The 70,895-nt window shown below is 46.7% G+C and overlaps 2 protein-coding genes across 2 annotated transcripts; one reads left to right on the top strand and one right to left on the bottom strand.

Moving 5' to 3' along the window:
* Positions 1-43,255: 43,255 nt before the first annotated feature.
* Positions 43,256-58,403, bottom strand: ZIC4 (Zic family member 4). Its single transcript, XM_042954377.1, has 4 exons — positions 58,296-58,403; positions 55,227-55,311; positions 48,444-49,061; positions 43,256-43,728 (listed from the first exon to the last, which is right to left on the bottom strand). Exons 1-4 carry the CDS (start codon positions 58,401-58,403, stop codon positions 43,256-43,258), a joined length of 1,284 nt encoding a protein of 427 aa, XP_042810311.1.
* Positions 58,404-62,786: 4,383 nt separating this feature from the next.
* On the top strand, positions 62,787-66,279 carry ZIC1 (Zic family member 1). The gene is made up of 3 exons (XM_042902931.1): positions 62,787-63,768; positions 65,192-65,355; positions 66,038-66,279. The coding sequence occupies exons 1-3, from the start codon at positions 62,787-62,789 to the stop codon at positions 66,233-66,235; spliced, it is 1,344 nt and encodes a 447-aa protein (XP_042758865.1). The 3' UTR covers positions 66,236-66,279.
* Positions 66,280-70,895: the final 4,616 nt, after the last annotated feature.

Genomic DNA, 70,895 nt, shown 5'->3' with positions numbered 1-70,895 from the left:
TGGAAAACTCCAAAATACTGCCTCTGTGTGGCAGTATCTTGTGGTACTGATATCTTCCACTGATTTTATGACCCCTACTTAATTCTGTAGTCCTCAGGAAAAAGAAAAAAAAATCCCAATTAAAGTGTGCCAACAATAATAAAGACATCTTCTCCCAGTAATGAAAAAAATACCTTGGAAAAGAATTTTAACAGCATCTAGATTGTGGCACTATCATACCATCAATTAGAAAGATTTTTTTGCAGTGGAGTAGAATCACAGAGGGGAAAAAGGGGGTGAAGCAAGCTGGGGACCCAGGAGCACCCAAGCAGAATAAGTGATATGCTCAATCCCCAAAAGATCATGTAAGCCCCAGAACAGGTGTTAATGTAAATATCCCCATTCTTGGATGCCTATTAAGAAAGCTCTGCTAGGGGCACCTAGATGACTCTCATGGTTAAGTGTAGGACTTCTGATTTCCGTTTGGGTCACGATCGTGGGGTTTGGGGATCAAGCCCCACATTGGGCTCTGAGCTAGCATTGTGGAGTCTGCTTGGGATTCTCTGTCCTCTCTCCACCCTTCCCCATATTTGTACTCTCTCTCTCAAAAATAACTAAACATGTAAAAGAATATTTGGGGGGAAAAAAAAGGAAGGAAGAAAGAAAGCCACACTAAATCTCAAGCTAATAAAGAGGACAGTCTCGAGCAGCAAAGCAATTATCTTCCCAAATTTCCAGCCTCCAGAATGCAGCAACAGGGGCATCTGGGTGGCTCAGTTGGTTAAGCGTGGGACTTCCTCTCAGGTCATGATCTTGTAGTTCAGGGGCTTGAGCCCCACGTGGGGCTCTATACTGACAGCTCAGAGCCTGGAGACTATTTTTGCGCTCTCCCCTGCCCCTCTCCTGCTTGCACTCCATCTCAAAAATCAATAAATATTAAAAAAAATTTTAAAGGGATGCAGCAACAACTTTATTTTTTCTTAAGTTTATTTATTTTGGGAGAGAAAGAATGGGAAGGGTGGGGAGAAGCAGAGAGAGAGGGAGAGAGTCCCAAGCAGGCCCCATGCTGGCAGCAATCCCACAAACCATGACGTCATGCCTGAGCTGAAACCAAAAGTCAGACGTTTAGCTGACTGAGCAGTCCAGGCACCCCAAATGCAGCAACAAATTTAGATCATGTAAGGCAGATGTTGGCAAATGCCTGACTGCCTGATAGGCAAGAAGAACATCATTTTCCCAACTCAAACTATATACTCCAGACATACTTGATGGTTCATGAAAGCATGACTCGACTTTCAAAACATCAATATTATCAGCATTTACTTATTTCAGATAATAAATCATTTGCCCAGAGCTATTATAAATCTTGCAATATTTAAAGCCTTTTGTGTAATCATTAATCAAACACTGTTTTCTTCCCATATTTTCCTGGGGAGATGACTTGATTTGGAACCATTCACCTTTTTCAGTTTAAAAAGTTGTAATATAACTCATATATCATTTTTAAGCTTATTTATTTATTTTAAGAGAAACAGAGAGAGTGTGCTCAGGGATGGGGCAGAGAGAGAGGGAGAATCCCAAGCAGGCTGTGCACAGACAGCACAGAGCCCGACACGGAGCCTGAAATGAAACTTTGAGATCACGCCCTGAGCTAAAATCAAGAATTGGACACTTGACCAACTGAGCCACCCAGGTGCCCCCCAATATATCATTTTTTCATGTTTATTTATTTTGAGAGAGACAGCGAGAGAGTGCAAGCAGGGGAGGGGCAGAGAGAGAGGGAGGGAGGGAGAATCCCAAACAGGCTCTGCATTGTCAGCTCAGAGCCCAACACTGGGCTGGAACCCACAAACTGCAAGATCATGACCTAAGCCAAAATCAAGAGTCAGACACTTAACTGACTGAGCCACCCAGACGTCCCCCAATGTATCATTTTTAAAGGCAAAATTTTACTAATTTGTCCCATTATTACAAAATGAGTTAAAATAAAATGCAAGGCAATCAACATAGCTTTTCTAGACGACTAAAGAGCACTGTGCTCCCTAAATGATACACAGAAAAATAAAGTAATAATAAAGCATATATTTTAAGTTATATACTACTAAGCAGATATTATTTGGATGATTTGTTCTATTCTAAATTGCTTTTTTTTTTTTCAGATTTCTACCTCCTGTTTATGCTGTTCTTGTGCAAGTCCTATCCACACACATATTCTGGCACTAATCTTGGTTCTTATAGCTTCTAAAAGTGTTTCATGTATACGTCTTTTTACAGCACTTATTTCAGCCTTGAAACACAACTTTCAATGGACCAAGGACTGAGGGCCCCCTTTTCTCTCAAATAAGAGTCCACTAAAATAAGATATTCCCATGCCATACCTACTGCACTGTTTTTCCAAGTTTTTCAGAATAGGTTTCTAGCGAGTGATTTGGTCTTGCCATCCTTAAGAAATGCAATCCACCCTCAGAACTTTAATTTCTTTGTTTTCAGTGAAAGCTTCGAGAGCTTTTTGTTCCAAAGCATGCACAGGTACCACAACGTCGTGAGAAGCACAGATTTGCCTTTCAAAACAATTATAATCTCTGTAATGTGCCCATTCCCATTAATAGAAGCTGGATGAAGACCAGAAGACCTAAGTCTGGTCCCAGACTATGTTCTTCGGAATCAGTTCTTTTCCATAAGCCTCATTTTTTTTTTCATCTGTAAAATGAAGGATTCAGTGTGATACTTGAATCTCCACCAAAGATAAGCCTCTCTAATAGTATATTCTACACCCAAAGTTGTCTAAATGATAAAAATGATAAAAAATCCTCTAGACTTTCATATTTTGTTTTAGACAGGTTTCATGCTTACCTTTCTCCCACTATATCCCTAAAGGTAGAGGTATCCCTTCAAATTCTTTCAGGCAATGTTGGTTTTATAAAAGGTCTCTAAATGCTTATTTCAATATAAAAAGGATAAAACCATGAAAATGACTAATTCTCCAACTGTGATTCTCTCTGGGAATGTAAAAACATTCTTTTGAGGGTGTGTATGTATGTGTGTATAACATATTTGTTCATATATGTTTATACCCACACACACACACACACACACACACACACACTCATACGAACAAAGCTTGTCAGAATAATTCCATGTTTGGTGTGGAATTTAACAAACAAAACAAATGAAGAAAAAAAGAGACAACCCAAAAAATAGACTCTTAAATATAAAGAACAAACTTGTGATTGACAAAGGGGAGGTGGAGGGGATGGGTGAAACAGGTGACGGGGATTAAGAGTACACTTGTGATGAGCACAGAGTAATGTAGACAATTGTTGAATCATATTGTTCACCTGAATCTTTAAAAATAAAGAAATAAATTTTTAAAGATAAAGGAAAAAAAAGAATTCCATATATGAAATCACCATGTTTTGTTTTTGTTTTGTTCTGTTTTTTACCTCTCAACATTATAGAAAATTAGGAAAGTATTTGCTCTTTTAGAACTAAAAGGGCCCAAGTGTTCTTTCAAAGACTATATACAAAGAATGTATAGCCCATCAAGTTCATATGACCAAGTCAAATCTCCACTTTAAAAACAAACGGGCAAACAGAATAAACTGAGGCTTGATGGCGGGCAGGGGGGGGAGAGAGGGGAGGATGGGTGATGGGCATTGAGGAGGGCACTTGTTGGGATGAGCGCTGGATATTGTACGGAAACCAATTTGACAATAAATTTCATATTAAAAAAATAAAAAATAAAAAATAAAACGGGCAGCTAATGAAAGTCTCCCTGCTACCAGGAATGCAGTCAGGCGGGCTACACCCTTGGTTTTTCAGCAGAGCATTTCCATGCAGGTTGGCACAACCTTCTGGGATATCAGCTCCAACTCCAAAATATAATGTGTCCAATGTGAAGTAAATACCACTGCAGCCAATATGAATAAACTACTTTTCTATTTTTTATTTCATAGTTGTGTTATACCAAAAATCATGCTGTTTTAAAGATATAATGAGTTGATTTAAGAACTTGCTATAAAGATGTAATTGTGAATGTTTTCCACACTTACAAACGCATATGCATATAAAAACTATTCTTAGGCAGCTGCTATGTAATATTATGTTTTTTAATAAATGCCAACATATTAAACGTGTGACTCAACCAATATCTAAACTAAAGCTCTCTTGCAGAAGCCTATTTAATAAGATGGCAGAATATCTAAAATTTGAAGTAGAACATGATCATTAGAGAAGATGGCATATTATATCAATCTTACTCTTTAGAAAACAGTTGATTTTATCATTTGTTACTTCGGCTAAAAACAAGTTTTTAAAGAATATCTAATTATAGGTATCTTTATTCTTGTATAAATGAACAATATTTTTAAAGCATCTTAAACTTTTACAAATTTGTATCAATCTGTATACGTGGGTGTATACATATGTGTGTGTATAAATATACAGATACATATATAAAGCTAATATTTTAAAATATATATTGACTAGTTGAATAATTATCTTAATTTAATTCACATTTATACTTCATGATATAATCTATATTCTTGCACCTTAGTCGATTAAGGTCACATAACCATGTTTTCAATATAAGGTTTGTTGATATTGAAAAACACAAATATTACAGAGAAAATTTTCTGTTGGGAAAGAAATTACAATTAATTCCCATCCTTACTCCCAAGCATACCAGATACTAAAACTTAACTGAAATATTTTCTTGGTCCACCAATAAGCTTAAATGATTATGTGCACGTTCTTACAATCTGACCAATCACAGATCAAACTCCATGCATATTTAGGAAACTTTATTTTCCCTATCATCTTCCACTCCAATGGCTATGCTATGATTTTGCCTTGAAATCTTCATAGGAGAGAGAAGATATCTAAGCTAAAAGAAAAGGTATATTTGGTCATTTCAAGCAAAATATTTTTCAAGAGATAGGAAAAAATAGATCTAATGGATATTTTAATTATTGGATATCATCTCTATTAACAACCAAATAATGGTTTTACTCACTTGCCTGAATATATGACAAGAACAATATGACCCTGAGTCTCTGACTGTAATTGTGGGCCAGAACTTTGTGAAATTTTAGGGGCTACAGATATTTATAGTGTTGGGAAAACAGCTTCACAACTAACATTGAGAATAATAACTTCTAGTCAAAGAACTATTCTACAAATATATTTACAAGTAACTAAAAATTAGCCTTATATTAAACCAGAGTTGTGGAGAGGGAAATTCAGAGGTATTCAACTAACGGCAATAGAAAAAAATATTTAAATCATTGTATAATTCTAGGAATTAGATCATTTATTTGAGATGAACGTATCTTAGTTCTTAAGTGATGATCAAGAAGTGGGGTATAAAAGCTTCAGGGTTTATGTAGATTATCAGAGATTTCTCATAAAAGTTTAAAGGAGTTTGAGGCAAACAGGAAACTGTATACAGAGAAGTTGAGGAAGAGTAATGGCCACTCAATGCAAATATTTAATTCTATACACTCAAAATAAACAGCTCCTGCCAAGTCTTCTAAAATCCTAAGTGTTCATGAAATGTGAGATGAGAACCATGTTCTTACTCTAGAGAGAAAGCTCGTATTAATTATAAAGTCTTGTGCTCACTTCCTGGGTACCTTGTGGGGGCCGGGGGAGGGGCCCACCCAAGGATGTCTGTGCCTTCCGCCAGGTGGAATTTCACAAATTAGCACTTTCTAAAGTCACAGACTCAGTTGATAATCTATACAGCCCTTATCTCCTCTAATTCTATTTTGCCCACTCTGACTCTGACCCCACCACCTTCTGTTCTGATGTCTGTATTTATGACTCATCTTTCTGGGTATTTTTTTTGTTTGTTTGTCTTTATGTCTGTGCATACACAGGCATGTATCTGTGTTTGTGTATAGTAACATGGTTACTGAAAAAGGCAGAGTACAGTTAATTGTGGGATTCATAACCCATCAACTAAAGGCATCTTCTCAATTTTCGCTGAAACATTTATGTGCTGATAAATAACTTTCCTAAAGAAAGAACACCATTCAGGAACTTGCTTCTCAGGAACTCACTTCAGAAGCATTTTACCTCCTCCAGCCCCTCATCCTATCGCTTCCCTGCTTATAAAACTCCGGTTGCCTTGGGCTCCATGAATAAATAAATATACATAAGCCCTTTGGGAAAATGTTTGCGTACACCTTTCGCTAGAGTCCTGCGGAGTTTCTAAAGCTGGAGGGGATGGACTAATTGAATAGCAAAGCATCTATATTTATTAAAAGAGAATCTTTCCAACAATCTACAATGACTCTTAGTTTTCTGTTCTAATGCTTATTCAGCCCTCAGCTTCTGTAAATTTCAAAGTCTGTATACCTTCTTCCAAAATTACCTTCACAGAAATCTAGTATATTGTGAATGTCACTAAGTATTTAAGAAGACTTAATAAGCTAAATAGTGTGTTATTCAATCAACTTAGTAGAGTTTCCATATGAACTCATGAGGTCTGGAGGTCAACACAGACAGATTTCTTTTTTCGAGAACATGATCCACATAGGAGACTCCTCATCCTGAAAATACAATTGCAGTTCTAGCCAAATTAGAGTTAATGGGAAATTGATAAGTAGAATATCATAACTGAAGCTTCCTGCTCAGCCGAGTAATCCTCACCGAGCTTTTAGGAGAGTATACTCTTTCCGAGTTAAAATCCCTAATTTTTTGCTACTTGGGAAATTATATCACAGATTAATTGAATTCTCATTTAGAAAATTAAGTATTCATCTAGCGAGTATGGAGATGTTCACATTTTCCCCATTTATTCTCCAATTGTGAGAGCCTTTTCTGAGGGCAGTGATTTACTGAATCACTACTGAAACACAGAAGGCGTTAATTTTCCAAAACCTTCCATCTCTTCACGGCTCCCCCAATAGTCCCAAAAGCTTTTTTCAATTAATTCCCTGGACATCTCAAGTCTTTTGCCTTAAGAGCAAAGGCTTTCAAGGAATCAACAAAACTTGGCCAAGTAACTTTGCTTCGTCTCCAGGGAGGTGGGGGGAGGGGGAAACCCTGGTTGCCCCTCTTTTTCCCTACCCCAACCTTTTTTCTAAAATCTTGACATCCACCGGGTGGAGAAGTAGGTTAATTAGGCAAGAGTCTCTGGCTTGGCCCCCGGCTGCGGATTTCAGGGGGCTGCGAGCCCCGCCGCCTTTCGAGCGCGGAGTGATGAAAACTGGAGAGAGACCGCGCGGGGCGGCCGCCGCGCACAATGGCGCAATTATTTGTCTAAAGTTCCATCCTCTGCGGAGCTCCTTGCATAATTCAAGCGTAATTAAGCCGACGGTGGTAGCTTTAAAGACATGACTTTGAGAAGGGAGGGGGGTGTTTATTTACTTTGGGGCTTCGCTTAGAGAGCAGCTTCCGGATGGGCTGAAAAATGATTACAGGAGGATTTGCACCATCTGCATGGAGAGTTCAAAAAGTTTGTCCTCTTGCAAATCGAAGCTTTTCAAACTTTCCTCTCCCCAGCTCCCCTCCTCACCCGCAACCTGGTGTCACAGTCTCGCATTCAACAACAGCTGGCTCTAAAAAACTCCACCTAGGAACTGTGCTCACATGCCTAACACTCCAAAGGCTGGCTCTCACCCTGAAATTTGTTCTTCCCATTCAACTAGGGCTGAGTCGTGCCTTTTTCTCGATGTCCTTGCCCTGGGTCTCAGAACCTCCGCTGACTCAGTTTGACCCTGGAAGGTCGCCACGCGTGGGGAAAGTTCCCTACGATGAACCAAACTCAACCCCCTCGCCCAAAGAAACTAGCTTTGAGGCGAATGGGGCACACTTGGCCAGGCAGGGATAAGGCTGGAGTGTTTTGTTTACATATTATTATTTCCTTATTTACATCAAGATAAAGGATAGGACACAGAAGTACTGATCAAGAGCAGAGGTTAGAAATGGCGCTAGTAAAAAGAAGGCGCTTATTTTTTTTTTCTCGGCCAGCCAGCGTTGGTTCCTGCTAGAGCTCAAAAGATTCCACTCTGCATTGCCCAAAATTGTAAATACGCAATCTAAAATAAATAACATATATATCTCCAGCCTCGTATATACAACCTAATATATAATAATATGCTTCCGTTTAGATAATATTGGCCCTTAAATGCTATTTTACTGTCGTCCCTTATTATGCAATTCCAAAATGGCAATGCACACCTAACATATTTATCACCATATCTACATATATATCCTAATATAAAACATATACCACCTAATACAACTACGCATATCAATTAGTCCTGTGATATATGAAAATAAAATGAAAGCATATGTCCATATTCGTCAAATACAGTGGTACATACTAGGTGAGAGAAATACAGATATATCTATGTATAATGCGAGTGTGTGTGTGTGTGTGTGTGTGTGTGTGTGTGTTTGCGCGTGTGTAGTTACGTTACACCTATGGACATGTGTTGAACGAAGCACACTGGATACTAGAATCTGCTTTGAGCCGCATCCCATTCCCTTTTACCTGTGGTTGAAAAGCCTGTGGCTGCCGTAAGCAGGAACCTAGCACCCAAAATCGTTTCTCTTTCTTCCCCAAGGGCTCAAGCACTACCTATCAACTCCCAAGGTAATGGAAAGAAGTCCTTGTTCAAACAGCAGACGTGCAGGGTCCCAGAAAACAGACGGAACTCCTATTCCGAGGAGGCCAGAGCAGCTCAGGCTATGGAAAACTCCGTAGAAGTTGAACTTCAACAGCTCTCCGGAGAGAGTCCCGAGCTCCCAGGAAATCAAGGAAATTGAAGTCTTACATGTGCTCAGGACGATCATGGGGCACCAAGGCGGGCAGAACTGTTGGAGTTAGGTTATTGGGGGAGTCCTCCACACTTCCCTCTCTCTGCGCCTCTCTCCCCTCCCCCGCCCACCCCGTGCAGATCTGGGCCCCTTGGAAACACGTCTCTCCTGGCCTCCGCAGGAGATTCTGGGGAAAGTGCAAAAGGAGAACTAATATTATTTTTCTATTATTCGATTTCCATTCTCAGGGTTCTTACTTCTGGCCTTTTTTAGGTGCTATCTCATGCCAGGAAGAGTTATATTTTGCCAAACGCGCCCACACCCAGAGATCTTGGCCACTGGGAGGGACTTAACGGAAAATGCGTTAATTTTGAGCGACTGTTTGGGAAAGAAGTTGGGCGGGAAAGGGACTGGTGCCACACTAGAAAACTCCAACGTGAACTCTCAGGTCCCCACGCAATCAGCCTTCCGCGATGCGATGGAGGGAGTGCTTTTCCTTAACTCGGGTCCGGGCGCCTCCCACATGTGACCTGCGCTGGGCGACGGTGAGTATGCGACTTTCTGCGCTGTGCTGAGAACATAACATAAATGTCTATAAAAACTTCGTGGAAAGAATTTGATGAATGTGTCTAATTGGTTTAACCCGCCATCTATTCACGAGAAGAAAAGCTCCATCATTAGTCTTAATTAAGTTTTTTTTTTTTTAAGTCGCTGCCTTTAATGATCATAGAAACCGAGAAATCCAACACCAGCATCTGCGTCATTTTAATTACCCTGTTTATTCGTTGGGGATGTGGCAAATTTACCCAATATTTTCCCACGTGCTCTCCGACTCCTAGGGGAGCCCCCAGGAGCAGGGCAGGCTCGCGTCCAACGCGGAGGAAAAGCGCAGCGTTTGCAAAGTTGAGGCTGAGCCGCTTGGCGCGGCTTCCAGTTTCTTCTGCCACGCGCGCCCCCGAGCGCCAGCTATTTGAGGCATTTGGACAACCGCCTGAGGAACGATTTGCCATCGGATTTGTCCTCGGCAAATGTCTCACCAAATAAAAACAAAACAAAAACAAGCCCCCGCAATCTGCAGATAAATGTTCTAGAAAAATAGCGGCTGAAAAGACTTCTACACTCCTGACCGTATTGGCAGGCTCGTGGTCCCCATGTAATCTGCCCGCGGGAATCTGCACTAACAAAAACAAAAAACAAAACAAACAAACATAAAAGAAAAAAAAAAAAAAGCTCGCTTGTCACATCCCATTCCCAGGGGGCCAGAACCAGAAGCTCATTCAAAAGTTTCCTTTGAATTCCTTCAGTGTTTCTGGTGAGGGAAACCAGGAGACAGACTTCCTGGAATCTGGTGGTTGGTTTGAGGTCCCCACCACCGCACCCCACAGCAAATGACACACACAAGCACAGGACCAGAGCCTACGTCAGAATGCTTCAAACTCCTCCATTCTTCCTGTTAATTCAGTTTTGACAATTAACCTTAGATGAGCTAGGACCTCAACGATTTCTCTCCCATTTGTACATCAGGAATTTCGTAGCTTCTGCTACTCAGGACTTTGGCGGTCACTTAATTAACCTTCAGCTATTCTCTCGGCCATCAAAAAAAAAATTAACAACAATCCAACTTCTTAACCATTGATGGAGAGGTGGCAGAAACCAGAGTCCTCTGAAACCCTGGAGTCTGAGTCAGAGGCTTTTCATTCAGTCAGGCTCTAGGATTTTTTTCAGCAGCAACATCCTAACTGCATTTTAAAATTTTGTTAGGAGTTTTACCTCCAACTTTCTAAATTTAGGATTTCAAGAAGTCAAGGGAATAAGAGACAAGCCAGTTAAACCAGATAAAAGGTCTTTTCTCCAATGTCTGGCAGGCAGTTGTTAATCAAAATGGAATTTAAGATTTTTTTTTTCTCTACTAGAGAATGAGGATAATGAGGGAATTAGCACCAAGAGCAGAACAACTTTTTTTTTTTTTTTTCTTTCCCAGTACTAGGAGGCAAGTGGCTATTTGGCAAGTACCATTAGCCACAGCTCTGAACTTGGGCAGGGCTCTGCTTTGAGGCTGCTCAGGCTTGGCTCTCTGAGGATCTGAACCATTCTGTTGACATTGGACTCAGTGAGGGCCTGAAAGGCAGACTGGAGGCAGCTGGACAAGTCTTGGACTTGGCTGCTCAGGCCATAATTCAGGGAAATGTGTCCCTCACATTGCTCTGCAGAGTTTGTTTGGGTGGAGATGGGTCTGGAAGCCTCAGGAGGCCTCATCTCAGGGGTCACTCCTGTTACTTCTTCATCTGCTAGTTGCTTTGCGAATTTCCCCTTGGCCTGTACACGTCATGCAGCTTTGGGGCTGCAGGGGTGAAGTCATTTCACCCCGGTGAGCTCTCACTCGGCAGAACAGCTTGAAGTCACAGGGTACTTCTCGGAGAGTCTGAGTCCAACAAAACTAGTCTAAAAAACTCAGTGACCCCTCGTCCCCCATTACATCTCCCTAGTGCTGGGGTGAGGGGTGGCGCTGAGGGAGAGGGAGGGTGTTGGAATTTAGAGTTTCATCCTTAGGAGAAACTCAGTCACAAGGAGCCACCCAGGTGGCTGAACCCTTGGGGCATTTCTGTCAGGGCCCCTGAGTGAGCCATCACGACTCAAGACCACCCCCTACAGACCCCCCCACCCCAGCTCAGGAATTTTTACTGCCCTGTCCCCGGTTACCCATCTTCTCTATCAGACACACCAATTTCTCCAAGATAGATGACTTGGGATAGACAAAGAATTCCTGTTTAACGAGATCACTCTTGATTTCAATTTTGTGATTTCCAACCTCCTATTCTTTTGTTCTGTGATGATGTTCTTCCCATCCCCATCCTTCCCACCCTTCCCCAGATTCTGGGCTTTTTTGCATCTCTGCTGTTAAGGAGGAAAAAAAACCAAAATGCCTGCAGAGGCCAGGCTGCTGAAGGGAAGATAGAGGAAAAAGCCTGGTGGCCTGGGGCCCTGGTCGGGATGCGTGCAGCCTGCCCTGGTCTGTCTATGTGCACGGGGTTGGCGCACGGGCAGCAATGGAGTCTCCAGCCCTGGCCAGACAATGGGCAGCTGGACATTTGCGGCTGTCACAAAGGAGACCCTTAGCCGAGGCGCTGTTTACTTAGTGTCGGGCCTGACCCCAGGTCCGCTGGAGGCCCGTACAGATGCTGATCCCACCCTGGGAACCGGCTTTCACCCCTCCGTGGTCCGCGCTGGCCCGCTTGTGTTTGCAAACAACTTAATTGACTTCTCTAATGTTCATGTGCTGGCTTTAGCTTTGGAGAAACTGAAGGAGAGACTCCTGGGGCAAAGGGCTGAGGCCTCTGGAGGGTTGGCTCCCCACACATGTCCAGACCTCCTAACTCTCTTGGCTTCTTTCCGGGGAAAGCAGAGAGTCTCTGGCTTTTAAAAATTTACTGGTTTAGTTTTCCAGCCTCGATGTCCAGAAGTAGCCACCCTGCAGATGGGAACAGCCCTTCCCAAAGCCTGCCCACACCAACATGGACACATACAACACGTTGCCTGCCAAGGCAGAGAATTCTCTTTGTGCACATGGAGAAGACATTCATCTAGGACTGCTGCTGGCCCACTCCTTTCCATGATCTTCTACTGATACATACACCCAGCAATCACCATCCCTGACTTCTCAACTTGCCTTAGGTTTAAAAAGAAAAGTGGCAGTCAGCTGGTCTTTCTTGCCAGAAGAACCTAAAAAGCATTTAGAATTTGCTTCTTAGGTGTGAAAATTGAGAGGCCAGCAAGCAAGAGAATGCCTCACTTAACTGGCCTCCCCTCCCAATGTCTTCCCCTTTGGGGGCCACTCTCTTGGAAGAACTTCCAGGAACCCACATCTGCAAAGACAGCTGTGGGGGCTGCCCCAAGATCTGCCAGTCCAGGGTGCCCTATATCCCACCCCAGTCTATATCTAGCCCTAAAGACATTGCTGTCTCCTCCCTATACCAAAACTGCCACGCTTTTCCTTTGATAATGTCCTGAGCTTAATTTCTTGAGCCAGCCTAATACCACTGATTTCAGCAGACTTCCCCTGATTTCAGCAGACTTCTTTTTTCCTAAGTGCCCCTGTAGGATTGAGGGTGGGGTGGGTTTTTCCAGGAGCTCCTTCTCTGAGGAGGGCTGAGCTAACGCCTACTCGGACACTTGCTGGAGAAGATACCTGGAAACCCGGCTGGGGCAGGGTTCCTAGTGCCCCCAGCTCATCTTTTTATTTCCCTTTATAACATTGTTCAAAATGATGGTCTAGTTCAGATATGACGAAGCCAGCGCCTCCCCTTGAAATGGAAACAGAGGACTGAATAAAGAAGAAAAAGTACTTTGTAGTCTGCATCGTCCATCTTTAATTCAGAGACGCATCTATACTCCGGGGAGCTCTGCCTTTGATCTCTTTGATTTTTTTTATACCAGATCTGTTATGGACTAAAATTCCTAGGTTTTCCATAGAAACATCTCCATTCCTTCGGGATATTGATGTTTTCTTCTTCCTGGGGGTTATGATATGGTAAATCAGATTCAGAAAAGAGGGGACAATGCCAGCATTCATGGGCCTGGGGTGGGGTTTTTCTAGGCCTTCCCCCTCACGCCCTCCCTCCCTCTATATTCTCTCTTCTCTTTCCCTCCCTCTCTCATTCATTCATATTCATTCATATTCATTCTCATTCTCCTCCTTTCCCTCTCCGCGTCTCTCTCTCTCTCTCTCCTCCCTCCCCCTCTCCCTCCCATCGCCTCCCTCTCCCTCCCTTCTCCTCCTCTCCTTCCTTTCTTCCTCTTTTCTTTCTCTGCTTCATTTTCTCCCCGTTGTTCTCGGGGAACCGAAATAGGGTTGTGATTCTGGTCTCTTCAAGCCCTTTCAAGCGCCTTCAACTTTGGCGGTGGCAGCAGCAGGTTGCGTTGCCATGGAGACTGTACTGTATGGCGGAGGCTGGGGCGGCCGCAGCTCGAATCCCCCAAACAATGCCGCGCCAAGTGCAGGTTTCTCGCCCTTTTCCGTGCACTTTTCCCTTCTAATGGGGCTAGTGGCCTCAAATGGGCGCTGTATCTTGACACGACAACAATCCCTACCCCCTTTCCCCCCTCCCCTGCTTTTCCTTCCTCCCTCCATGTCTTTGATCTATTAAAAATCAAAAGAACAAAGTCACAGAGGAAAGTTGGGTTTTGTTGTGGCTGCCACTGCACAAAATGGGACTCTTCAAACAGAATGTGGTGGAACCCAGGTCTGACAATGCTGATCCGAGACTGGTTGCAACTACAGGTCACACTGGACAGCTCTATACAAGAGGACGCAAATTATAACCAGGCCTGCCAAGGAGTAGCCAGCTTCTCCATCCAAAATTGGCTGTAGGGGCTTCTGGTGGCCAGAGATGCCTCCAGTCAGGCTCCAAGTGCAACATGAGTGAGGTCAGGGTTCTGAAGGGGCCCCCAGGTAAGGAGCCCACAAGGACTTGAGGCTACAGTATCTGTTCAGTCTTAAATCATCTTACAAAGCCCTTTGTAGCATTGGACTGTGCCCAAATCTGGACACGCTTCGGCTTCCTCCGCAGTGCTTGGCACGCAGCAGGTGATCAATAAATAATTGCTGGTTGTCCTAGCTGCTGGTGCACTGCCAAACCCTCCACTAGGGGGCAGGAGTGGGGGTTTACCCGAAGGGAAGGAGTGGTGAGGCCATACCAACCAAGAAACAACCAACAATATTGCATTCCATATTTGTGATTCGCTAAGAGTAAATCTTAAAAATTCTCATTACAAGAAAAAAACATTTGTGTATCTTTGTATGGTGACAGATGGTAACTAGACTTATCGCAGTGATCATCTCACAGCATATACAAATATCAAATCATTGTGTTGTACCTCTGAAACTAACATGTGTCAATTATGCCTCAAAAAAAAAAAAAAAAAAAAAAAAAAAGACCCAATACCATATTTTTCCATAAAGTATGATTAGATGGTTGGGGGAAATGCCAAACCACCTGTAAACAGATGAAATTCGGGGTGGTTGTTTTTTTTCCAGAGTGAGAGTAACATTAAGATTATCATTATGGTTAGATGTCATTTGCCACAATTATTTCTGGTAAGACCATCTCTGAGACTAAAAGTATGTGGACCATTTTCCCAAAACCAAGACCATTGTAAAATCATCAACCTTGAGATACTTGGAGCATTTATTTAGATAATATATTCATCACTCACAACTTAAATATAGTAGCAATATTAATTGAACTGGTTACATCAGGATCTAACATGCAGACAACAGGTTTATAGATTGGTTTTGTCCCACTGAAGCTTCTATTTTGATAGCAGAAAACATAAAGAGACTCACACTACATTATCTCAATTTCAAGTTAATATGTGGATTTTATATACTTCAAAAATATACTCAGTTTAGACTCAACATCCAATTCCTTTGGCAACCTCTGGCTTTCCCATATTATAAAGCTCCAATTTGAAATAAAATTGGGTAAAACTCCAACTTGAAGAAGAGAATAATCCAGAGATCATAAAGTGGGAGAAAGGAAATTGGGACCAACTTGAAACCATTAAAATCTGACAACTGGATTGTTTGGTCAGTGTGATGTCTGTCCTAACACTTCTCAAGCAGCTCGTATGCTGATGATCTCTTGGAACATTTTAGCAATGTCTGTAATTTTTTGGCTAGGAAAAAAAACAGAAAACGTACGATCAAATGGACACTTGACAAAATTAAAAAAATTTTAAACCAGGAAAAAAGCTACGAATTAACAAAATTTTGGCTTTTTAAGTCTATTTTTAATAGCAAGATAATAAGAGAAACATGCTAATGCAGTTATGTTTTTTCTAATGCATATTAGAACAGCATAATTATTTGTAATGTGAGGAGAGAAGAGAGGGAAAGTTGGGGTATTGGACTGTTGCTAAGAATTCGTAAACGTGAAAGTATTGTGCACACTCTGGCTAAGATCTCAAAGCTCTAATCCCTAGATCCAATTCCTAGAAATCAGACTAGAAATTTCTGCCTTGGTCATTAAACCTAGAGAAAATGGGATTGAAAACTGTTGGCAAAACCAGCTGGGAGACAAATGTATAGACATTCTTGGCCCAAGTGACTAGGATTTAGGATTTATACTGTTATGTAAACTCAAATACAAAATAAACTGCTGTTCAGGATCATGACTGATTACGGTATGTGTTCTCTAACTGGTTAAGCATATCACATAGAAACACACAAGATACATTTAAAGGATTTAGTTTTTCTTTTTTATGTTTTTCCTCCTTGATACACATATCTTTGCAGTTCCAAATTAATTAAGAAAACCATTTCCTAGATAATAGAAAAGGCAGAATATGAATTGGCCAAAAGTTTCTGGACCACTTTCCAGCCCTCAAGAAGGACTGAAGGGAGAAATCTGTGAAGGCTTTACAAGCAGATGGGAGAGGGAAAAAGGAAGTAACCAGGGGAACCCCTACCCAGGTCGAAAAGGTGTTTTTGAGCCCTCTTCTTGTCCTGAAGAGGACAAGAGCCTCAGAGTCCTGAGCCCTCTTCTTGTCCATTTAGAAGGAAGCCTGACCACAAAGGTAGTCAGCAAACCCTCTAACACAGACACACACATACTCACACACACAATTCATAAACAATAAATCTACCCCAGAGAGACTAGCACTTTCAGTGACCCAAGACTCAATTATTCCCAATTCTAATCACTAGTAGCTTCATTGAAAATGGCCAGTGAGGTCTTCGGAAAAGACATGTCCTGGACACAACTTTTTTTTTCCCATCTGCTCATGGAAGGAACCCTAACCATGAAGATAATTTGGTCATTTTCTGAGAAACTAAACATTCATCAGAATAAGTCCACACTTCCACAGTGTCTTCTGGCTTGGAAAATTTGGGCTGCACCATTCCCAGCCAGCCAGCATCACTCCCCTCTTGAACTTGTATGTTCTTTAGACCTCCCTCTGTCTTATAACTATACAATAAGATCACTTCATTCTGCTGAGATGTCATTTACATTCCCTCAAAATATAGTCCCAGAGCAGCAGCCTCAGCATCACCTAGAAACTTGTTAGAAATGCAAATGCTCTGGTCTTACCTCAAGCCTACTGAATCAGAAACTCTGGGGGTGGGCCCCCACAATCTACGGTTGTTTTGTTTTGTTTTACTAACAGACTCTAGGTGATTCTGAGGCTTGATCAAGTTGAAAAACTGCCAGGTTAAAGAACCTACCACCCACCCCGCTGATGGAAATTTTATGCTTATGAGTTTGTGTTCCTGAAGTCTGGAGACAAACTGGAAGGAGAGTCAAGGAAAAGCTGTCTGAAGCTGAGGACAGAGAACAGAGACGTCAGATCAGAGGTTCTGGTTCTGATCTCCTGCAGACCCAGCTGAGGGCCCTGGGGAGTAACTTCTCCAGTTTCCAGCCCAAGGTGGCTGAGCCCTTAGGGGTGAAAAAGGTTAAGGGGGGGGGGGGGCAGCCATCCATGATCCCTCCCTCAGAGAGAAGTCCAGATGGGGGGATATAGAAATGCTGACCCTCAGGTATAGAAGGAAGCAGTGAAGGGAGGAGGGGTCTGAAGGGAAGAGGCTGGAGGTTAGGTTCTCCAAAACAGAGAGAGGGGCTCAAATACCACTGGACAAAAAAAAAAAAAAAAAAAAAAAAAAAGGCAGTTTGAGGGGGTGACTTGTGTGCATGGGTGAAAGTAGGAGTCTGAGTGTGAGGGCTGTGGGAGATGTGAATATGGTGGGCATAAAAAGTGGGGGGATGCCATGGGCAAGTGCAGAGTGTGGAGGATGAGGAGAGAGTGGCTGATGTGAAAGGATGTGGGTGGGGACAGAGATGTCACAGGATGTGAGAGGGTGCACGGGATACAAGGGAGTGTGGGCTGAAGAGGACTGAGGTGGTAAGGGGTCTGAGCAAAGTGAGAGAACTAAGGAGGGTTGAGGAGATCTGAGGGCTTGTGGATTTGTGTGGGAGTGGAAGGAGAGGAGAGGGGGGAAGGGCTAGGAGGGACTGTGAAGAAGTGTGAGGAGAAGGTTTGGAAAGTGCTGAAGGCGTGTGAGAGGGTGTCAGGCACCAGGGGAGGTGGGAGAAGGTGAATGGGGAGAGTGGAGTGGGTAAGGTGCACCATAGCGGCTCAGACCGTCTCCCAAGCCGCTATGGGAAAGCAGGGAATACAAATGAGTAGTGACCAGATCAGTGTAAGAGACAGAGTTAGGAGCGGAAGAAACCTTACTCCTGACCCCTTGCTACCACACCAGCCTGCTTTCAAATAAGTCAGAGGATGAGACCCCAGCCCTCCCAACGTTCTGAGTACCTGCCACGCTGGCGCTCCCTATGGGAATCGGCTTCTCCGAGTGACTGATTAACAACTGGCGCTTGGCTCCCCATGTTATCACATTAAGGGACTCTTGGAAGTCTGGTGAGAACGTGGTTGCCACACCTCTCAGGTGTGGGCACTTGCCAGGGGCCCTGCACTCCCCTCTAATGTCTTCACAGCTCCCTTCTCCTTTAATTCTGAATTCACAACTTTTACAAAAAAGAGGACGGGGACCCCGTCTCGAAGTCCATAATTTTTACCTGACTATCTATAGGAACAATTTCTCTGCCCATAGGAACAGGTCTTAAATCTCACTTCCTGAGTAAAGCTTGGCTTGGCCCCTTCCAAAAGCCCTCTGGAACCCAAGCCCTGCTCAGTATCCCCTACAAGCTCCATTGTCTGTGCCAGGAGTAGGTAATTAAGGCCTAATGTCAGAGGCAATAGGCATTGGAAATCAGAGCACAATTTATCTGATCAGAGATTGTGAATCAAAATGGAGGTAAGAAGGACCCTTTCTTTCTCTATGCCAAGAAAGCCTCGACTTCTCATCAACTAGGGAATGTCTGCTCTTTGAACCTCAACTCTAGCAAGGCCTAGCCATTCATATGAACAAATTTGATCTATTCCAACTCAAGTTTGGTAATTAATAGTTAAATTCACATGCATACAAGCCATCTGTAACTTTTCATAGGCAGAGTAGAATGGAATTTAATAGCAAACAACTGTTGAGGATTTTTTAAACAATATAAGCTGTGTCTACATAAATTAGGGGGAAAGAATTAACTTCCAGGAGAGAGAATGGGTGGGGGAGGTCTGGGGTGCTCTCTCCAGCACCTGAAACCTGAATTTACTTCTTCACCTTAATTTCAAGGCAGAGTAAAATATAAAGTTTCACCGATCCTGGCAGATGGCATTTCATAATCAAGCCAGTAAGAAAATTATTAACATATAGGTTAACCTATACTACAGAGTCATCTAAAAGAATTTACAGTTTCAGTGTCAGGTAACACATTTTACCTTTAATGAATGTTAATGTCATATGCAAATGATTTTCAGCCGAGATTTTTCGCAAATACTCATAAGAATAAATCAGTTACCTTAATTTTTCAAATACACTTATAAACTAAGGTTTTTTTACACCTTTACTACTATTAAATTTCTTTTTGCTCTAAGAGAAATAACATTGCTGTAAAAGCTTATTTCCAACAATAATAAAAGAAATTTCCTCCTTTCTTCTCCATTAAAAGTTGTGATACTCACTTGAATAAGAATAGTTTTGGCAATATGCTACGTCTTTATTGGCATCAATTAATTACTATATGTCCTCTTGAGCACAGCTAGATAAAACCACCTACAGATTTCACAATATAAATATTTAATGGTATATCAGCTCTGGCCCGAAATATGCACAATTTCTAGATGTCTATCATAAATTAATCAAACTGATCATCCCTTATCTTCAATTTGATTCATTATAATTGAATAACTAAATGAGTATGTGAACTAAATACCTGAATAGTTGACATCTAGGATACATGTGAAATATATTTTATCTAAGATGTTGATTTTTTTCTAGCTTAATGTGTTTTATTAAATATACATCCATTTCAAACCACACAAATTTGGAAATTTCTTGAGCTCCCAAACTGATTTTTACAACTAGTTTGAACCTGTGATGCTTATATCTATCATCATGGATTAAAAATTCGAGGTCCCAACTCACCCATAAGCCTGAATAAACGTCATCTACCACAAGCACACCTACAAGATAGCTAGGAACATATTGCTAAAGGCTAGAAATCTATTATTGCCTTGCTTTCTCCACGTCACTGTAGAGGATCTCAGAGAAGAGAACTCTAAAGTGTGCATTTCTACATCTTTAACTTCTAAATACTTTAAAAGATTGGATGAGAAGGGCAGAGAGAGAGAGAGAAGCGACCACCCAGAGTCATTTCATCTTTAAATGAAACAATTCTTTAAAAATAGTTAAGGTGATAACAAGTCTGAGAAAAGGAGCAAATATCCTCTGAGAACTGAAATATGATTTCTGTGCACATCCAGTTGCCTGCATTTCTAAACTTAAAGCCAAACTACATAGGTTACCATCCACATTGTCTGCCAAGCTTGCAGAACTGTTTTTGAAATGGTTCCTATCTGACACATTATTAATTAAATAATGAGGGTAAACTAACAAATCTGATCTGTTAATTAAGAAATTCTTAGGAGGGAATTATTGAAAAACAGAGGAAGTCTCCTTAATTATTTTCTAGATCACTTATGTTTACTCTTGTTGCAAGTCTCTCCAAATGACAGTTCTCTGCAAGGTGCTTGTTCTTAAGTTTTATCTTTTCGCTCTTGCCTTCTGGTGCTGTTGTTTATGCCTTTCTGCTACTTTTGTGCAACGTCAAAATTCAGAGTTTTTGTTTTGTTTTTTTGTTAACAAACTTCTCCCTGCTCTGACCCGTAGCCCACCAGAAGGGAGGCAAATTCTGCCCAGAGAACAAGAGAAAGGGCTTCCAAGGGAGAGCTGGTGACCCACCACCTGCAGATGGTTAGAGGAAGCCTGAAAGAACCTGGCCAATGTTTGGAGAAACCACTATGGCTTTCAGACGTTCAAATCTGTGGCTTGAGTTGGTGCTGTCCTGGTCCACTGCTTCCTCTTGGAACGAAGGAAGTAAATCCTCCTCTCTCCCAAAGGAATGACACTCCCTAAAGGAATACTGCAAATGTCCCTGTTTTTCTTAATTTGTCCTCCCTGTCTCTGCAATCTTATCTGCCCCAGAAATTAAGCCCTGGAAACCAGTGAGGTTTTGCCATCTTGCTGGTAATGAAAGGAATGTGGAAAATTCTGAACCCAGCTAGAAACCACAGCTAAGGGAAATTCATTTTTTTTTCCGATGTCAAAGTTCAGGGAAAGGCAGCTAAGGTCTCTAAATCATTTCAAACCTACAATGTGCAGGTTAAAAATAAGGTTTAAACCAATTTTAGTTTTTTAACAAGATGTTTTCTCCTCCTGCTAAAGTGTTTAGTTTTATTATTGGGGGAAATACTCAGAACCATAAAGCTGAGGAATGGGGAAAACTTGCCCCGTCCCACGGGGTTCCCGGAGCCCTGAGAGCCTCTTGACTCTCAGGGCCCCTCCAGGAACAATACATCCTCCAGGATCTTCAGGTTCATTTTCCAAAACTCCCCATTACTAATTGTCCTGAGCACCAGCCCCTCAGTTTTCCCCACTGCTCCTCTCTCTTGTTTCATTCACTCCCCATCTTTGTGGAAAAGTCATTCGTAAGGGAACTGCATTCTTGTGCCCATTTTATCGGCAAGAATCTGTTGCCTCCCCCTAAACATAAACTTTCCTCCAGTAACAGCTGTGTTTCCTGGTCATCTTACCGACTTTTTGGAAAGAAAGGAAAAAAGAAAAAAGAAAAAGACTAAAGAGGGATGTGTATCCCACGTCTAAATTGTCTTCTATTTAACTAGCAACTAGCAATCATCCGACATTAATTTATACGGTTTGTACAAATACCTAAGCTATTTAAAAGGCTGCTCTGGGTCGTGTGTGGCAGGGAACATCTATCTGGTGAATAGGCGGTGTCACACGGTAGCATGCTCCCTTGTCAAGGCCGATTGTGTTTTAGGCAAACATTTGCGCAAACATAAAGGCAAAGGTCAAGGACTGTTCAGTCCCAGTATGCGCTAATTCACCTAGCGAACCAATGGGGCAAAAGTTGCATTTTATATGCTCGCCCCGCCAGACCCAGGCGCAGAAGTCGCGCCTGCTAATGAACAAAATCGCCTCCGATCCACCATCAACTCCCTTGTCAATTTCTCTCTCTCGGCTCTCTCAGAAATAACTGGCAAGGTCGCATTTGCCAACATCTGGATCGGCTCTGCCCAATCTTTGGCGCAGCACGTATTTATTCCACGTTCCTGAGTAGGGAAGAACTAATAATAAATAAAATCTGGCTCACGGCGGACGTTTGCAGGTCGCTGTTTGCCGCTTAAATGAACGACCACTCGGCGCAGGCGCCCATATATCCATGCCATGAAATACACAGCGCACCATCAACAGTATTCATACCACTGAACCGAATCCCAGAGCCTCAGGTTAGTGACAGGGAAGTGTATATAACTACGCATTCGTAACACACGTCTGTGGAAACGTATGCGCGCGCACGGAACCGCCTTTCGAGTTTCTTTGGGGCCACTTTCCTGCAGTTCAGCGAACACAGGGCATTGCTTTCCGGGGAAATAGGCTTCCCACACTAATATGTCTACATCATCTCCCACAGATCACTCCTAGTTCTTTTCCTAGCCCCTGGAAAGAAAAAATACAAAACGATTTCAAGTGGATGTCAACTTGAGCAACTCCGAAGTGGAATACTTTTAGGGTTAAACAAACGCGCGCGCGCTCCAGCCCTAGGGTTTACTTTGCATCAATAATCATCTGGCGAGAACCAATGGCTGGGTTTTTCCAAACCGTCCATTTAAGGGAAGAGTTTTTTCCCCTGATAAACCCGAGGGTCGCAGCTGTGCGCGTCCACAAGCCAGTAGTTTACACGTGCGATATTCATTCCTGAGATTCTGGCGAGCCACTGGCCCAGCTGCGGAGCGGCGCGGCGCTTGCCCGGAGCCAGAGTCCGTGACTTGTTGCCTCTGTGGCTGGAGCGTGGCTCTCCAAACCCCAGCACTCAGGGCTCGCGGGCCTCTGGGACTGTGATGACAGGGCTCGGGAAGAAAGCACCTCCCTGTAAAACACTCGCAAAACCAGAGCAAAGTCGCTGGAGGCGGCCACACTTTCTCTCCCCTACAAACAACAGGAAAACTCTACTCGAAGTGCATTTTTACTGTGTTCCAAAACCAAAGAGAAAACAGGGGGGGATAAAAAAAAGGGACTTACCCCGACCTGCCACAATACTACATTTTGAGCGTCCTTTAACACTTTGATTCTTCCTTTAGTGCTTCAGCCTTTTCTTGCCTCTTGCCAGAAACCAACTTTCAAACTAGCTGCGGCTAAAAAAAACAAAAACAAAAACAAAAACAAAAAACAAAAAACAAAAAAACAAAACAAAACAAAAACAAAACAAAAACAAAAAATACCAAAACAAAAAAAAATCTAAAACTAAATACATCCGGGTTTTACCCTTCTCACCTCTTGCCAGCTAGAAATCTGCCTCAAATACATCTTCCTTCCTTCTTTCTTTACCAAAATTTCCAAAACACGCTTCACAAGGCTTAAAGTTTGTGTAGTTTGTGTGAGCAAGTGTGCTGGTGTGTGTGTGTGTGTGCGCGCGCGCGCGCGCGCGCGTGTGTGAGTGTGGGAGTTAGTTGCTTTTAAAAAGACGTCGTTGTCATTCAGAGTAATAAAAGTGTGGCCCCATCTTTGGGTGTGGGTTTTTACATGCACCTCTCATTTCAGTTAACTTTTTTAGAGCTGAGAAAAGCTGCTAGCTTACTTTCGGGAGACTTTGCTCGTTATTCATCTGTTTAGTCGCCTCAGAGGCACAAAAGCGGATCCGCGGCGTTATGAAAAATGGCCTGGGCGCGGAGAATGTCACAGTGGTCGGCGTATTATTTTAGCCGTCTTAAAAAAAAAAAAAAAAAAAAACTCAGGGAAAGTTTGCTTTTGATGAATTCAATAAAAGAGAAGCTGCAACGGAAGAGATTTTCAGCTAAAATCATACAGCATGGGGCAGAGCTTAAAACAGCCAGATGGCCAAAGGTAGAGGGACCCTCTTGGTTTCAAAACCCAGATCTAGAATTCGCCGGCTGAGCTTCTTAGTTTATTTAATCCCGCGTGTATCTTTTTTTTTTTTTCTTTCCCCAATTGATTTCCCCGCTCTTTTTTTCACCTCCCTTTTGGTCCCCCACATTTCTCCCCACCCCAGAAGTTGTTGGTGAGACCCCATCTTGGGATTTCCAGAAGTCACTTTTCAATTTCCCCTTTGATAAAAGAGTTAAACTTTTGAGCGCAGAGCAAAGCAAACTGTGAAGGCGGTAGGCCCCGCTCATTGCGGGCCTTCGTCAGGTTCTTGGTTCAAATGCCACCGGCCTTTGACGTCTCGGGACAACTAAAGCTTTGGAATAGAAGTGCAGATATGTTCATCCCACCCCACCTCATTCTCCACCCCTACCTCGCTGCCACCGCGGAAAATCAGAAGAGTTTGTCTCACTACTCCGCCTTGTACCCTTGTAGATAGATCCCTCCTTTGCATTCCCAACCCACAGAGCAATGTATTCTCGGTAAATTTCTTAGGGGTTCCCTGTAACATTCTTCGGGGTCAGAGAGCCACAGATTGGTGTGGCCACAGAGGTTCCGTGGGAACTGTGAAATTAATGTGCATCCTTCTTGAGCTGCATTCTTGGAGTCAGATGTTTGTTAAACAAACAAATAGGGCGTGGGGGGTGGGGAGGTGGAGGAGTAATAAACGATTACAGCACCTGGAGCTCTTCCTTTCCAGATAGAAGGAAGGGCCTGAAGCTACTGAGGATACTACTCCTTAACATCGGCCCTGAAAAGATTTAGTCGGGTCAACGAGTTTGGCCACCACCTCCGGGAAGTCCTCCGGATGGTCTCCACCCTAGCCTGACTGACGCACTACTGGCGGGAGAACTGGGTGTGGTGAAGGGGCGGGTTTTCAGACGGATTGAAGATTTGGATCCTGCCAACGCACGTCCAAACCTGGAAGATACCACCCCTACCCCCGATTGCAGGGGATTTGGGGACCTGTGTGGGGAAAAGGGCCGGATCCTGGGGAGCAAAGATTAACACTAGAGTTGTATCGACTTCGGGGAGCCTGCCGCGCCAAGGGCAGACAGTACCTTGGCTACCCCAGCTTTCTCAAAGGGGCAGAGGCAAACCAGGGAAGAACAGTGGGCCCTTTGACCGCAATCTGCTCCAAATACCGGCTCTGTCATTTCCCGGCTGAGGGACCCTGAACACTGTCTTTCAAACTACAACTCTGTTTCCTCATCTCTAAAATGGGCACAGAAATAGAACCTGTTTCAAATGGTGGCGGTTTTTGTTTGTTTGTTTTTTGTTCGTTTGCTTGAAATAGGACTGTGAGTACAAAACGGGCATAAAAAGTGCTCGATAAATACTTAAGCTGATGTGTTGTTGTTGTTACTACTGCTCTTGTCTTTTGCTGTAAATGCTGACATAGGCTTTGCCCTTGAGGGTACCTCATAGCATAAGCTCACAATAAGTGATTCTCCAGACCCACGTCCTCACTGTCTTGGCTCTGAAGATCCAGATGCATCCAGTCTGGGATCCTTGGAGCTGGCAGAGATCTGGACTATTCAGGAATGGGACCAGCTCTCCCCGTTCGCGCCAGCCCAGTTCCACTGAGTGCCTGGCTGCTCCTTTTCTTTTCCTGGGCATGTTACAGAACCCCAGGTATCTCGGGGAAGACGTGAAGTATCCTCAACTCTGGTCCCTTAAAGGCGCATTGACCCTGAAAACAAGCCTCCAAAGCTGAGTTGGAGAAGCCCTTCTGGAAAAGACGAGACGCTGCTTTTCTACCTTTTGGAAGTGAAGGAAAAACACCCCAGAGAAAGAACGGGAGAAAGATGCCAGGGAGACTGAGAGGGTCAGCCCAGCACACCCCAAGTTCACACCTCGGGTTTTCCCGCTCACTTATTTTTATTTTTCGCAGAGGATGCCGGGAGAAGACATCTTCCTCCTTAAAAGCTGACCTGTAAAGGTTTGGGGGCCGGGGGAATGGGGCGCGGTCCCTGAATGCAAGTCGCAGCCCCCGTTGCTCCCGGACCCTGGAGGAAGGAGGCATAGCAGTAGCTGGGAATTCAAGATAACACCTCTGAAATCTGCTATCAAAGTCAATGGCCCCATCTTTGGGGGCAACCGTGCTAAAACCTCACAAGATGTGGGGCTAGCCTGCTTCAACCAGCGTTTAGTGGCACATCTATGAGAAGCCCTTTGACGGCCGCTTTGGAGTCCCCCATTTATTTGTGACGTTTTAAGTGTGGAAAGGTCGATTTCTGGTCTCCACCGGGTCTGAGGGGCCCATGAGGACTAGACTTCCTGTCAATGTTTGTCTCCTTTGGGTATCTCACTCCTCAGATTCAAATTAGGGCACTGCCTGGTATCCTGGTATAAGGAGTTCAGGTTCCCCACGACCTCAATGGGTGGGTACCAAAGTCTACCTCCGACCGCTCTCAGAGTTTCGCACCTTTGGAGGCAGCTGGACCCTCTGTCAAGTTGCCTCCCCCTCTCTGTCCACTCCTTGCTGTCGCCAAGGCTCCTTCCAGAGCCCGTGACAGCATTTCCAGCGGCTCTTCACCTTGAATATTTTTACACCTCCCAAAAAGGAAATGGGAAAGAGGAATTTCCTGTCGGAAGTTTGGGTCTTGGTCATTTGTACATAGTGGTATGGTGCTTTGGTTTAACCCGAAGGTTTCTGTAGTCGGAACTCAAACAAACTGCTTGTAGCCAATTGATGTTTGTGGGGTCAGGTGGATTTAAGTAACTGTTCTAACAGATCCCTTCCCCTCTGGGCTGAAGATTTCTTAAGACTAATAGGCTTTGCTTTGTACTTTACAATTATAATAAAACTATTGGGGACTCCCCCTGCTTATAGTGACCAGCTCAGACATGATGAATCATGGTGTGTCCAAAGCACTCGTTTTTGCCTCCGCTTTTATGACCCCCCCCCCATTCCAACAGCTCCGGTGGGCCAATGTTTGCTCACAAATCCCACCCCACCCCCCATCCGACATCTTTCTCTTTCTCTCTTAATTCTCTCTTGTCCTTGGCTTTCTGGATGGGTTCTGGCTTTCTGCACAAGTATCAATCGAAAGGAACTTGGGCACAGGGTGGATGGCGTACCCGCCCGAGGTGGAGCTTCGCATTAATTGTCCCAATAAATTGAGATATAGTGTGCATAAAGCAACGGAGCAATATGGTTATAGTCCACGTGTATGACTTAATTAAGCTATTTGCAGCTTGATGCTGCAAGTCAACGGGTGTGCAAGTGGATTAACAATTGCCCGCTCCCTTATCCTCAGGATGGCGCATAATTACTTTACTAGCGGTACATATCAATTTTTGATGATTGCGGAAGTCATGCTCGCTTCACCAAGAAGCCGCTTAATAACTCTCCGTTGTGTATTAAAATAGTAGTGTTTGGAAATATTTCGAAGTCGCTCCCAACATTTTTATAGGTTCTGATCGTGGCCTTTAATAGGCCGCCGTTTTATTCCTGATATATATTTTATAAAGGGGCAAAGGCTAAACTACAAGTCCGTGCTCTGAGAGGGAACTGGAGTCCGCCTCCTGCTTTCCACAGCGAATGCCTCGCGTGTATGCTCAAAGCCGAGGTGGCAGAAGAGGACGTAATGGACTTGTACAAAGGCTTGCAGGGGGGCAGCCACCTCTAAAATTGCTAAAATTGTCTCTTTGGCACCTCGCGCGCGCGCGCTCGCTCTCGCGTCCCTCTCTCTCTCCTCTTACACACACACACACACACACACACACACACACCTCTTTCTACTTAAAGATAACTCTGGGAGATTGTGAGTCCTACCTCATTCTAGCACCCCCTTCTCACTTCCACAAATGACACTGTGTCCCAAAGGATGCATGCCCCTCATGGGCAAGGCTAAGGGAAGTAGGGCGTCTGGTGGCGCCGCGGGGTAGTGTGTACTAACACGGGTTGATAAAATTTGCAAGAGAGCTAATAAAATTACCCAACCTGATGACAGAGACATTGACATTCTGACTTCCTGGGCTCCTTGCCCTTTGTTTAGAGTAAGATGGCGCCAAAGCCCCAGCTCACTTCCACCGAGGCTGGGATGGGTGGTGATGATGTGCATTTGTTCTCTGTGCTTTACTATTTGAATCTTAAGTCAAGGCTGATCGTTTGACCTCTCTGAATTGAATTAAATTCATCACCTATAATTTTATTAAAAAGCCCTGTGGCCATCAATCATAATGAGAGCATAGGGAGTCAACATTTTCCAGGAAAATGTGTCAACTTCACGGACACATGGCGCTTACACCATCCCTTTCCTGTCCTAGGCTGAACAGGCACACACCTGCTGTTCCCTCTGAGCATAAAGGGTCAGTGAAGCCCTCAATGGGCATGGCATTTGGGAGAAACCAAAGCTGGGTGAGATGGTGCCCACCGGCTGCTTTAGGCCAGGTTGTAAATGTAGTTCCTCCCTGTGAATTCAAGGGAAGGTTTACAAACGGTGCACCCTCCCTCAATATGAAGGAAATTTCATAAAATTCCAAAAGATGAAAACCAAGATCAGAGCTGTTTTTCCTCATTCCTGATACTGCTACTGTAAATCACTTTGAAATCATAGTGTATATATCTCAGCCACTCTTGCATCTGAGTTTCCATGTTATTGCTTGCTAGTGAAATAAATGTAACAGCAGTCTCCAAAAAAATTTCACTGTAAAAATGTCTAGTGGTCTTTGAGACTGACGTCAATATTTATTCTTAAGCTAAGGTTGCAGAGTCCCTGTTTTGAAGGTTTCCTGGTCGAAGTTGATTTGTTCTTGTACCTGAAGCAGGTGATGTTTCTGCAGAGACATCTGAATGACAGCGGGAGTGAAGGACAAATCTAATAAAGCCTAATAAAGCGTGAGCGTCAAAATGTCATTAAACTTACAAAGATGAGACTCAAAATCACCAAAAAGGTAAATGTCTTCATTAGTCTGATCTCTGAAGACTGTCGAACATTTCATTAATTTATAATTTATGATTGTTTGACAAATATTGAAAAGTATGTAAATATGAGCGGGATAATGTCTTTTCTGCGGGAGATGAGGAAATGACCCAAACTGTACGTGCCTGCAAGATTACACACAGGACCCAGCTCTCTGTTATCAAACTGTGCCGCCCCTTTAGCCAACATATTGTGCAAGTGACAAGTGAAATAGTGCAGATAAACCAATGGTTTAAAACGTAATAAAGACAACAGCCATTTGCATTTTTTACATTTTATTACAAAGGTAATTTACTATGACACATTTCTGAATGTAATTTATGAAAACATGTTAAAGCAATTACATCGTGTATACAGCCCTCAGAGCTACAAAATTCAGATAAATAATAATATTATAGATCTTTAGAGACTCGCTATTGAAAACATATAAAGGGAATCTTTTATTTCAAAAATGCATTGTACAGAAGAAAATAATGGCATTAAAATTTAAAATTAAGAATAAAATCTTGAAGAACAATAGAAAGTAAATGAATAATATGCTTTGCTGGAGCTGCAGAATTAAATCTTCATGATGACAATTTGCTTACTTCACAGAGCTTATTATCAATATATTTTTTTCCTTCCTGGAGTCAATATTAGGTGCAAAGTGTTAAAGGTTTCTGGGGAGGGAGGTACAAGACAAATGCACGCTCCCTCTTTCAAACTTCTGAGCTCTTTCCTTCTCTCCATTTCTCTTTCCCAAAGCACAGAATTGTACCAGCTTTGAAAAGTAAAAGAGAAATCCATTCCCTGAAGGTCAATATGTCTGAACTGATCCTTCAAGCAGACATTCTACACCAGCCTGTCATAAGCTATCAAAATGGGAGAAGAATCCATGGGGGGAAAGGGAAGAAAAGTTTATGTAATAGAGCATGAAATAAAAATGAGGGATGTTTCATTTCTCTCCCAACTCCCTAGACATTAATTTATTTTGTAATAACTCCATAATATATTTTAAAATTGGGAATGCATGGTTAGATACTTTAGATTCAGCCTCTTAACTATTCTTACCAACTTTTCTTTGTTGGTGGAGGGGTTGGGGCAGGAATCATCCTTCCTCCTGTATGTGCACGTACAACACTTTGTAAATGAATTAGCTTTAAAAGCGAACCATAAACTAAATCTGAAATGGGCCCTTCTCCTGCCTATGGAGGGCATGCCCTGGGTTTATTCCACAATCTTGAGACTATCTGCAAGGCCTGCTGTATGTTTGCTTGAAAGATCCCTTGGGGAATGTTACCTGCTATGACAGGCTTACAGACATCACTCCCCTCCCAGCCTTATTAAAATCTCTCCAACCTAAAGAAAAAGGACTTTGACACCACTCAAAGCCGAATTTGTGGGTCACTGGGTGCATGTAACAATTGTGCCCTGGTCTTCTCTTTCAGTTAGGGAGTCCCAGCAGCCCACAGTAACTGGCCCCCAAAGCTTCCCCCTCCTTCCCAGCTCAAACGCCCAACACCCCACAAATGGATGCAGAGGGGCTGCGGCCCTTCAAGAGTGCCTATAGAGACCCTTCCAGCTATTAGAGGTGGGCATGGCCTAACATGTCCTCATCGCCTCGACAGCAGTAGGCAGGTGAGTCCCCGCCTACAAACTTTTGCTCTACCCAGCTTCCTGCTAGACATTTGGCTTCAGAACTGACAATTAACGTTTCTACCACCTTCAGGTGAAGCTAGTGCTGCCGCCGTCCCACCAAAGATCCCTCAGGTCCGTATTGCTGGGGGGACAGTTCCGCAGCCCAGGGGTCCTAAGTTTTCGGGACTGATCCCCGACCGCCACACCACCATTTTGGTAGCGTGGGTCGCCCTTGAACCCTGCTTTAGAACAGATTCTGACTCTAATACTGGGATTCGCGCCCCTCACCGCAAACACCGATCCCTACCCCAGCCAAGGCCGGTGCCTAAATCTGATAGCCCCTGGCCCTAGCAGAGTCTCAGCCCCTCTCCCTTGCCTCCAGATCTGCACTGGACCAAGGAGGTGGGCTGTGGGTTAGTTTTAGCCAGGGTGAAGTCAGTCCTCAGCTCCAGCCTTTGTCTCTCTTGGAATGTTTAGGGGCTGCATATGCTTTTGTGTTGCAAACAGCAAGCGGGGTCCCCAGGAGTCCCTGACCCCATGCCTTGGCAGGAGCACGGTTTCCCCGGACAACTGTGGCTGGGCGGGCTCCGGGCGGTAGTCTAGCGCAGGCACACTGCCACGCACACCAGCGCCAGCGCAGACTTGCAGCGCCCCGCGCGCGCGCGCGCGCACACACACACACACACACACACACACACACAAAGAAAAGTTCCTAAACAAACAAACAAACAAACAACAAACATGCTGATGGTGAGCTACCTGAATGCGTGGACTAGATTAAGGGAGAAATATAATGAACAAGGGGATCAATAAAGAGAGAGGGGAGGAGAGAAAAAAAAACCTGCTGTTGTGTCAACTTCAGTGGGCAAATAATTTCCTAATAACAAATGAAACAATGAAAGGGCTACACTGTTTTCTATTACTCTCTCTCTCTATGACCTTGTTTATATCTGCATGGCCATGTTTTGATGACTTAGAGTGTATGCAAAAACAAACTTTCCCCGCAGTGTTCCCCCCCCCCCACCCTTCTCCTCTGCTTGTCAAGCTTTTCTTTCCAAACAGTCAGATGATTTTAAAAAGAAGGCAAAGGAGAAGAAGAAAAAACCTCCACCACCATCACCACCCAAGAAATGATAAATAGCATCGCATAGCTAATCGCTGGAGGGCGCATTTACCAATTCATAATCATTTATTCTTGGTGATGTATGGCTCTTACACTTAAATCTGAAAAGCTTCTATTTGAAGGTGTAAATAGCTTTTTTTTTTTCTTTCCTGCAGTAAACCTTCCTGCATTAGCAGTGATTGATCTCATGTACAATTCGTCCCAGAGTGCTATTTTACAGGGGGAACACTAGCTTTTGGAGATTAACTGGGGAGTCTGTTACATATTAATGAAGCCGGGAGATATACTAACGTTTTGGTAATTTAGTTATTTGTGTCTATAGCTATCGTCGTTATTTTCTTTTAGACCCCTGCGGTTGTTATCCATCGAATTAAAAAGTGGTCCTTAGAATTATTTTTTCTTCCAATGGCAACTAAACGCCATTTAATGTGAAAAACAAATGTTGACTTCTCTCTTGAAGGAACTGTGTCTCTTGGCAAGACATCAAAGTGTTTTAAACTGTATTAGTGGGTTATGTTAGTTTTCTTACCCTGAGTCTGTGCTAAAATAATGACTAACAGGGAGAGAAAAGGTGGGGGGAGTCTGCCTGCCTCTAAGAAAAATTATTTAATCTGGGAGAAAGGGATACAGTTAAAACTCTAGGATAAAAGTATTCCTGGCAAAAGCTTCCGTAAAACATTTGGAAATCCAAACTTAATGTTGGGAGTAGGGTTGGGGGAGGAGAAGCAGAGGTTTCCCATTGATTTGCAACTTGATAATTAATATCCCGCCAAATGAGACATCAGCTTCATTAATGCCTGTGGGTTCACAGATAGAGACTTTTGAGTCAATTGCAAATAAAATCCACATTCCGCAAAGAACTTGCTTCATGGCCCTGGATAAAATGGCACCGATTCTGTTTTCTTGTAGGATTTTTATGGGGAGAGAGTGTATCTAAAATGCTTTGGCTTCCCACACTAGACCTAGGGGAGTGTCTGCAGGCAGGTAGCCTCCCCAGTTCCCAGGTTCTGTGGAGGATTCAGAACCACTGCCAATTGCAGGAGTAACAGGATGAGAGGGGAGAAGCTGTTGAGAAATGCTGTGCTTAGAGTGCTGTGAGCACCTACGTGTGCCTCGCGTAATAAAAGGTGGATAACTCATTTCCACTTCCACGGAGTCGGGGAACTGCCTGCTGAGCTCAGGAGAGGCCAGGAAGTGGCATAACCTCCCCTAGGGACACATCTGCTTCTGGGTCTTGATCACATGAATCTTAGCTCCAAGGCCCTTCTGACGCCAACCCTAGGCCTCATCCTTCTCCCCTCCCCCCCAAATAAAGCCTTCTCTACATTCCCCTCCCTCAGCCAGTTATCACTCTCCTCCCAGAAACCGGGATCTGGAGCTCTAGACTGTGGTGGCCTTCCAGCCAGGGTTTGCCATGAGGGCAGCTTCAAGAAGCAACAAACTTTCCAGGGCCACAAAACACTGAAGCGTGATGGCGCCAGTTGGCCGGGGCGCGCCCCTTTTGTTTTGGGGGGCGATTTATGTTCTTTATAAAAATGTGGATCGGAAAAAATAGAAAGGGCCTTGAAAACGTTGTTACAATGAAAAAGGGACAAATTAGAAGACATTTTCCGTGATCAAAGGCGGGAGGGAGAGCGCGCATGGGCATTCACAAAGCTTGACTTATTCACTCCCCTCCTTTGCAAGCCGGGGCAACAAGCGTGTCCCCCATTGACAAGGCGCCCTATTCAGACTGCAGGTGCGAAGTGGGCCGGCGCGCCCGGCCACATTATGTCAAGGTTGTTGGAGATTAGTGTTCGGCCTTAATAACTAAAGCGCTTGATTTACATTGGAAAAAAGCCCCCTCAGCCGTGAAAACAAAATCGTTGAACGCGTGATCATTGCGAGGGCGGCTGATATCCTAATACTCGCATTGTCCTAGGCTGGGCCCTGGCGAGACAGGCCTCCTCAGAAAGGGCAAGGCCTGGGTTGCTGGTCGTGGACCAGGTCCCCAGTCACATACCCTGTTCGAATTCAGAAAGAAAAGAAAAGAAAAGAAAAAGTGATGGGTGGAGTTTTACAGGAGCCTAAGGAGAACAGAGTGAGGGCTTCCCTGAGAGTTCAGATCTGGGATAGGAGAGTCATGGGAGTTCCCCCGCCCAAGAATAGGCCCATGGTCCATGGTCTTGTGGCAAGTTTGCTGGGCCTCCAACATTACTTTGGGGGCGAGCTGGGGACATGTGTTGAAGTGTCACGGGCAAGAACAACTTTACTCAAAGATGATGACCATCTAGGGGTGACTGGAGAGCTGGAGGAACTTACAAAGGACTAAGACACATGCACTGACAGGCTGCCTTCAAGAAGAGCTTTGCTTTCAAGCTAAATCCTCCAAGAAGAGCCCATTTCAGAGAAGTGCAGAACAGCGGGCAGCCCCTGCCAATCTTTCTAGTTTTGTCTTCCCAATAACTGAGAGGGGCATCTACCTTGGCCTTGGTCCTGCTTCTCCCTATACCCTATATGGGTATTTCAGGGAAGATTCCATTCCCCCATACACTATCTGTGTCTCCCATACACCCCTCTTCCTCCACTCATGAGAAAAGATCCAGAGAATAAGACATCTGTAGTTAGAACCTAGGAACAGGCATTTCAATATGGATATGTATCTATTCTAACTGCAATATTTGTGTGTGTGTGTGGAAGTCAAGCAACTTAAAGCGATTTCCATAAGGTCTGTCCTAAAAGAAAAGGTTTGGTGGGGACAAGGTGAGAAAGCTATTAACTATTGTCTGGCCCTGAAAAGGTCGTAAGTCAGTGCCTTGGTAGCTGACCTGTCAGGGGAAGGTATAAAGGCTTTATTCATGCAGTCGTTTCAATGTTCTCAGCTCTCACAAAAGTGTTTTTATGATTCAATTTTCTTACCTCTTTTCTTAATTAAAAAAGCTGAACCATTAGAATAGCACCTGCATCGTGTCCTGACGGTGCCTGCATACTAATTCCAGAGTCTTTACAACCAGTAATTATAACATAAAATCAGAGATTGAATAAAACAGAAGGATTTTGCTCCCAAAGCCCCGCTAATCCCCTTTTAAAAGGGTCTGGTGAAATAATTCAGAACAGTATCCGGAAGTTGGATTACCGCTCCTTTTTTTAACTTTTTACAATGAAATGATATTTCACACTTAAAGAAAGCTCTGTTTTTCTACAACAGTTTTTTTTTTTAATTGGCAGGGGTTTTTTGAATGATAGAAAGCATTTGACTATGGATTCCTTGCTTACTAAATGCACCAGCAGAAAATGTAGGGGAAATTTTTATAGCGCATTTGAAACACTTAAACGTTCTCAGGTGAAAGTGGCTGCAGTGTGATTGAGAATTGTTTCTGTGCATCATGCAGTAGGCAACTTTCCTTGTTTCCCTCAGAGGAAATAAATAAGCAAATCTTTCAGGGGCAGATACCTATTATTCATGACTTAGAAATATGCACATTTCAGGCAGAACATTTTTGAGAATATGCTGGGTACATTTTTAAACACTTACTGAATACATTGATGAGTGCAAAAGCTAGAGACCTCCATTAACCCTGCCCTCCCCCAGAGCAAGACCTTGCAGTGGCTTAAGCCAAGGAGTTTGAGCTGTCTGCATTTTCTCCCCTGTTCTGGCAAGAAACACTATCTTCATCTGGCTAATCTGATCTTGCCTGGGCCAGCCGTCAGCCACAAACAAGGAAAAACTGGGTCATCCTTCTGATATTCTATATAAATCATCCAACAATATTACTAGTGTTTTTTTAACCCTTCTTTTTGCCATTATCCTACAACTGCATGGTACAGCCAAACCCATAGAAGTTTACCCAATTTTGCTTTCTTCCCTCTGCAAACATTTCCCAAGTCTGCCCATTCATTATGAGGTTCAGAACCATGCACAGCCCTGCCTGACTTGTTTTGAATTGATCAATATTCTTGCCCTGCATGTTGGCTCATACAGAGTCTCACTGGATCTAAAGAAGCCAAAAATGCAAGACAAGTTTCAAATCCATCTCCCTCCTCCTATTTACATTTGATTAACTTGCATCCTAAGATGATTTTTTTTCTTTCTCTTTTTTTCTATGCAGCTGTTGTATATGTTTGCAAGACTACTGGAAGATTCAGAAGCAACCCCCAAGACCACTCCTAACTGTCTAATGAGTTTCCTTTTCCTGAATGATTTGGGGATCTGAACTTGATAAGATTCCTAGAAAACTGTCAAGCATTTTCCTCACTGAAGATATTTGAGCAAAAAAGTGGTGCTGTCCTGGTGCCCAAACAGGAAGTTGGTGACAAAGTGAACATGCTATCATGGGATCTTTGGTCACTTAATGATCAAGACATAATTAATTTCCCCACAATAAACATCAGTATGAGAAAACTATAATTATAGAAAAAGGCTTTGGCGTGCTAGGGGAGACTCAGTAGAACATGCGACTCTTGATCTTGGGGTTGAGTCTGAGCCCCAGGTTGAGTGTTGAGATTACTTAAAAATAAAAAATCTTAAAAACAAAAGTTCTGATGCCTTCCTGGGAAAAATACGCTTTTCTGTGACTTTTGCTCAAACGCTCTGTCCTCCGTTGCCCACCCTGGCCCTCCCCCCCACCCCCAATCGCATATTCTCTCTCTTCTCACCCAGATCTTGAAAAACCCAACCGACCTAAGACAAAAATAAATCAACCTCTGGGCCGGGCAGGCCGTAGAGTTCACTGCAGTGCCAGTGTCTTAACAAGTCATGGGGGTGACATTAAGACGATTGGGTTTCTCCAGCTTCATCTCGCACAGAAATAAACTCGATTCCCTTTAATTTTTCTTGGACCTTTTAAAAAATAAATGTCTCTGCCTTAGCGCCCTGCTGCACCAGGCTCTGGAACTCTCAGAGAACGTTACCTCACCTGGTTTCAGAACCCTCCTCTAGCCTCGGGGCTGTCTGGAGAGGTACACCCAGCTATGGAGCTTGAGGCCCCTGGCGGTACATTTTCCGGTCAGGTCTGGACATCTGATTCTGGGAGGAACTAGGGGACATGTCTGAAAGTCGCAGTCGGAGTCATATAAAGTAACGAGAGTAACATTAACAAGCACTTAACATGTCAACGTTAAATGTTTCAAGGATTATCTTATTTAACGCTCAAAAAAAAAAAAAAAAAAAACAACAAAGTGAAGGAGAGTCTTTCAAACTATTTTACCAGATGAGGAAACTGAAGCACAGGATAGTGGAGGAAAAGCTCAGTGGAAACCTCTAGCAGGCTAAGATACCCCCAAACTGCCCTTGGCGCCGCCATTGCGCGGTGGGAGGTGGGTAATCCCCAGAGGACACGTGAGTTCGTCTCCTAGGGTGAGGCTAGCCAAGGGCACTAGGGCACCGGTGACTGCAACCTCCCCCAGAGGCTACCCCATTCAACTTTCTGCCAAAAATTAGTGGTTTCCGGAAGGAAGTCTGAGCTCTCCTGGCGTCAGGGGCTGCTGAGGTGTTTCGCAGCACGACCAGCACGAGTTGCCAAGGGCAGCCATCCCTCCTCACACTCTCTTCTCCCTCCATTCCCAGGAATGGCTCGAGCCCTAACCTCCCGACCCTCCTCCCCTCCCCCCCGCCCCCCCCCCCCCCTCGGGGCCCTCGCGGCAGGCACATTGCTGTCCCGAGACGGATGCAGAGGGCAGGGGAAAGGCCTGGCTCTGGGCTCTCTCCAGGCGCGCACCGAGCGAAGCGCTGAGCCCGAGATTCCTTCCCAACCCCCATGCTCCCCAGCGCAGCGATTCTGTCGGTGAAACGGCTTTAACGAGCGATCTCTCCAGGAGGCCGGGTCGGGGAGACGGAAGCGGCAGTGGAGGCAGGCCCCTCTAACCTGTCCCTGAGCCGGAGGAGGGGGACCTTTCCTCCAGAGGGACGGGAGGGGGCGCTAATCCCAGTACTAACATCCTATGGCCCTCCTCCCTCGCGGTTCCCAGCGACTCGGACGGGTCTTGGCGGCCCCAGGGGCCTTCCCCTTGTGGCCGCTCTTTTCCCACGCGCGCGTCCCCCTATCGCCTTTGCGAGCCGGGGCCCTTCCCCCAACCTTCTCTTCGGTACTGCAGCCTTTGCCCCAAGAGCTGCTTCTCTAAGGTGTTCTCGATGGAGCCCTAGCACCCCAACCCCAACAGCTGTGACCCTTCCACGGAGCGCAGCCCCCGGTCCCCGCCAGACCCACAGGAACCAGTTGAAAGAGGCCAGGCGGAGCGTGTGCGGACGCGGCGCCTGCGCAGTAGGGGGGGCAGGGCGAGGGGTTCGCAGGAGCCCTCCAGGCTCTGCGAGCGCGGTGAAGGTGGGAGCAAGGCTCTGACGATTCAGGGGGTTCTGACACATCTGAAATCTCTAGTGGCAGGACCAAATAGGGCTTCCGCACTCGAAGCTACAGCCCACTGAAGATCCCGGTCAGGACCCAGGAAAGAGTCGCTGTGGGCTCTAGCCAGTCTAACGGCTTGGCCTTTCGCAGCTCTCTGAAGGGAGTCGTGAGGTCTGAGCTCCCGCCACTCCGGGAGGGAGTGGGATCCAGCTAGGAAGACTCCTGCGGGCAACTGTGCCCGAGGTACCCCATCAGGACGTAGGCAGGGCTTGAAGCCAGCTCACTCTCGCTTGTTCTTTGCCTGTTTTTATTCCCGATGACTACTGGGCTCTTGTCTGGGAAGTGAAAAGTGGTTTGTGAAAGGGTGCGACTTGTCCCAGCGGTGGGAAGGCTACCTTTCCAGGAAGCCATTGAGAGCATCGTTTTACCTTTCCGTCTTCTGTGACGGAAATTGGTTGGGGAGTGCCAGTGTCAGTGGGATGAAATTGGGGACGGAGAAGGCCTCCTTCACAAAGGCCGCTTTGGTGGGGCCCTTCCGTTTTGCTGTCCTGAACCACTAGGCTTCCGAGGTGTTTCTGTAAAGCCCTGAGGGAGAGGCAGGGAAAAGGACTGGAGGCTTCAGGAGGGCCCCAATTCTCTCCCTGGATGATGAAGTAATAACAGGACACTCGAATTCAAAAGAGGAAGGGAAACGTCACAACATTTATTACCAAAGAAAGTAGCAAAATGGAGCTGCATGTACACAACGCTCTTTGGAGGGAAAGAGAATCACAGATTTTAATCCATTTTTACATATTTACAGCAAGATGAAGCCACAGCTTTCGACTATGTTTTTTCATTCAACAATCACTTTCAATCAAATACATAACAACTTTTATTTTTCTTTCAGGTTAGTTCATAATTTAAGGATCTAAGGGGGAGAGATGATAAATCACAAACAGTGTGGGTAGAGATGTACCAAATAGTATAAGGTTTCAGTCAGGCTTCTTGTGTGTGTGTGTGTGTGTGTGTGTGTGTGTGTGTGTGAATTTATGATTACAAAACATTTGCCTGTCTGTATAATTCACATTCATTGCAATCATTACATTTCCCATAAATTAGTGATATAAACAAACATATGGGGACTTCCAGTAAACAAATAAAAATCAATATAAGAGACAACATTTTGCAGCAACTATAATAACAGCATGGGTTACAGCTTGGGGAAACTTCTTTACAAATCATTTATTCAGCACACACAGAGTAGGGAGGCCAGTACATCCTTATGTATGTAAACCACCTTTAAAACCACATCGGGAGGTTTGGGGAAAGCTGGACAGGGTGAAATTTTCTTTCCTGGGCACAATATTAAATGAAGAACTGCATATGTGGATGGGAGGAGGGTATTTGCATGCACTTTGGGGACACTATCTTGTAAACTGAACTTTCTGAACTCCAATTGCCAAGACTCTGAAGAAAACAGGAAATGATAAAAATGTCTCTCCTTCAAGCCACTCTACTTTCTATTAATGGCAAAAAGGGCTTGCTGATTGCTGCTAGTGGGAAGAAACACACAATGGGTCTATTTTTAGAAGAGATTGTCTTTGAAGGAGCAGAAAATATTAACAATTGCTTGGCTGCAGTCAAAGGTTCCAAGCATCCTTGGCAAGAATATTGGGAGTTTGAGGGGTCCCCAAAGGAGGTTCATCCAAGTGACCTGACTGGGACTGATGAGTGCAGGCCAGTACAGAGAGAAGTGGACACACAGTTGGTGCTTGGGGTATGTACCCTCTGCCTACACCTCCTCTGCATTCTTTCCCCCATGTCCCAGAGCCTCTGCAAAAGGCCCCTCAACATCTGTGCGCCTCCACAGACCTTGGGCCTGATGTCTCTGTGTTGCTTTTGTTTTTTCCTTAGCAGGACTGAGTCCTAAAGTTATCAGTTAGTGTACTGTGCATGTATTTTTTTTTTTAAGAAGTTTGATTTTATCTCTTTAGAAACGGTTTGAAACTAACGGGGCAGAGGGAGTTTGACAGAGAGGAGAACAAATCGCTGACAAAGAACCTTTTACGTTTCATCAGCGTTGTTAGGACGACAAGCAGGAATGTCTCAGATAATAACTCCCACTTCAAAGATTTCTCAGCTCAATAGAAAGCGGACCATCCTTTTTATTCAACCACAAGGACTGGCACTAAAGAAGACTCTACTGTTTGATTTTTTTTTTCACCGTGTTTATTTTTCCCCTATTCACTGGGGTACTTGGATAAAATAAACAACAAGACAATTAAGGGAACATGGACTTCTAACTTTCCTGCCATCTTCCCTATCCCCTTGGCCTTGGGCTCTTGAGTTCATGCCCAGGGCCAGCCTAGGCCTGATGGGTATCCTATGCCCCACACTAGGGAGAAACAATATGGGGGCCTGCAAGAGACCTCTGGGATAGAGGGGGCAGAATGGGTTGATCTGGGGACCAGAGTGGTAATGTCCCAAAGGCACAGTTTGAACTCCTTAGATTCATCCAGTGTGTCCCCTCTACAAGTCCCTTTCAAATTCAGGCCTCTACCCTGCTCAAGTGGCAGAGAGGCGTTTTGCACAAAATCGAGCTGGGGATGCTCATTTGTTAAGCTTCTGAGGTTGCCCTAAAGTTATTTACTCTTGACCCTGGAGCTTCTTTGGGGGCGCAGTCAAGGTGCACGGAGTCCGGCTCCTCCTTTCCTCAATGCGTCCCTGGCATCAAAATGCTCCCTCCCCACAGGAGTGTAGGGTGAACCCCTAAACGCGGGCGACGCTGGTTCCAAAGAGGAAGTATATACTGGAGAACGTAGTGACAGTATTAAATGGCGTGAAAGCAAAGGTCAGCGCAAATGTATCTTAATAGAGTGTCTGCAGTGAAGTGTGCCGCCTTTGAAGCGGCCGCTCCCCGCGCGCATTTCCATGGCGAGCCTAACGCGGCATGCTGATGCACCGTCAAACTCACACTTTCAACCCCAAAACCCGACTCTTTGAACAACCCGAGCTTGATTAGACCTTTCTCCTTTTCTTTCCCCTCTTACAAACCATTTCCTCGCCTTTAGAAACTCGCCATCAAACCCAAATGCGCCCTCTGATCACCGCAGAAAGCAGAAACAAAGGGGGCTGAGCGGCGATTCAAGCGGCCCTTTTCTTCCCTCACATTATTATCCATTTTTATTATGATCGGGAACAAGTGCCCATTCGCGTGGGTTTTGTTTACCGGAAATTAAATGAAAATGATTTAGTCCGCGTCAAACAAAAATATATACTTGTATACACAAGAAAAAAGGCCTGTTAGACGTAAATATTATGTCCTTAATGAAAAGCCTGGACGGGCTCCAGGCTCGGCCTTTCAGGATTTCAGTGCAACTTGCCCATTGCCATAGAAATCCTAACTTACCATGAAGATGCACCGTGGCGAAGAAACATTGCTTTGTGCGCGGACCCTTTGATGTCGCAGGCGCTAGATGCGGGCGCTCAGCTGCGTTGGGCGAGATTACCTTGCGAGCAACGCGGTGGACATCTGTAACAAGCAAATGAAAAATTAAAGGCTATTAGGGGCCGACCAAGCATTTTTATTTTATTTCACTATTTTGGATGGGAGTGGAAGGCAAACAGGGGCCTAGAAACAGAAGAGAAAGGAATGAGTCCGATTTGTAGAGGGAAGAATTTTTAAACGTCAGAAGAAGCAAGTTCTGCAGATGCCCTCTCCACCTTGGCGGTGGGGCGGGTGTTTCCCCGATGGGAACGAGTCGTTTGCTGCAGGCCGCCGGCCCTTGGCCAGGCGGCCTCTGGACTCCATTGTACGGGTGAGAGGAGTGGGGGGAGGGGATTGCGGGGCCACTTCCACAAGAATGGATTCACTAAGTGTGTGTTTGGAAGATTCTGGTTTTTTTTTGAGAGGTACTGAAAACACTCCCATTCCAGTTAGGACATTGTTTATCTGATGAAATTGTGAGGCTGCAGGGCAGGAGTGAGAATTGTCTAATAGTGTCTGAAGGGGAGACTGTAGAAGAAAACCCAGCAGAGTTGCAGGGCCAGGACTTGTTGGGCAGTCTAGCGGGCTCCCCTAGGTGGGACTACCAGAGCGTCCATCTTCCAATTCTTAGGTGATTGGGATAGGTCTACCAAAGCTTTTTCACCCTTCTTTTTTCTTTCTAACCCCCTCCCTCATGTTAGCAAGGATTTGGGGGCAGCCCCATCCTCCCTGCAGAGGGTGGGAGACTGGGCAACAGGCCTTGATTCCTCCCCTCCTTGGCAACAATTGCAGACTTTCCTCTCCTCTGCCCCCAACATCTGGTTCTTTATCTGGGGACCAAGTCCCCAGAATATCGAATACTCATTCGATCTAGGCCCATTGGGTATTTGCCTTTAAAACATTTATTATTGAAGTTAATCTCTCTTGTCCTCCCCCCCCCACACACCTTTTAAAAAATAAGACGAACAATTGTATGATTTTTTACAAAGATTATCCCAGAATTGATGAGATTCATCCAGGCACTGTTCCCTAGGCCAGATCCCTTCACTGTGGAGGCCTTGGCCTAGTGACGTCATTGGCCCACTCTGCACCCCCAATGCCAAAGCACCCACAAGACTTCAAAGGTAGCTCTTCTACAAGGGTAGTGGGGTGGGGAGAGGGTGATTGTTCCCAGGAGGCTTCAGAGCATTGAATCCTAAAGCCCCTCTAGCACTCCTTTGTCTGCATTTTCGGTTGTTAGGACTCACACCTTATCCCAGAGGTAGAAGTATAGGGAGCAGATATTTCTGGGTGCTTGGGCCAGCTCTTGGGAGAATGGCATGTGATCCACAGGGGTAGGTGCTTAAACTTCTCTCCCTTTTAACTCCTTTGTATAAGTAGTTGGAAATTTTGGGACCTGGGACTTGTGCATTTTTGTTTGAGAGGATAGCTGAAGGAGGAGAGAATGTAGGGAGGCAGAAGTAGAAGGAAATAGGCACGATAATGGCTCAGGGATTCCCTCTGCCACCTTCTGCTATTGGAACTTTCGAGGAGGCTCCCAATGGAAGCTGGGAAGGGAGTCCCAGTGGCAGTCCCAGCAGCCCAGGCCTCGAGGAAAACATTTCACATTCTGTGAACCACGAGAGGACTTTGTGGTCTTAATTTCACCGCCTGCAGCTGCCAAGTTCGCACATAAACTCTCCTAATGTGTATTTTTTTTTCTTTCGTCTGTCTCTTTCTGTACTTTCTCCACCCAAACACTGGTGTCACGCTACTCAGTCGTGAAGGCGTCGATGGGGGTGGGTGGAGGGTGCTGGGTGTGATTGCGGAATAAATATGGGAACCATATTTATATTTTAAAATAATGGATATTATATTAGCATATTCAATGAGCTCTAACAACTTTTAGCGGTTACCTTCCTCCCTCTCTCCCTCCTTCCCTTCCATCCTTTCTTCCTTCCTCACCCTCTCTTCAAGACTCAGTAACCCCGCCTAGACAAGCAGTGTACCGGAAGCGGCAACCAGAGCAGCAGCGCTAAAACCGGAGGCGGTGGCGGCAGCGGCAGCGGCGGGACCAGGTGGTGGCTGGGGCTTTGGGGGTGCGGCGGGGGCGGTTGCGGAGGGGCCCGCGCCTTGACACACGTACCATTCACTCAGGTCGGCGCCACGCGCCGCCACCGCCGCCGAGGAGGCCACCGGCGGGTCGCGGCCGAAGTCCGATGAGGGCGACACCAGGGCAGACGGCGTGGCTGAGTCGTAGCCAGAGCTAGGCGGCGGCGGCGAGCGCCCATGCACCTTCATGTGCTTACGCAGAGAACTGGGGTGCGTGTAGCACTTGTCGCAGCCGCGCACTTTGCACGTGTATGGCTTGTCGCTCGTGTGCACGTGCGAGTGCTTCTTGCGGTCGCTGCTGTTGGCGAAGCGCCGCTCGCAGCCCTCGAACTCGCACCTGAAGGGCTTCTCCCCTGGTGGAGGCAACGCAGAGACATTAGTGCGCGTGGGTCGTGGTCCCAGTTTGGCCTCACCACCCTTCTCAATTTCTCTGTCATTTTTAGAAAAAGACCCACAGAAGATTTTCATAAACCTTCTTTCCTTTTGGCCTCTCAGGACTAGCACCCCCTTCGCCCGCTCAGAGCGCGCCCCGAGCTTCCTCCAGCACGCCGTCACCCCTCCCCCTCTCCCGCCCGGGCCGGAGCGGGGGGCGGGGGAGGGTACGGAGGAGGAGCGATGAAGACTCCATCTTTGTCGAGTTTCCATCCTGATCCACTCTGGTTGTTTTCCTCCAAATTTTCTCCACTCGGAACCAGAAGTATCTTTGCCCGAGAATAGAGTTGACCGAGGAGCTAGCGTCCGTTTGCTTTAAAATTGCTGTTCTAGCCAAACGTTTGTATTCCTCCCACCACCCCCACACACACCCCCACACCCCCCCCACACAGTAGTCAACCCCGCACGCACCCTACCATGGCCCAAATTATTTACTAGAGTAGATTTTGTGCAAACGCCAAGGTGATGGAATAATTTAAAGATGCGCAGCCGTTGCACACGATATGTGCATAATGTGGATTCGTGCTGCAGGAAAAGGTATTCTGAGCAATGATTCACTTCAGACGCGATTTTTACGGGAAATGGAGCCCCCTCCCCCTTCCCTTCTACCCCCTGAGGGCAAACATTTAGCAGCATTCTTCAAATCTTGCCTAAACCGTCCGGGATCCCTCCAGATACGCGCGCCGGCAATAATATTTTATTACGCTGCTCCAGCAGCCTCCCGGAGACGCTGCCGCTGGCAGCCTGCTCTCCCAGTCCGAACTGACTTGAGAGGTCGAAAAGCCTCCCCAGACCACCCACGCCCGGCTCTCGGGCCTTGCAGGCCTGAGCTGAGAGGCGGGCGCTGCAGGGTTTGCCCGCGCCAGGCGGGATCCGAGGCCTCTCGCGTAATCGCACCCTTGAGCTCGGCGGCTTCGGGATGAGCGCAGCTGCTGAGATCAGACCAGGCCAGGACAAGCGGGCAGCCGGGGTAGACCCGCGAGGGGTTCGGATTCGTGGTGCGATGCCCTATAGAGCCGCGGGAAGGCGCGAGCGCGCGTTAGGGTGGAAGTATTCGCCGAAGACCGAGCCCCAATCCTGGAGCTCACTGGCGGCTGGATTCGCTGGAATGTGGGGGTGGAAAGGACCCCAAGAACCCGGAAGCCCAGGTTCCTACTGGAGCTGCAGATGCTGTGGCAAGGTGGAGAGGAAGTGTCTAGGCGCTTTAAACAATGGATGCCACCGGGCGCCCAGGGTTGAGAGAAAGGCTACCAAGCGTCTGGCTAAGAAAGAGATGCATGGCTGGAGGACTGTTGCCTTTGTGGTCGCTTCTCCGCCGCTTCCAGGAAGGCTGGGTGCTTTGGGGCAGGTTTGAACACACAAAGCCCCTATTCCTGAGCCGGGCTGAAGCTCAGGCGGAGTCAGAGGTTTGCGCACAACCCTTGCCTCCGTGCGGCTGCGGATAGTGAGCCCAGGGTTCTGGCAGGGCCGGGTCGTTGCGTTCTGACCCTGCAGGAGTACTGCTAATACAGTGGAACACTGGGCGGTGCTGGCATCTGCCATTTCTCGGCACACTGGTACCATTTTATTAAAACAAAAACAAAAACGAGAAAGATGCAGAATACATCAGTGTCCCTATTTGCCCCTTGTTTTCTCCTCTCTGATCCCTGTTGGCATCTGCAAAACTAAAACTTTTCTTCCTCCCTTCCTTCTTTTCTTTCTAAGATTACTTACAAGAACCATGCAATTCAGGGCCTGCAAAAGAAAACAAGATTTGCTGAAAACACAGAGGAGGAATAGAATTTGAGGTTGACCGCCCCCCTTCCCCAATATTCCCCTGCACACCTATCCCATCTTGCCAGCACCTCGTTGGACATTCACGTAAAACAGAAACAATGATTTCATCCCAGACGAGGAGCAGAGGGGAAAAAGCATGGCACTTCGAGCAGTCTGGAAGTTCTGAGGCCCCAGGGATGCCAGGTGAGGCCGCGCCCACTCGCGCCCTCCCGGCCTCTCCCCAGCTGCAGGAGGCCCCCTGGACTTCACGCTTAACACTGCGCCCCCACCCCCACCCCCATACACTGCTTCCCGCCCCCTCCCTTCCCACAGTGTCCGGGCGCTGCGCCCTGGGTCGGTGGGTGGGTGGATGTGCCGAGGCAGGGTAGGGCCAGGACCCTGCAGCCGGTCCGGAGCGGCCGGGGCCTGAGGCTTAAGTCAAGAGGGGCCGGGAGTCTCCTCCCAGAGGCTCAGCACCCGGGAGCGGCCTCCTCCGCGGCCCTGCGCCAGGCCCGCCGGACAAAGTTCGGAAGCCGCGGGGCAGTTCGGCTAGCGCCATTTTCTCGCACTTGTGGCTGGACCAGGTTACCGAGCATCTCTGTAGCGGCGCGGTCACTTCTCCACCTGGGACCCCCCGCCTTGTCTCTCTCTAACGACTGGCGGGGAAGGTGGGGCGAGCCCGCAGCTGAGGGGTCCCGAGAAGGGGGGGTTGGGGGACAGGCGGCCGGGTCAGGCCGGAGCTCGGCGGTTGCCCCGCATCTCCCTCGCGGCGGCACCATTGTTCCGGGATTGCTGTGACCGCCACAAAGTGAAACCTTTCGGCATGGGGCTTGGGGCAGCTGCCTCCCAAGCCGGGCCCGGGCTTCAGATCCGGGAGAATCTCAACTCCTGAGAAATCAGCTCCTGTTCGCCGCTTCCGCGACTCGAGGAAATGAAACGCCATTAATATTTGAAAAGGCAATTATTTTCCTGTTGAATCGAGAACTGTCTTCATGAATAATTTGTAGTGAGGTCTATTGCCATTTGAGAAACATTTTGTTGTTTTTTTCCCCCCCTCTCTCTGTCTTTTCATTACTTAGGAGGGGGGGTTTGAGAGAAACGCTGGAGCAGGAGATCTCAGTAGGTTTTTTTTTTTTTCTTTTTTCTTTCTCTCTCTATTCCTTCCTTCCTTCCTTCCTTCCTTCCTTCCTTCCTTCCTTCCTTCCTTCCTTCCTTCCTTTCTTTCTTTTCTTTCTTTTTTTAACTCCAGAGATAATGAGTCAGGACTGCCAGTGGAAAGGACGCACTTAAAATTCTGTCCTGAATGGACGCAAACCTGAGCCAGCCCAGGCGCACTGAACTTGCTTCTCTGCTGTAGGTCGATTGCACTAAGAATTTAACCATTTTCTGCTTCATGGACTTCAAACAGTAGGCCGGCAAAGAGCAGTAAAAGTTTGTTTGTTAAAAAAAAAAAACAAAAAAACAAAAAAACAAAAAAAAAACCCCGTCATTAAAAATGAGTTCCTTCTCTGGCTCAGGACTGCGCATCTACCTTCTCAGTACGGGCCATCAACTCCTGGAGTCAGCGGGCCTGTGGGAGGTGATGGGGCCTCACTTCTCCTCCCCTCCTCTGGGATGAAACTCGGAGAGCGCTAAAGGGGAACAACTGCTTGCAGAAGGGGTGGGAAAGATACTGGAAACAGTGGGGGGGGGAATTGTACATTTCTAGATATACTATGGAAATAAAGGAAACTAAGAGTGGACTTTGGTCTGGACTCCACCTGTGCCAGCGTCTTGGCCAAGGACCTTCCCCAAGATTGCAGGGCTTGGGGGAGAAATCAGGATTTGCAAGTTTCTTTCCCCAGCAGTAACAGCCTGGGGGAGTCCTTTGACTTCAATCCTTGCTGATATTTCCACCAAGAAGAGAGGTGAGTAAGGTACAGCCCCAAGAGAGTAAGAGAAGCGGGGGGCACCAAGCTGGAACTTATTTTATCTTCTCCTCTCCCCACCAGTCCCCCTCTCCAGCCCCCAAAATAGAGGAGAGGAGATGTTGCCTTCTTAAACTTCTAGGGTGTTTGGGTGAGAAAACCCTAGCTAGAGAGAATACAAACATCGGCTGCTAAACTAATTAATGTAACTTCACAGGCTGTTCTGGGAAGTGTGAAAACTTTCTCCTTGCAATTGCATTAATTAGAGATGCTTCTGGCCAGAGGAGTTCAACTTTGCATGCTCTTCAGCAGGCTCCTGTTCTTTCTGTTAACTAGAACTAACAGATGTGGTTGACACATGTCCCCATTTCACTTAACAGCTCAGTAAACGACATATAAGGCAGATGAGTCTCCTTGGTCTCTGCTAAAGCAAAGGAGTTTGTCAAACATCCCAAGTGTCAGGTCACCAAGGCTCCAAAACCTGGGCAAAGTCAGCCCATGAGACCCCCAAATCCTCAAGAAGACACCAAGGGCCCGATGATCGCTCAGTGCAGGTGCTAGTCAGGTTGTCAAGTCCACCAGGGGAAGAGCACTTGCCTCAGGATTCCAAAAGGACCAAGAAAATGAAATTGGTACTATGTCTTATGACTTTGGGGAATAGTGCTGTTTTAAAACCTGCAAATCAAGCTCGATCAGCGAACACACATTTGCACACACAGAGACCCAAGTATGTTCACACTCGCCCCCTCTCACAGAGCAGAAATCACTTGCTTTCCTCCACACACAGGCTCAGGAAACTTCTGTGATTCTAATAGAAGGGCATAATTAGTATTTTATGGACTTGGGTCATGGAAATACCAAGATAGCCTCCCTCCACCCAGATGGAACTTGAGGAAATCCAGCCCCGAGGTCCCAGAAGAGGCCGCCTGCTCCCCCAGAGGGTCCGCACGAGACAGACAGTGCCGAATACTGACCTGTGTGAGTTCTTTTGTGTATTTTGAGATTTTCTGATCTAGCAAACACCTTCCCACACCCCGGGAAAGGACAGGGGAAGGGCTTCTCGCCCGTGTGCACGCGGATGTGATTTACAAGTTTGTATTTGGCTTTAAAGGGCTTGCCCTGGCGCGGACACTCCTCCCAGAAGCAGATGTGGTTGGCCTGCTCCGGGCCGCCGACGTGTTCCACGGTGACGTGCGTGACCAGCTCGTGCATGGTGCTGAAAGTTTTGGAGCAGAGGCGCGGGGGCGCGGGGCTATCGGCTGCCAGCCACTTGCAGATGAGCTCCTGTTTGATCGGCTGGCGCATGTAGCGGAAGAAGGCACCGGGACCGTGGGGCGCCGTGAGGTTCACGGTCAGGTTCATGCCCCCGTAGCCGTGCAGGGCCGCGGCAGCTGCCAGGGCGTCGCTGCGGGCCACCGGTCCCGGCGTAAAGGGTTCGGGCCGCGCGTACATGTCTCCAGGGAGCCCCAGACGCAGGAGTCCGTTCAAAGTGCCGCTGGGGGAGGCCTGCGGTGGCTGCTCTTGAAGGCCCGGGAACACCGAGGGGCTGGAGGCGGCAGCAAGCTGGGGGCCATGGTGTCCGGAGCTGCTACCTGTTGTGGAGACAAATAGCGCGCGTGAGAACGGGCGGCGTGGGCCGAGCATTCCACCGGGCCCCGGGGGGCAGGCCCAGCCCAGCCACACCACGGCCTCTGCCGTCAGCGCCGGGACCGCGAGCCAGACAGAGGCAGCAGCGAAAGGAGTGGACAGCGAGAGGCCAAGCACCTCCACTGCGGACCGGCTGGGCAGCAGTTCGGTAGAGCCCCCTGCCGCTCCATGAGCGGGAGAAGGAGAGAGACTGCAGGGCAGGTGGAAAGGGCAGTGGGGTGCTCGGGGACCCCGGGCTGTGCTCCAGAGGGGCCCGACCTGCGCCCCCAGAGCGCTCTGGCAGCCAATCCCCTGGAGCACTCAGGGGTCTCGGAGCCCTGCGGGGAAATGGCAGTGAGGGAAGCGGTGATGTTTTAGGTGGTGGTGGTGCGGAAGCGCCCCAGCCATTTTTTTTTTAATTTCAGTGCCCAGCTCTGCTGAAAGAGGGCGGCCTGCTGGATCCTGGCCGGGGCTCCCCAGAGCTCCCTAGGTCAGGTCGCTCAGGCCAGTCACCTGACAGCAGGGAGGGCAAAGAACAACCACAAAAAACTTATGCAAAGTTTTTTTTTTCCCCTTCAAGTTTCGGGGTGTGTTCCCCCCTCCCTCAGTCTTTAATGCCTACTTGAAATCCCGTACACTACAGAGGTAGCAGCGGGGCGCGTGAGGAAGTGAATAGAGATTCGGGGCCATGGCCGGGGCCCGCGGAGAGGAACAATCGCCTAGGTCGCCTATTGGCCCGCAGCCGGGCCCGACGTCAGCAATGACAGGTCCCGCCACACGCAGATACACACACACACACACACACACACACACACACACACACACACACACACACTCCTGCTCCAGCGCCTCTCCACCCCACCCCACCCTACCCCCAACATATCTTGCTTCTACTGCTCATGCGCTCTGACCCGGGCACGGATTCTTTTCTCTCCTCTTGAGCCCCCTCCCCCTCCTCTCTGGACAGCTGAGTAGATCTGCTCTGCCTCACTGCTCCAGGAAGTGAGAGGGGTTGGGTTATGCCTTCTTTCACCACGACTTTGGGGAGGGGGTGTTGCGCCTTACGTAAAGTACTCGGGTTATTAGACGGGCAGATCCAGCCCTGCGGACGGGGCAGCACCGGGCGCGAGGGGATGGCGACCTGCTTGGTGGGTTTGTCCCGGAGCCAGAGGCGGGGGGAGGGGGGGGGAGGGGGCTGCTGTACCAGGGACTGCAAACTACGCGTCTGGGAGCGGAGGAAACTCTCAGGCTAGCAACCCTTGAGCTTTATTATTATTTTTCTCGCTTTTGCCGAAATTTCTCGTGTCCCTCATGTCTCTCTCATTTCCTTGGACTCCCCGACCCTTTCCCTTCTCCCCACTCTATCCTTCCCACCTAGCCTTGCCAGACCCTCCTTTCAAGTAGCGCTCGGAGACCCCTAAACCCAAGATTCCGGCCCTGACCAGACCCAGAACGACCTGGGAGAGACTGGCCTCGAACCCACGCCACTCTCCCGAGAGGGGCTAAGAATCCTCTCCGCCACAAACCCCTTCGCCCCGCGGGCCGGCTGGCCAAAGAAACAGAGGCGAGGGGCACGTTGCAAGGAGAAACAGGTCCTCATCCCCGGGTCTCCCCGTGTCAATTTGCAGTCTTGAGCTCTGTACCCTGACGCCAAACAGAGCCTCTGGGAAAGGGGACCGCGATCACTTCCACTTTCAGCTCCCTCCACTTGTTGCCAGTGGCCGGAGTCTCTGCGTCTATGCTCGCTAGCCCTTAGGGCTCTGAGAAGAGTGGACACCAAGTTTCCCAGCCCAGGCTGTGAAAGGGACTGCGGGCCCACGGCCTCCTTTCGCCGGACGCCCTCCCAGGCTGAGGCTCCACCGTCTTGGGGTGGGGGTCGGCGGGCGGAAATAAACCTTTCAGTTTCGGCCTAGCCTAGTACCGCCTGAACAGGGGGGAGTGTCCTTTGTCTGCGCCGCCGACCGGCTAGGGCTGGCTGCACAGCTTGGCGATTTAAAGGGCTGCTCGCCCTAACGCCTGCCCTGCTCTCTGAAGCCAAAAATGCCAACTTAGGTACTTGGGCCTCCCTAGCGGCCATAGAAAGGGCCTCCAAAGCAGAGGAAAGCTTGGATTTTTAAGAGAAGTTGTAAGGATTGAGTAAAAGATCCCGTATCCCTAGCCGAGGTGAGAAGTTTGGACAGATTGCAAGGAACTCTGACTTGGAGTTGATTGAGCTGCCCCACCCACCCCCAGCACGGAGAACTATTCTTATACATTTCCTGGTCAGTAAAAAGGGTTTCTTTTAAATTTTTTAAAAAAATAATTAACTTACTTATAATGGTTGGCAGATTCTTTGAGACGTTCTTCATTTCATACATTGTTCCCCGCTCGGGCCGCATTTTAGCGAGGGATTAACTTACACAATTTCCCTCGGCTTTGACAAGTCCAGGTCTTTTGCTCCTCTGACCGGCCGGAAGAGCTTAAGCAATGCGACCAATAGATGCTGCGTTAGAGAAAGAAAGAAAGAAAGAAAGAAAGAAAGAAAGAAAGAAAGAAAGAAAGAAAGAAAGAAAGAAAGAAAGAAAGAAAGAAAGAAAGAAAGAAAGAAAGACAGGAAGAGAGAGAGAGAGAGAGAGAGAGAGAGAAAGAAAGAAAGAAAATGAAAGAAAGAAAGGAAAAGAAAAAAAGAAGAGGAGAGAGAAAAGAGAAGAGAGGGAAAGGAAGGGAAAGGGAAAGGGAAAGGAAAAGGAAAAGGAAAAGGAAAAGGAAAAAGAAAAAGAAAAGGAAAAGAAAGGTTGAAGGAGAGCTTTTGACAGTTGAATCCCTTCTGCTCTGGAAACCAAGGATGTGTACATAGTGTTGAGACTAGACTTTGAGGATTTGTCTCCTTCCTGGGTTTTACCTCCTCCCATACTCTCTCTTTCTGGGATTTACCCTTCTGCCACAGAAGCCTCCTCTCCTGTCTCTCACTCTGTTTTCCCTTCCCCCTTGTGATGGCCAGGCCTAGTCTTAGTGGTTTCAAGGCTCCTCACTGCTCAGGTGTCTGTTGAATGCGCAGTTGTCTAGGCAAGTGTGGGCCAAACCCATGAAGGGCTTCTAAAGACAAACAAACAAACAAACAAACAAAAAGCCCCCACACACAAAAAAACCCAAACCCAAAATGAATGTGTTCCTCCCTGGGACCCCTTGCCTAGCTGTTTCTCCTAACCAACTCTGAACATAGAGCTTAGTCAACTCCTCCTGTAGCTTTCAGGCCTAAGTGCAGGGATACTTCTGCAGTGGTCCAGCAATAAAAATATCTTCTTTTCCACCTGAACCTACATGATCGACAACCTACCGTTCAGGATGTTTGTCAAACTCATCATCCACTTTTGCTCCCATTAAATCTCTGATTTGCACAAAAATGGGTCCCTCAATATATAACTGTGACCTCAACTACATCAAAAGCTTTGAATAACAGCAGAGAACAGGGGTATTAAAATTGTTTTAGTCTATGGACCCTTTTGGAAGCTTTGTGAAGCCAGTGGACTCTAATAGTCTTGTTTTTGTTAACACATATAGTAGAAGAAACATGTAACTTTCCATTAGAAAGTGGTGAAAATAAAGATGCAATTTTTCCCTTTCAAGTTTGTGGACCCCCTAAGTTCGAAGCCCTGACTCTGTAGACTCTAGGGATAAGAAGCAGAGGTTTTATACTTGTAGACTGTTAGTACGCTATATACTCTTACTAACTTTACCCTTGAAAAACTTTGAACATGTGCGTGGCTTTTTGTGCCAACAGCGAAAGGGCAGATATGTCTGATTCAGCCAAATTCACCGATAGTAACCTGGCCCCATGGAGCTCCTTCCCAGATGCAGCATTCTCTTGAAGTACTGAAAACATATGGACCCATCCCGGGTAGATGCTTCTTGAGTAGCCAGGGATTACTTGACCTGCAGGTCAGTAAGGCTGTCTGATCCTTGCAAGTTCGTTGGAGCCACATGGTTCACACGTTGGCTAAACACAGAAATGGGACAAGGAATTCTCCTAGAGGGACATTTTCCCAGGGACAGAGACAGGGAGGGAAAAAAATCCATTTAGCCACTAATATAGACAGGGAACTCTAGGTGATTACATGAGGGTCTTTAAGGCATATCTCCGAAATAAGACCCAAAGCAGTATCCAGGTAACCACAGATGACAGGTGGAACGCCGATGGCAGGGAGGTATATTTTAGTTTTCGGGGTGGTTTCTTTGAGTCTTCCAGTGCCAAGTATCAAAGAGTCCTGACTTCATTGACTTGACAGGGCAGGCTGAGGAGTGGTGTTCCTCAGTGGTGCTCACAATTTTTCTTTCAGAAAGTTATCTCACCACACTGACTCCCAATACCAAATGCTTGGCTGGAGCATTCTCTTTCTAACCATGCTGGGAGTTACAGCCCTGTTGAGTTCACTTTCCTACTTGATTTGCAGGAGAAAAACCACCACATTCTGCAGCCCAGAGATCTTCAGCAGAATTCAAAGAAGCACTGTAGGCTTTTGTAGGGGCCTGTGTGGAGCAAGCTCCACTACCAGATGCCAAACATCCATCCAGTGCCCAGAATCCTGCCCTAAGAACCTTTGTTCACCTCAGCCTGGCCAAAGCAACAGCATACACTAAAGTGATTTTTTAGCCCTGTTGTATAGAAATATGACATTTGGTGGCCCTGCCATCTGCCAGAGCTCCTCACATCACTGGTTCAAATAGGGGAATGTCTGACCTCTCTCCTTTGGAAAAGAAAGAAATGGGGGAGGTTTCAGATCAATAGCTAGGCTATTTTTCCACTTTGATCTTTTAAGCAATGCTAACTGATGATTATCTGTTGCAGGTTATGCCCAGAGCAGGGTCTCAGGAGCTGAGGGCCACCACACAGAGCCTAGATGAGAATAAGCCTTCTTGTCTGAATATTTGCATCTAGATCTGCAGTCACTTGTTCAATCCTTTCTTCCCTGTTTCTAGCCAGGTTACCACCCCAAACAAGAAACATACCTCTTTATAGGCTATTCACAGACAGACTTTAGATTCCTGCAGTGAGAGGTTGTCTCTAGTCTTATGAAAAAAAATAATAACTTCAGCCCCAGGAGCCCCCTGTATGTCCCAGCCCAAATTGTACAAAGGAGATGAGATCTAGGATTTTGGAGATAAAGGAAGAGATTTCCCTCCTCTGCTATGGAAGTTTGGGCTTTAGTCATCATTAATGGAACTGAGTATGAAAGAAAATATACTTGGGTAAAATTTAATTTCCAAGCAAGGGTTCTGCTAAACATCTTTTGACAAAAGATTAAGAAACATGGTCAAAGACCTTCCAGAACAGCACTGAGGGATTAAAACAAGTGAATTTACATAATAAGCACATCTCTCTTGAGAATTCTACCATCGAATTATCCCAAAATAATAGAAGAAAGCCATTTCCTGAGTTGTCCATTTAACTTTTGTTAAGAAGGTTGATTTTCCTTCCACCAAGGGAATACCTTGGAGGCAAGCATCGTCAGTTGGTGGTATAGTTGAAATGAGGAAAACTAGAAGCGCCTGGAAGGAAAAACACCCAACCCTAAATCATATGCTTATTCTAAATGGAATATTAAATTAAATTCTTCACAATGAAGGTATTCCTGACAGAGTGGCTGTCAGTCACTCCCTGTTCAGGCACCACATTGTGGGAACGTAGTTGCCGCCACATTGCAGAAGGCTGGTGTCCCTGGTAAAGATGATGCATATCATGTAAACCCCATCACCAAGATCAAAGTCTGCTCCTTTCATGGAAGCCAATACATGTCAAACCTCATTCCAATCAAATCGTCTGGAAATGAATTCAAGATGAATATGTCATAGAATAATGTGACAGTGGAACTGCAGAAGGTCAGGGGTGGTTGTTTCAATGAGAGAGTCGTCAAATATTAATTCTGGAATGTCCAGATGAGTAGGCATTGAGGGGGATTAGCTGGCTGCTGGTGGGATGTTGTGTCACTGATTTGTGTGCAAATGCATCAAACGCCAAGGTGTTCTCAGTTTCATTGGAACTCAAGAAATATCTCCAAGCTCACAACTCAACATAACCAGAAGACCAAACAAAACTTCCCACTATAAAAGAATAACTTCAGCAAACCAATATTCAAAAGAGGATTTTAACTTACTAGACTCTTTTAGGGAGTTTCGGTAAAGCCGTAATCTTTTCCTCATCACCAAGGAAGTCTTGTATCTCATTTTCTGACTTTGAGCCTGTTGGAGAAGAAAAGAGAGATGGTCACTGGTTAAACAATTTCATACATGTTTGTATGGCAAGATTGTGTGGCCTTAATATATGAGTGAAAAACAGTGTGGTCTGAAGAGTCTTTCAGTCTTTCTTAAACCATTTTCAAATTTTAAAGTGAGAGAAAGCACTCTGCTGGGAACTACCGTTGCAAAACAATATATCCTTCGTGATACAAAATATTAAAAATCATTTTCCTCCTAGACATTTTTTTGTGAAATTCATTTTTTGATTTCCCTTGTAAATAGGATTTAAGCACCAGCCAGTGTTCAAATACCTCTAACTTCTTGAATTTGAATTTAATGCATGAGAAGTTCCCATTTTTTTCTTTAAGTTTACTGAGTTTAGTAAAATGTGATGAGGAGGGCTAGGTGTCCTCTGGGAGGTGGACAGGTTAAAAATTGAGGTACAAATATTGAAATTGAGAAGAGAGAAATTTCTTTGTGGATTTGTAGATCTTGCCCATAGTGGTGTGGGATCCCTTATCCTTACATGGCTTCCACCCTCAAACCCATTTGGAAATCATCATCGGTTGATTTTTTAAAGTTAGTATAAAATTCACCAGAATGGGGGGGGGGGGGAAGTATCATTTCTGTCATCTGGTCCTGGTTGGCTGCAGTTCTTAGTTAAGAATGTCAGAACTGCAACCCCTCCCCCCTCCCGTAATACTTGCATCCCTTATCAAATTCACTTTGTGGATAATGCTACCAAACCTTTGGCCATCTTAAAGTCTGAAACCCATCCTGGGGACCTTTGCATCTGTCAGGCAACACTAAAGACAGTGGAACAGCCAAAGAGAGACGATCCACCCAGCCCCAACCCTCAATTTGGCCTAGAAAGACAAACAGTCATTGAAAAGGTCTCAGGCTGGACAAACACAGCACGCCCTCTGTCAATGAGGACGTCTGCCTGTCTTGACACTCCAGCCCACAGAACAAGCGATTGTTTAACTTGTTGAACCACAGGCCAAATCCAAATGGGGCTCTGCTATCTCAAAGCCTTTCCAATTCTCTATGCTCAAAGATCTCTTTCTCTCTCCCTCAACCCTCAACCTGGGCTTGAACTAGCTTGTGTGTTTTTGCCCTTTCCTCTATCTTTTCTAGGTCCAAGCCTGAGGGGTGTGTGTGTGGGGGGGGGGGGTAGACTCACCTTTTCCCAGAGGGTTTTATTTATTTTCAATTTTTTTCTAAACAAAAGGCTTCTATCCCCAAAAGTAATAAGCTCTTCCCTGCACAAATTAGGAAAGAACGGCGGGGGGGGAGGGGGGGCAACGTTACATTCCTACTGAAGTTTGGCACGGGAGGCATCATCGCTCTAAATTTCCTCATGGCAGGATATCTGGCACTGGAAACATCCTGGTTGGTTGGGATTAGTAGAATTTACCTTTTTGCTTCAGAGGAAAATGGGTGTGTTTCCCTAGAGAGCCCCATCCACCCACAATGCTGCCCAAGTCCCTCCCTGCTTAAGAGGCCTGGGTCGCTTCTATCCCTAGATCCTGGCAGTCTTTTGTGCATTACAAACCCACAGGCATGCAAACAAATGCTGCAGAGGCTGGGCTTTGGGCTGGCAGCCTGGCAGCTGAGAGCTTATGCTGCTCTGTAGCAGCTCCATCACCAGGCTGGTGTAGAGAACCAGGGTAAATATCTCCTCCTTTGGTTCAAACTCTGGTCCCACTTAGCAAGCCAGTTATCTCACTGAAGGAGGGGTGAAAGAATATGGGAACAATCCCTGGGCCCCTAGACATGAGTTCCCCACTAAGGCAGGGATATAAAAGCTCTGAAAATGCTTGGCTAAGTTCTCAAATTACTGCTCCTGGTTTGTCTCCGCACACTCCCATGGCGACTTAATCAGGAGTCAGGAGCACAACCTGGAGACATCAGAACTTACCTTCCTCCTCACACTTTGAGAAGAGGAAAGGGTGCCAGCCAGCCGCCGTAATTAATTGGTTTGGGGGAGAGCCAAGCAGGTGGGCCGGTGGGTACACGCAAAAGACACTTTTTCTTTGGGGGAACACCGAGGCTGAACGTTGTAGGATCACCCTGGACTGCTCAAGCCTGCTCAAGGTCAGAGGTCACCTACAGCCTGCTTTCCAAGCCAGAGATTTTAGTCCGGGAGCCATGAACGCTGCTCTGCACTGATTAACCGGCAGGCACTCAGGCAAAGGCATGCCGGCCTCTCGGCCACGGCTCAGCTGGGACGGTGCAGAACAGGGGCCCTTCAGCCTGCCAGGGAGCTCTGAAGCCAAAACCAAAAAAAGCTCCTGGCTTCTACCCGCAGTCTGCTATTGCCAGCTGTACCGACATCTCCCCGACTCCCCTCCATCAGGCCCTTTAGCACAGAGACAAGGCTGGACTGTGTGACGGCCTTCTCGCCTTTTTCTCCTCCCTTGAGGAAAGAGTTCCGGGGTTTCCCGGCTGCGGGCTGAAGGCTGGGTGACCTCCGTGGGCTCAAAGAAGAGTATGCATTAGTGGGTTGCCAGCAGGACAAGCCGGGACATTTAACCGTCTCTTTGAACACCCCCGACCCCCACCTGCCGGCAGCTAGATAGAGGAAAGGAAGTTGGTGCCTCGCCTTGGGTCGCTCTGAGGCCAATGCTGTTCGAAAGTGGGTAGAAATATGGCCTTGGAATCCATAGGGAGCCTCCTGCAGACAGTGCCGGCCAAAGTACAGCCCTTCAATACCCCTTCTCCATTCCTAAGACCTCGCTGGCTTCCAGCTGTCCCCATGGACCGCCAACCTCATTCATCAACCCAAAACTTTCCGGTCGAGCCTTTGAGGCAGTCCTAGCTTTCTCTCACATCTCGACTCAGTTCCCGCCTTACTTGCCCCAAATTTTCTGTGTCCCTAAATGTCTAAGATACTGATCAGAATTCTAGGCGGCTGCGGCCTGCTCCCCAGAGAACTAGTCGTAGCCCTCGTTCGAATCTGGGAGAAGGAAAGCCAAGTCCCGAACCCGTGGCCCGCTACGCGCAGAGAGCGGATCCCAGCGGTCAACTTCCTGAAGCAGGACCAGGATACGCGAGGGCGAGGATCCGGGCCCCGCGGCTGACCCAGCCAGCATCTCCCCTCCGGTTGGGGCGGAGAAGTTCCATCATCTTGCTGCCAGCAAGGCTGACTTAGCTCCTTTGACCCTGGAAAGGGGAAGCCGGGTCCCTCCCTGCCATCCTCGCAGGGACGGGGCGAGAAGCTGCCTGGAGGGGGGGGTCCTCCTCCTGGAGAGGGTCCCGCTCACTTGGAGAAAAGAAAGCTCTCCGCCACGACTCCCCTCCTTGTGCCTATGGTGGGGCACCCAGGCAGTTTACAAGGAGGGGAGGAAAGGCGGGTGGGTAAGAAGCTGGTCTTGGTCCCGGTGCCAGTGGGAACTCATTCGTCCTCCTTGCCCCCCCCCCCTCCCTGGGAAGAAAAGATGGACTCATCCCCAGCGCTGCCCTTGGCGGAAGGGCCCCCTCCTCCCCTCAATGTCAATGGGGTGGGGCCTATGCCCACGGTTGGGGGGCTAATGAGGGAGGGGATGGGGAGAAAGTCTAGCTGGGCCTCTTTCCCCAGTGGGGTTTGGGTGCCAGTGGCCCCGCGAAGGGCGCTTGCTACCCGGCAGCTGGCTGTACAGGTCCCATCTATCTGCCCCCTGGACTCACACACTTACCCCGCTCCACCTGTTGCCGGGATCGCCTCATTTCTGCACATCACTTTGGGGTGGCCGAGGGGGAACCACAAACCCCTCCAAGCCTCTCTTTTGTGGTTCCAGCGAGGCGGTCATCCTTCATTTCTCCTTTTCCAGCTTTCGGGAAGCAGTTAGGGAATGTATGATGAAGCAGAAATGAGCCGTCAGGATGATATTTTAATGGCTTATATGTCACGTTGGTGCATGTGGCTTTGAACTGGAGCCGCTTGCGTTTCCTGCAGAGAGCGCCGCAAATCCCACTTGATAACTTCTACAACCCACAACTTTTTTTTTTTTTTCCTCACATTCACTCTTACCCTGTATATTTGGAAGCGTTTCCTAAAAATACCCTCTTGTCAACGTCCCCCTTGGATTTTCCACGGACTGGAGAGAGAGCACTGACTTTTCTTTTTTGAAGAATTATTTTCCCTCTCCCCCTCCCAACGGCTACCATTCCCCCTCAGGTCCCCTCCCTTGTTTTTTTTTTTTTTTTTTTTGAACGGCAGGCGAGGTGGGTTCAATATTTGTTCTCCCTAGTGAGAACACTATTACAGCCTCTAGAGAAAACTTCTCCTTGCAAATAAGGTTTTTACAACTGAAATGAAGGCAAGATCCAACTTCCCCTTGAGCAGTTCTGATACATCTTTTGAACGAACTAATTGTTTTGTTTTGTTTTTGAAAAACCACCCCTCTAGCCATAGCCCTTTTCCCTCCATTCCCCAACCTGGTTCCACTCAAAGTTGGTGGGGAATACTGGGCTGCTATACTGACTTGTTGCTGGGGACAGGACATATGATTTTTTTTTTTTTTTCCTTTCTCAAATTTCTGTTTCCCAGCACAATAAGCGCAAATGCTGGCCAGGTCCCTTCAGACACCGGGAAACCATCCCAGATACACAAGCGGAGTTTTGAGCCGGGAGAGCCCAGGGAAAGGGCAACTCATCTTGCCAACACCAAGCGATAATCTAGTCGATGAAAAGACCAGAAAATTAGAAAGGCGAGGAGAGGCTGCCGCTGACCCTGCCTTCCTCCCAGCGGTGCGGCCCGCGCGGGCGACTGGGCAAAAAAATATTCATTTTCATTTTTTCCTCTCGCCGGGGCACTGGTGAGTTTCCTAACGGGGCCGCCAGTGAAAGGATGAGTTGAGGTTTCTTTGTCTGAGAAGAGTTTAGGGCTCTGATTCAGCTGCAAAGAAGCCAAATGAAGTTAGAAACAAAGGGCAAATTGAAGGATTCCGACTCTTGGCTTTTTGTGTTTTCCTTACTAGAAAATAATTAGACCTAATGAATATGCAGACGCTACAGCTAAACCCTCGGCCGGCCGGCCGGAGCTGTTGGGTTTTAAACAGAGCTTCCAGAAATGCAACCTTCATCCCCCAACCCCCCGCATCTGCGTGCATTTTTTGAAATGCATAAATGTTGCTCGCCTTAATTGATTGAGTCACAGGGATTTTTTTTTTCCTGCTTTTAAGTGCCATACTCCTCTACCTTTCAACAATCATTTTAATATATAGTCAATGGCTCTTTGTGGACGGGACAAAAAGCAACTACGCGCAGTTGTTGAATAGACTTTGCGCTGGGCAAAGACAGGTTAATCGAGGGCCGCATCGCGAAAACAAGCGAGTGTTGTATGTTTGCACTGAATCCAAATGTCTGCATTTTCCTAACTAAATCAAAGGGAGTGTTATTTCTTTTTCTGCTCACTCATCTGAAGGTAAGTAAATTTTCTCTGGCGATCAAAAGCCTGGTCGGCAACAAAGACCGCGCCCGCTTTTTCCACCGTCCTGGTGTGGCGAGTTGCGGAATTTCAATAACTGTGACAAGGGTGACTGATTTGTGAACCAGAAAAGGTTTGAATGTCACAAAATTTACATTGGTCCTATCTATCGGGGATTTAAATACCAAAAAAGTATTCGGGGATTTCTAGGGAGCTTTGGGCAGTATTGAAGAACAATGGCGCGTTGGGAAATTTACAGTTTTACCTGAATGAAAGGGGCCTCGGTTGGGAACAGGAGTGCAGAGGGAGGGGGTTAGCGGGGGCAAACCAGGGAGACTAAGGAAAAGGAAGAAAAAAGAAGAATAACCCAGGAGAAGGAAAAAAAAACCCCAACTCGGCAACAATGTTTCCAATTTGCCACACACAAAAATATGTCACCTTAACAATCTGGAAAGTTAAGAGAGCTCATCCACCTGTGCTTATTGGGGGGGGGGGAGGGAAGCGCAGGAAGCCTGGTTTATTTGATAAAAGTGAGAAAATCGAGGCAGCCGATTACCCTCAGAAATCACATTTCTTGTAAATTCATAGTGGAGTGCCCGTGTGCTACCGAGATCTTAAATTATGAACAGGAGGGGGACGAGGCAAGAGGGAAGCAAACTTCAAAAGGAGCAAATAACAAAAGCCTCCTTTGCTGCCCTTGAAGGGGTGGGGGTAGAGGGTTGAAGAAAGAAAAGAAAGTTGCTGAATCGGGACATTCTGGAAGTGCCTTAGCTGTGTTTACCAGCCCCATCCCCACCTCCTACTCTCGGAGACGCCCGGAGTAGCTAATCGCTCAGCTAAGAGCAGGTCTGAAGAAGGACTAGATAGAGAAAAAGAGAGAGAGAGATGATAGAGATAGAAATAAGAGTGAGAGGGAGTGGAAGAGGGAGAGGGAATGGGAGACAGAGAGGCATCAGAAGAGAGAAGGAGTGTATATCACTGCGAGAAGGAAAAGGAATCGTGGCAAAACAATTTCTCCATGAGAAGAGGGAAAAATTTGGCTAAAAAAAAAAAAAAAGTTGCTACTCCTGGCAGCCCTGTTTGTCAAAAGGGGATGTCAAGCGCTTTACAATACCTGGGATTGATGAGGCGGGCGGGCCAATGAACGGCGCGCGGCGCCTCGGCGCGCCCTCCGTTGGCGCGGCGGCTACAGGAGGGGGGAGTGTGGGCACACCAATGGGCGCCCGCGTCAGCAGCACGTGACACCTCCCCCTGCTCCCATTCATCAAGGGGGGGACGGTGTCGTCCTTTCAATTCATTTATCTGCAGGAATGATTGCTGCTATCAGTCTCGCGCTCACCGCCCGGCTGAGGAGGTGAAAGTTTCTCCCCAGGAAGATAAACCGCAAAAGACAATATTGTGCATGATTTGCGCCTTTTCTTTGGTTTTTTCTTTCTTTCTTTTTTCTCCCCCCCCCTTTTTTTTCGCAAAAAGCAGAGGGGGAAAAAGGAGAGTGAAGGAGCGAGAAGGCGAGCCTGAGAGAAAGGAGAGAGAGAGAGAGAGAGAGAGAGAGAAAAGAAAGGGCGAGGGGCTAGTGGAGAAGTAAGGAGGGGCATACGGCGCGAGGCGGAGAAAGGGCGAGCAGTCGCGGCTCCGGCGCTCACATTCCTCTATGCTACAAATCCGGGAGGAAGTTTTTTTTGGGGGGCTGAGATGCTCCATGCCTTTCCCTGGGCAGCCTTGACGCAAGGTCCTCTCGGCAGAGACTGAGCGGCGAGAAAGTGCGAGCCGGGCCGGCAAGGTCTGTTTGGCGGGAGCCGGAGCCCGCCTTGCTTGCGGCCCGGAGCCGTCCGGCTTCCCCGAGCTTGGTCAGGCGGGCGTCCCGGCGCGTCGCGCCGCTGCCTGCGGGCTAGGACTTCGCGAGGTGGGTCGACTCCTCCTCCCTCCTCTTCTTCTTCTTCCTCTTCCTCCGCCTCCCGTTCCTCCTCCTCCTCCTCCTCCTCCTCCTCCTCCTCCTCCTGATTTTCCCTCCTCGGCGGGCGAGGGTGGGGGGGGCGGGGGAGGCCGGGGCTCGCCCCGAGCAGCCACGATGCTCCTGGACGCCGGCCCCCAGTACCCCGCGATCGGCGTGACCACCTTTGGCGCGTCCCGCCACCACTCGGCGGGCGACGTGGCCGAGCGCGACGTGGGCCTGGGCATCAACCCGTTCGCCGACGGCATGGGCGCCTTCAAGCTCAACCCCAGCTCGCACGAGCTGGCCTCCGCCGGCCAGACGGCCTTCACGTCTCAAGCGCCCGGCTACGCGGCTGCCGCGGCCCTGGGCCATCACCACCACCCGGGCCACGTCGGCTCCTATTCGAGCGCAGCCTTCAACTCCACGCGGGACTTTCTGTTCCGCAACCGGGGCTTTGGCGACGCGGCAGCGGCAGCCAGCGCTCAGCACAGTCTGTTCGCTGCTTCAGCTGGAGGCTTCGGGGGCCCACACGGTCACACGGACGCCGCGGGCCACCTCCTCTTCCCTGGCCTTCACGAGCAGGCGGCGGGCCACGCGTCGCCCAACGTGGTCAACGGGCAGATGAGGCTTGGCTTCTCCGGGGACATGTACCCGCGGCCCGAGCAGTACGGCCAGGTGACCAGCCCGCGTTCGGAGCATTATGCAGCACCGCAGCTGCACGGCTATGGGCCCATGAACGTGAACATGGCCGCGCATCACGGCGCCGGCGCCTTCTTCCGTTACATGCGCCAACCCATCAAGCAGGAGCTCATCTGCAAGTGGATCGAGCCAGAGCAGCTGGCCAACCCGAAAAAGTCGTGCAACAAAACTTTCAGCACCATGCACGAGCTGGTCACGCACGTCACTGTGGAGCACGTCGGCGGACCTGAGCAGAGTAACCACATCTGCTTTTGGGAGGAGTGTCCGCGCGAGGGCAAGCCCTTCAAAGCCAAATACAAACTGGTCAACCACATCCGCGTGCACACGGGCGAGAAGCCCTTCCCCTGCCCCTTTCCTGGCTGTGGCAAGGTCTTCGCGCGTTCTGAGAACTTAAAGATCCACAAAAGGACGCACACAGGTACGAAAACGCTGTTCTTGAATCCTCACCCCTCATCCCGGGTCTGGGACCCGAAATCCAAAAGTCAGCGGCCGGGGCGCACAAACCCGGCCGCGATTGGGTCTGGGCGTCATTTTCCAGTAGGCAGGCAGTGAAAAGTGTGTGCTGGTTTTTTTTTTTGTTGTTGTTGTTGTTGTTTTCAGTTTGAGGCTTGAAATTATGAAGAGGCATAGAAAGGATCGGACAAGATGTATCTAGGAATATAGATTTTAAAATGAGGACTAAAAAGCCTGGGAGAGCAGAGAGACAAGCCCAGCTTTGCGGAGACCTTGGTGCGCGCGAAGCCGAGAGAGGTGGCAGGCTCTCGGCGGCGGAGGCGCCAGCCGCTCCAGCTGCAGACAAATCTAAACGTTTGCTTCCAGCCAACATCTCTCTCCACGCACCTTAGTGAGGACTTTGTCAAAGGAAGGAACTGAGAAAATTGGAAGAGATAGGATGAAGGCGCAGAGAAAGAAACAAAAACCGAAAGGGGGGGGCGGAGGATTGAAAGCAAGTAAGTTGGGCCTGAGGAGGCTTTTGGAGACTTCTGCATAAAGAGCCCAATTTTAGCAGTGACTTGATTTTGAGTAGGCTTGAAGAGTTGGGATAGTCGGCGGAAGGCGAAGTCTTTTTTTGTCAATTAGATTCTATGAGGTAGTTTTCAAAACACCGAATATTCTGCATTGGCCTTTAAAAATAAAGAGACCGGTCGGGAACAGTTAAAAGAAAAGTTCGCGGCGAGCTCAAGGCTGTGGTCTGAGTCCCAGGCCATTCCAGGCCTCTAGCGCCAACAAGGCCGGGAATCCTGTCTGCTTTCCCATTCTGGTTTGCCGGGGTGATTTCTGTGAACCGCGTTTGGAACTTGGGGTTTAATGCCGGAGTGAGGGAAGAATTTGCGGCGCCGAGCTCTCGGCCCCGATTACCTTATAAAATGTGAGTGTGTGTAGGGGGTGGGGTGGGGTGGAGGAGGCGACCAGGGGGGTGCGGAGCATCGGGGAGGGGGTAGGGGGTGGAGAGAAGAGCAAAACAGCAGGAGAAGCAGCTCGCGATGCGAAAATTAGAAACCAAGAGCTAGGTAGAAGCCGCCGGAAATCGTCTGTATAGCCTCAGGCAGAAAAACCAGCAGTCAGACCTGCTGCTGCTCTGGGATCTAGAAAAACTACCACTACTTATAATAATACTAAAAAATTAAATCCGGATCTGATTGGATTAGGAGTTAAAATGGTTCAGATACCAATAATTCCGCTGAAGATGTAAGACTTTATTGAAGACCCAGGTTTTTGAACTTGCAAAGTATTAACACTGGGCTGCTTTGTTTTGTTTTTTCTTTCTTCCATGGTTTATATTTTTAAAAACAGTTGCAGGATTTGTTCTAATCAGACTTCTTCCTTGCCTTTCGCACCAGGGGAGAAGCCCTTCAAATGCGAGTTCGAAGGCTGCGACCGACGCTTTGCCAATAGCAGCGACCGCAAGAAGCACATGCACGTGCACACGAGCGACAAGCCCTATCTTTGCAAGATGTGCGACAAGTCCTACACGCACCCCAGCTCGCTGCGCAAACACATGAAGGTAATCGCCGCGCTCTCGCTGCCCGCCTTCGAGCCGGGGCCTGCCCTGCTCTTCGGCCAGGGTCGGGCGGCGAGTGGCAGCCGGGCGGGAGGAGCGGGGGCGCAGGCAGACAGGAACCGGTCCCACTTTGCTGAGTGGGGCCGCGCGGAGAGGGCAGGGGCTCGAAAGGGGGGCGTGGGGGCACCCCAGGGCGTTCTAAGTTTACCGCCGAAGAGAAAAGTAAAAAGAAGTGTGCACTGGAGCAGAAGCCGCGGCAGTTTGGCCCAGGTAGGGAGCTAGGGCTGTACCGGCGGGCTGGCTCTGCCGAAGCTGCCGCCATTGGAGCCGCCGGCGTCGGCAGAAGAGTTGGGCTCTTGCGCGCAGGCCTGAGCGTTTGCTTACCTAACTCTGAGCAAGCAAAGTCCAGCGGCTGCGGGAGGGACCATCGCGGGCTCTGGCCTCCAGTCCAGCCTCTGTCTTCCCAGTTCTATTTTTCTTTTGTGAGTCCCGGGGGCGCTGTGCCTCTCTGGAGCGCTGCCTTCGCAGGGCGGAGGCGGGCAAGCCTCCCTCCGGCCCGCCAGGCCTCCCGCGAGCTGCACGGGATTCAGCGCGGCGTGGGGAGGCGGCCCGCGGCCTTCACCCCTGCTGGGCGGCCGCCGCGCGCGCTCGGTATCTCCGTAAAAACGCGACTTTATTCCCGCAGGTCCACGAATCCTCCTCGCAGGGCTCGCAGCCTTCGCCCGCCGCCAGCTCCGGCTACGAGTCCTCCACGCCGCCCACCATCGTGTCTCCCTCCACAGACAACCCGACCACCAGCTCCCTGTCGCCCTCCTCCTCCGCAGTCCACCACACAGCCGGCCACAGCGCGCTCTCTTCCAATTTTAATGAATGGTACGTTTAAACTCAGAAACAAAACACCGAGCAAAACCCTATTTAAGAGACTGAACACACACGTACACAAAATATTACTGAATGAACCCTGCGAATCAACACAGCCCCCCCCACCCCCTCGCCCCAGACCCCGCAGTCCTATTTTTTTTTAACCTGCCAAAAGACCCAGGACCGAGTAAGAGAAAGAATACCCCAAACCTTTATTTTTTTCCCTTTTCTTTCTTTCTTTTTCTTTTCCTTTTTTTTTCTTTTCCTTTCTTTCTTTCTTTTTTTTTTTTTTTTTGGCAAAGGTTTGGTAGCCGAGGGGCGGGAGGGTGGTCGAGGAGAAGGCGGCCGCCTGACCAAGTGCCGCCAACCCCGACCGAGGGCCAGTTTCTCGTCGGAATCGAACAGGCTCTCTGGGCTTCCGTTTTTGTTTTTTGTTTGTTTGTTTTTTTGTTTTTGTTTTTCTTTGCATTCTTGTAAATACAGAATTACTAGCTTAAAAAATGTACTGTTGGATTCTGTAAATAGTTATATCTCGGTTGGAGCGGGCGGGTGGGTTCGTGGCGTTGTGGTCTTTGCATTGGGGGAGGGGGGAGGGGCTGGGTGGGTGGGGGAGGGGAGGGAGGGTGGGCGGCCGAAAGCCAACTGTTTGTACTGAATGGCAAGAATGTTCTAGTAAATGTGTACCAAAATGTGAATTACTTTGTACGATTTCAGTCTCCACGTCGACCTAACAGAATATTATTGGTATTAATGTGCTTTTTTTTTTTTTTTTTTTTTTTTGTATAAAGTGCAAACATTTCGTCCCAAAGTCTAAGTACTTTAGTGCAGTAAAATGTTGTTTCACGTCCTGTCAAGAATTCGTATAGTACGAGCCTGGATCTGCGTGTCAAACTGTTCCATTTGTTTATGTAAAGTGATATTAAAAAAGATATAAACTATAACTGTCCGTTGCTTTTGGCAAAAGATACAACCACATAATGTATATAATTCCTAGTTTCCATATTTATCCGCATGTAAAGGGCCGGTTTATTCATGTTACAGCTATTCAATATTTATGGCTAGAAAAACTCGTATGTACACTTTAGTTTCCAGAACTGTTTGGTAACCTTTCGTACCTTATTAAAGATTCTTAAATCTCAGTGATTGTGGTAGGAATTTCTTCTTCACCCCCAGCAACCTGCTGCCTCTTCGGCCAGCTTTAGTGGGTCTTGAGAAAAGCTTTCCAGTCTCCCTCGCCTTTCTTTTCTGTCATCGCAGGTCGTATAAACGTGATAAATGAACGCTACCCTGCTGGCTCTCCGAGAGGGTGTAATTAGTATTTATATCAAAATTTATGAAACAAATTTTCGGCCGCTGTATAATTTAAATGACCTTTGCAGACGTAGAATAACAACCATAAAAATAACAGAAATAGATTGCACAGGCGACATCAATATTAATGTAGGTGAATTGTCAGAAGCTCAGGGGCTCACTCTGCAGTGTTGCAAATGAACTTGAAGCAGAGGGTTCCGCTGCCCCCCAAATTAAATTCCCCGGGCTGAAACCGACTTGCAGATTTGCAATATCATATTTTAAATTGCTGTCTTCAATTAAACCATTTACGGCTATAACTAATTTTCAGGATGTTGACGCATGCTTTTACAGACCTTCCTTCTTTGTACAAAAGTAAACGTCCATAAAGCGTCTTACTTATATTTCTTCAAACGTGATGCTAATTTAAATTAATTACTTCCTATGATATGTTATTATTCCTATAATTTTGCCACTGTTATTAGTTCTTTCAAAAATACATCTAGGGAAGAGAATTATTTTATGTAATTTGATTATCTTTCTATCTCTTTTATTTATTTCTCATTTACTTAAGAAATTCGTTCCATTGGCTGGCGTTGATACAGTAAATTTGTAAATGAGGAGACAATATAAAAAATCTAAATTACTTGTGCTTAATGACTGTAGCAGAACGCCTTTTCTCTAAATCAGATTGTCTTTCTTGCAGTTTAGTTTGATAGATTTGCAAGCTATGCTGCTCCTTCGAAGTTAGCTGCGCTGGTAGGAACGCGAGCTTCTTTGTCTCTGGTTGTAGCTTGCATGATCGCCCCATTAAGCAGACAACGTAGGAGAGATCACAAATCAGGGCCTTGGCTGTAGCTGCAAGGGTGTGGATGTGTCAGAGCAGGAGGCAGAAACTGACCTCACTGTGGGCAAGGACGAACCTGGACCTGCTTTTTTTAATATACTCTGTGTTTCAGGGAATCACAGGCCATATTGACTCAGTGAAGCAAAGTAAGAGGGGGAAACCCTACAAAGTGTAAGAACCCCTTAAGATACTCACATCTATTTTAAAGTGACATTAATTTTTCAGAGTATGCCATTGACCAATTACAAAATCAAAATGTTAAATTCTCTTTAAAATTTCTTTGTTGACGTGGCTTTTCATTTACTGCCATTTGTATTTGTCACTTTTAGCCGACAAAGTTTTATTGGTGGAAGGGATTGCTGCACTTTATTTAGCACGTGGAAAACTGGAGATGGTGGCGTTTAACTTTTTAAAAAATACTATTGTGATTCTAAGAGTAAATACCAACCTTCCATGAAAAGAGCGCCACCTTGCAAGGTTTGGTGATATTTAAGGAAGTTGAACACCCACATAAGAATTGCTTCTAACTCCTAAGATTTGTGAGACCAAAAGCTGGCCCCAATTGGCTTTGGAGGTTCCAGATTGATTAACAGTGTAGTACTTGAAGTGACACCAGACATTAGGCCCAATAATTTTTTTAAACATGGAAAGAAGAATAAAGATAGCTCCATCTCTCTAGGAAAGTCAGATAAACACCTCAATTAATAATCCTTTCTCTTCCCATTAGGAATCAGAATGTCTGGGAGCCTGACATGAGTATTTATGACAGTGATCATAATCACAATAATAACAATACTTTTTAACTTTTTTAGTATATTTGAGAAGATAGTAAATGAGTGCATTTTTTCTTTTGACCATTCATAAAAGCAGTTGACTTCAAATTTGGAAATATAAATGTGTCATTATTTGTTATGTTCCTGGTTATTACTTTAATATTATTGTATAATAATTATACTACGATACATGATTTAAGTAGGATATTTTAAATATCAATTTTAGGGGTCAATATTTACTCTAAAAAACATTTGAGGAATACTGTGTGTGTCTGTGAATAACACTCACAGGAAAGGAACTTTTACAGCAGAAGCCAATATTTATGCCAAAGCCCCTTATGCTTTCTTCTCTACAACACCCACCACAAAGAAAAAGTCATTAATGATGTAGGATGCTTAACAAAAATGCTTCAAACTTAAATGTAGCCTATTATTTTGCTGGTACCTTTAATGTCTGCTTCTTGAGATGTATTCTTCATACTTTTCTTCATGGGCTATTAGGTTTTGAAATACATGAATGTGAACAGCGAGATATATTGTTAGACCCTATTTAGCAGGAGCACAGGATGCTGCAAATGGCTGGTTTCTGTGTGTAGCTGTAGATTTTGGTTTAGGTAGAAAGCCATCCTGATTCATATTTCAACTGCATTGTAATCTGGATACTACCAAATGATTGGAACAGCTGACAAGTTATTAAAAAGTTATATTGTGTCAACAAAAAAATGCCTAAGTACAAGCAATCATATTTGAGAAATGAAGAGAAATGAGTTGTGGTTTGTGTGTGTGTACATTTACAGAATAAGCATATAAATATACAAGCACCATTTATATGGGGGCTAAGTAATTTTCAACCATTTCAGATCCTTTGTTTTCTTCTTCAAAAGCTACCCCCAACTGCTTTAAGCATTTGCAGCTGATGATTTTGATTTTTTAAAGTCAAGCATTCAAGTTAACCTTTAAGAAGCAAACCACCTCCAAAAGAAAGATGTAACCTTTCAATTGGCCCATATGCTTATCATTTTTTTTCTTTTTCTTTCTTTTTTTTTTTTCTTTTTTTTTTTTTTTTTTTTTTGCTTTAGCTGACAATGAAAATAGCACTAACCTTCTTTGGTGATGGGCCTGGCATTTAGATGTTTCTATTTGTTGATTGTGAAGTTTTCTCAGAACTTTTAAGGGCTGGCAACAGAACTGTACTCCCCAGCTCTGAAGCCTTCCAGACAGCCCATTTTTGAGGCCAAGATGTAACCAGTGTGCTGGATCCCTTGTGAATCAGTGCTGGTGTAGTTAGTACCTAAACATACTGCTTTCCAGGAAGAAGCTTGGAGAAGGCCCTGGTCCCTAAAGAACAGCATCAGTTTAAGATGGGTTGGGGAGAACTATATATAGTCTGGCAAACTCAAAAGGAAAGCCCTGAGCTTGGGCTTTTGATTATTTGTGAACTAGATATGAAACCATCAGATTTCAGAGATTCCCAATTCACATTTCTTTCTTTTTTTTTAATGTGAAATACTAATTAGAAATTTATCTCCTCTCTAGGTATAGAGTTCTCACTTCCTCCTAGCACCAAGTGTAGTTCTTAGAACCTTGTGTTATTATTGGCTAAAAAAAAAAAAAAAAAAAAAAAAAAAAAGTCTTGCTTTCATAAAGATGGTTACAGTTGACAGCACTCTCTGGTTTTAGAATTTTTGAAAATAGAGTGTCAATGAAAAGATATATCCCATCTATGCCAGTTAAGCCACTAAAGGTTCACATTATCTATGGTACTCTCTCTT

This window comes from Panthera leo, chromosome C2, assembly GCF_018350215.1.
Source record: "Panthera leo isolate Ple1 chromosome C2, P.leo_Ple1_pat1.1, whole genome shotgun sequence".
Lineage (NCBI taxonomy): Eukaryota > Metazoa > Chordata > Mammalia > Carnivora > Felidae > Panthera > Panthera leo.
The sequence above is the reverse complement of the archived record's forward strand: the minus strand, read 5'-3'. Positions and strand labels throughout refer to the sequence as shown.

Excerpts from the sequence above, each read along its gene's own strand:
- ZIC1 (XM_042902931.1), top strand. The coding sequence starts at position 62,787 with ATGCTCCTGGACGCCGGCCCCCAGTACCCCGCGATCGGCGTGACCACC. Across the intron at positions 63,769-65,191 it reads CCACAAAAGGACGCACACAG|GGGAGAAGCCCTTCAAATGC; the intron begins GTACGAAAACGC and ends CTTTCGCACCAG. Across the intron at positions 65,356-66,037 it reads CGCTGCGCAAACACATGAAG|GTCCACGAATCCTCCTCGCA; the intron begins GTAATCGCCGCG and ends TTATTCCCGCAG.
- ZIC4 (XM_042954377.1), bottom strand. The coding sequence starts at position 58,403 with ATGCTGGCTGGGTCAGCCGCGGGGCCCGGATCCTCGCCCTCGCGTATC. Across the intron at positions 49,062-55,226 it reads AAACTCCCTAAAAGAGTCTA|GTAGCAGCTCCGGACACCAT; the intron begins GTAAGTTAAAAT and ends TCTCCACAACAG. Across the intron at positions 43,729-48,443 it reads ACACAAAAGAACTCACACAG|GGGAGAAGCCCTTCAGGTGC; the intron begins GTCAGTATTCGG and ends TGCCTCCACCAG.